The sequence below is a fragment of the Schistocerca piceifrons genome, chromosome 8 (genome assembly GCF_021461385.2).
Source record: "Schistocerca piceifrons isolate TAMUIC-IGC-003096 chromosome 8, iqSchPice1.1, whole genome shotgun sequence".
Lineage (NCBI taxonomy): Eukaryota > Metazoa > Arthropoda > Insecta > Orthoptera > Acrididae > Schistocerca > Schistocerca piceifrons.
In genome coordinates, this window is record NC_060145.1 from 39,798,480 (window position 1) to 39,870,568 (window position 72,089).

The window sequence follows — 72,089 nt, forward strand, 5'->3', positions numbered from 1 at the left end:
TGAAAAATACTTGACGTTTATGATAACGTTCGTTCGAGATCTAAGATTGAGTTCAATTTGGAGATACAACTACGAAAGTGAATGGTATTCCGTAATACCCTGGCTCCCTCTGCATCATCAAGCCAGATCTACTCCCCCGTTATCGTGTAGAACCACGAATGTAATAAGAAATGAATTCGATGCCTCAGTACCGGCCAGTACATAGAGGAGGGCGGTGGCTGCTTGTTTACAAGTCATGCAGCTGGCTGTGATCGCGGTTCCGCACTATCACACATATACACTATGTAATTAAAAGTATCCGGATACCCCCAAAAACATAATTTTTTCATATTAGGTGCATTGTGCTGCCACCTACTGCCAGGTATCAGCGACCTCAGTAGTCATTAGACATCGTGAGAGAGCAGAATGGGGCGCTCTGCAGAACTCACGGACTTCGAACGTGGTCAGGTGATTGGGTGTCACTTGTGTTATACGTATGTACGCGAGATTTCCACACTGCTAAACATCCCTAGGTCCACTGTTTCCGATGTGATAGTGGAGTGGAAACGTGAAGGGACACGTACAGCACAAAAGCGTACAGGCCGACCTCGTCTGTTGACTGACAGAGGCCGCCGACTGTTGAAGAGGGACGTAATGTGTAATAGGCAGAGATCTATCCAGAACATCACAGAGAAATTCCAAACTGCAACAGGATCTACTGCAAGTACTATGACAGTTAGGCGGGAGGTGAGAAAACTTGGATTTCATGATCGAGTGGCTGCTCATAAGCCACAGATCATGTCGGTAAAGGCCAAGCGACGCCTCGCTTGGTCTAAGGAGCGTAAACATTGGATGATTGAACAGTGAAAGAACGTTGTGTGGAGTAACAAATCACGGTACACAATTTGGCAATCCGATGCCAGGGTGTCGTTATGGCGAATGCCCGGTGAATGTCATCTGCCAATGTGTGAAGTACCAACAATAAAATTCGGAGGCGGTGGTGTTATGGTGTGGTCGTGTTTTTCATGGGTGGCGCTTGCACTCCTTGTTGTTTCGCGTGGCACTACCACAGCACAGGCATACATTGATGTTTTAAGCACCTTCTCGCTTCCCACTGTTGAAGAGCGATTCGAGGATGGCGATTGCATCTTTCAACACGATCGAGCACCTGTCATACTGCACGGCCTGTGGCGGAGTGGTTACACGACAATAACATCCCTGTAATGGACTGACCCGAATCGTCCAGAACACCTTTGGGACGTTTTGGAACGCCGACTTCGTGCCAGGCCTCACCGACCGACATCGATAGCTCTCCTCAGTGTAGCACTCCGTGAAGAAAGGGCTGCCGGTCCCCAAAAAACATTCCAGCATCTGACTGAACGTATGCCTGCGAGAGTGGAAGCTGTCATCAAAGCTAAGGGTGGGCCAACACCATATTGAATTCCAGCATTACCGACGGAGGGCTCCACGTGTCCAGATACTTTTGATCACATAGTGTAAGCCGCATCGTGCCGTTCACCATCAGAGACACAGTGCACTCTAATGAACTTCATTCAAAATGCACTTTCATTTTTACCTCAATAGCACTGTTGGTTGCACATTGATTTTTACTGTTGTCAAAAGAGTATAGAGAAAGAGCTTACTGAAAAAAAAATTATGCAAGCCACGATGAACCATTTTTGAGCGATTTATATACAGCATTTCAGAAAATGTGGAAAGCTGCTAATTTAAACGACTTTGACAGAAGACGGAGATCAATGTCGGCGTGCTGAGAGAGACTGTCAAAGTAGCGAAGAATGTTGTCATCAGCTCCTCTGGATAAGTGGATGAATGATGGTGAAATTCCTTGTGGCCCATACAGAGGTGTGGTTTTCGGGGGCTTGCCTGATCAGTAAAGAGGAATTCGCGTCACAACGGAGACTGGAGTACAGTACTGTAGAAAGAATAATTATTCGCTCTTAGTTATTGCCATGAATGTGTACTTGTTCACCAAACGAAATCATCAGTAACATATCGAGCGGACCGGGAAACTGGCTGATTGCACCATGGAATCATGAAAATGAGCCATACGGCTACATAAATACAGTTCCTGTCATGTCACTCTTATTGCTTGAATAGATAGGCCACAGCTGCTGGTGAACCTTTGGGGATGTGAGGTCGTGGTCCAAGAGACTGTTCTGTCCTTGACGTTTCGTCCAGGACTGCGCTAGACATCTTCAGAGGCGCTCCTCCGCTGAGTCTTGCCGACTGACAGGTCGGACGTCCGAGAGCGACACATATACTGTAGGAAAGAGGGCGTGGTCGAAGTAACACATGGATTCGTAACAACAGTAGCATTCCCTTTGTGAGCAGGAAGAAGCACTATCTTTGATCATCTACATAAAATTAGTCCAAAAATCCTGTTCACCATGGAAATGGAAAATGATAATAAAATATCTTTCTTGGATGTTTTAGTTATAAGCGGTCCGATGGAAGTTTGGAACATTAAGTCTTTTGGAAAGTAACGCATACCGACAGATATTTGCATAAAAACTCCAATCACCATCCACAACAAAAGAGAGGTGTCATTAAAAAGTCTTGTCGATAGAGTCGAACGGATATGCACATCGGAACACCTGGACACTGAAATAAAACGTTCGAAGCAGGCCTTCGAGAAAAATGGCTACTCAGAGAAAGAGGTAAAGAGAATTTTGCGACCAAGGAACAGAAGACCGAAAGACAAGGATGAACCAAAACGACGGATAAATACAGTTTCTCTCCCTTTTGTTAAAACAGTAACCGATCAGATCGGTAAGATTTTACATAAACATGACATCAGACCGGTCTTTAGACCAACAAAGAAAATAAGTCAAGTACTCCGATATGCGAAGGATAAACGCTCTCCTCTGTCGGCATGTGGCGTGTACAAAATTCCATGTACGTGTGGTAGAGTTTATATTGGAACTACCTAGAGGAGCGTAAATACAGGGCTAAAAGAGCACAAAAGCCTTTGCCGACTAGGAAAAATAGAGAAATCAGCTCTAGTAGAGCATGCTCTTCAATAAGGAAACCACGAAGTGAAGTTTTCTGAAACAGAAATTTTATCTACGACAGATTATTGTTATCCACGTCTGTGTAGAGAAGCCATTGAAATTTATAAGCATCAGGATAATTTTAATAGAAAAGTGGAGGCAATGAAACTTAGAGACATATGGACAGTAGCTCTGCAGAATCGCTAGACAATTTTATCTTTGACAAGACGACAATGTTTCATCTTTGACAAGGATTATCTCTGCTCATCACGTGTTACTTCGACCACGCCCCCTTTCCTACAGTATATATGTCGCTCTCGGGCGTCCGACCAGTCAGTCGGCAAGACTCAACCGAGGAGCGCCTCTGAAAATGTCCAACGCAGTCCTGGGCGAAACGTCAAGGACAGAAGAGTTTCTTGGACCACGACCTCACATCCCGAAAGGTTTACCAGCAGCTATGTCATCCGGTCGTGAAAGCCTTCATTCTAAGATAGGCAACAGATTTAAGTGAAGCCAAAGAGTAATTGACAATGAAAAATTGAACAAGGTCAAAATTGAATTAGATCTGTGGAACACAAGGAGGCAAGAAACTTGGGGAGACAGCATTTTAACGCATGAAGGTTGGATGGAAATAACATTGGAAAGTACAGAGGAGACAATGAACGACAGAGAAAGCCCCAAGCAGGACTAAATGAAACAAGTGATACAGAATGCAAAAACTACTATCATGTGAAGAGACTGGCTACAGACTTACACACGTTTTGGCGCGGCGAACTACAGCTGTTTTGTGGGTTGCAGAAATACCTACACACTATTCTTAATGTTCCCACTGACCAATGTAGACGATTTAAGTTATAGTTACCAATGTCTATACGGATAATGTGTTACACCCATACTGGTTTTGGCGAGATTTCGTTATAATCAGCTGACTTCCAATTTATCTTCTAGATCATTGAGCAAGTCACTTTACAGTGTATGGCGGAGATTACTTCAGTTGCCACTGTCATTTCGCCCTTCCCTGTTCTATTCACAAATCGTGAGTGGGAAGAACAACTGTCGTTCTGAGCTCGAATTTCCCTGAATCTGTCGTCATGGTCTTCTTGCGGGATCGTGGTGGTTAAAAAGACGATGATTAACGAGGTATTAGAGTTTACTGTAGAATAACTAGAGGAATTCGATTGGAACTAGGGTGAGATTAACGGATCGGTTTCCACAATTTAAGCTTGAAGGGTACACACATTATTTAAGAAAATAACTTTTCGGAAGTCATTAGCAAAGCGATGGGAGGACGCTAGAAAGCAGATTAAACAAAATTATCTAATGCAGCCCAGTGTGTACACACTTACATGTTTGTGACAAGTTTGCTATCACTTAATAACTAAAATACGTTTCGTATCTTATGAGTTATTCAACCTCTATGAGAGTCATTTTACTTACGAACTGGAGAAGGAACATTAGCATATCTTTTTTTGTGAATATGTATAAAGTATTTTTGGTTTAGAACATGCCCTACTTACTTCAATATCCTCCTACTACAGGAATCTGTGGGGCAACATATATGTCTAAGCTAATCTAAAGGCATTTTCGAAGTTTAGTGTTATATGAAACGAAATCCGGACGATAAACAGGAAGGCTACTACATAGCCTGAGACATCAAGGTACGTTTGTACAGGGAGAAGTGAAAATTCTAGAGGGAGGCTCAACAAGAGGAGGTTAAAGTAGATGTAGGTTGCAATAATTCTGCAGAGATGAAAAGCTTTGCACAGAAAAGACTAGCGCGGAGAACAGCGTCTAAACAGTCTTTCGGCTGAACGATATACCGAAATTCAACATGACAAGAAATCCATACTCGAGCTATATTGGCACCCCAGCACAATTAAGTTCAGACGCAGGTTCAGTCGCTAAAGCTGTCCTCACGCAGGGCTAGGCAGCTGCCCTCGACGTGGACCCGGCCGCTGAAACCCATCTCAAGCGCGTCACATGGGACGTGCTGGTTAACCTGCAGCGCTCTCCAGCGGCAGTTGTCACCTGTATCTGGCTCGCGAATCACACAGTTTGTTTACGAAAAAGGACAGGCAAAAAACTGCTACTTTAGCTTCATTAAAACACACGTTTCCTCCTTTGACCACATGCTAGCCATGTTCTTCTGGCTGTAGTATAATTACAAAAACAAAAAAGTCCAATAGCCACTTACTTATTATAAGACAAAAAGGAAACTTCCATGTTCAGTCAGTAACGACATCAACTTGTAAAATATCCATTACAAATAACGTGATACAAATTGACAATAATCTTCCAAATAAGATAAAAAAATATTTCATCATTGTTATTTTGTAGTAAAATGCAAACGTCATTCTTAACTGATCACTGTATCTACAGAGTAGCAGAATCTTTAGTGCAAGTAAACCACAAAACTTGAACAAGAAACTGCAAAATATTGTAAAGTTGTGCAAGCTCTCCTGTAGACAAAGCCAAATAATTAATTATTTACTGCAGTATTACTGTTACATATATGTACTTCGTGTGCTCGTACACTGCTCTCAATATCGCGACGGACCTCCTTTGGTGTGGTGCAGCAGCTCGACGTGACATCTATTCAATAAATCGTTGGAAATCCCCTGCAGAAATATTGAGCCAAGCTGCCTCTATAGCCATCCGTAAATGCGAAAGTGCTGTCGAGGCAGGATTTTGTGCACCAACTGACTTCTCGATTATGTTCCATAAATGTTCGACGTGATCCATGTCGGGCGATCTGGGTGGCCAGATCATTCGCTCGAACTGTCCAGAATGTTCTTCAAACCATTTGCGAACGGTTGTGACCCAGTGACATGGCCCCTTGTCATCCATAAAAATTCCATCGTTGTTTGGGAACGCGAAGTCCACGAATGGCCGCAAATGGTCATTTACAGTCAACGATCGGTTAAGATGGACCAGAGGACCCAGTCCATTCCGTGTAAACACATCCACCACCATTATGGAGTCACCACCAGCTTGCACAGTGCCTTTTTGACAACTTGGGCCCATGGCTTCGTGGGGTCTGCGCCACACTCGAACTCTGCCATCAGCTCTTACCAACTGAAATCGGGGCTCCTCTGACATGGCCACTGTTTGTCAGTCTAGGATCCAAGCGATACGGTCACGAGCCTAGGAGAGCCGCCGCAGGAGATGTCGTGCTGTTAGTAAAGGCCCTCGTGTCGGTCGTCTGCAGTCATTGCCCATTAAAGCCAAATTTCACCGCACTTTCCTAACGTGTACGTTCATCGTACGTACCACATGGATTTCTACAGTTATTTCACGGACTGTTGCTTGTCTGTCAGCTATGACAACTCTACGCAAAAGCAACTGCTCTCGATCATTAAACGAAGGCCGTCGGCCACTGCGTTGTCCGTGATGACAGGTAATGCCTGAAATTTGGTACTCTCGACAGACTCTTGGCACTATAGATCGCGGCATACTGAATTCCCTAACGATTTCTGAAATGGAATTTCCCATGTGTCATGCTCCAGCTACCATTCTGCGTTCAAAATCTGTTAATTTATGTAGTGCTGTTGTAATCCCGTCGGAAACCTTTTCACATGAACCACCTGAGTACAAATGACAGGTACACCAATGCACTGCTCTTTGTACATTGTGTGCGCGGTGCTACCACCATCTGTATATGTGCATATCACACTCCTATGAGTTTTGCCACCTGATTTGTGTGTGCGTGCGTGCACGATCATAAACAATATTTATAGAAGAGTTATGTATCCCAAAATATAGACCGTTTTTTGGATGAGTAAACCAGTACTGAATTGCGATCGAATGAGGCAGTGATACAGAAGCAATCTTGCAATTCGTTGGTCCATGTACTTTGGCATGTTCACAAAACCGAACAAAGTCCTGGAAGTCTTATAAAGAAGACGCGAATCAGCTAAAAATTATTTCGAAACTCTGCACCTCTATCTTGTGCACTATGCTAAACTCGTGTACGATACAACCATGTATTTATTTTACAGTCCCCTTAAAGTTTTAATGGCTGATGTGTTACTAATTATCAGTTAGTTACAACGAACCGTAACAAGAACAACACGTTCTTGGTGAATCATCAATGTGCCGTTGTCTTAAAACAGCGTAAGTTCTTAACATGCAAATTATAATACAAACATTCTTTAACCACTTACATGAAGTTTCCCGTCATTGTATAACAAGAAGGTGCACCAATAACCACGCTTTTTCGAGAGATCCTCCGTGTGCTGGTGCTTTGAAACGACGTGTATTTATAGCACGTGAGCTGTAATATAAAACCCACCAAATATGGCCTTCAATTGCAAACGACAAAATCCATTACGTCTCCCTAGTTCTGCTTCTGACGAAGAGAGCACTCTTGCATCTTACTGGTTAAACTTTTCGCTTCACGTTGTCGCAATATCGCAGAACTTATTTCTTGTTTGACGGGCGGCAGTGTTTCCTCAACATGAAATAACAATAACTGACGTTACAAAACTTGTACAGCTCCACGTCCCGTGTGAGGGCGGCTTAAAGGAAATACGATGCTCACCTTCTTCTCTGCGCTATGAAGTCACCAGCGTCATTTGAATGCGAGAATGCGCTCGTGACGGTATCTCGTGCTCACACGCTTCGCAAGTGTGAACAACCGGAAAGAATGACGTCAGAGACAGAACGCCAGCGCACCGGGGCGGTCTGCTTGCTCTTATTACTCTCGATCAGAGTCTGACTCAGTGGGACAAGGCCGGTGCTAACAGGTTTTCGCAGGCTTCAGTACGAGTTCGCTCATTCATATCTGTCCCACTTCAGCTTACATTCCGAAGCTTTAAAGCCATATTGTGAAATAATTGTTGAGAAATATGTGGCTCGCTTCATCAAATGCTATTATTACTTACATATAATGCTTCTGTAAATAACTTTGTTTTAAGCCTGTGCATTGCACAAGCAAAATAAAGTATGGTAGACGAAGCAAGGAGGACAAAAAAAGCAGACTAGCACTGGTATAGAAAGCATTCCTGGACAAAAGAAATGTACTAGTATTTACTAGACATTGAACCTGATCTGGAAAAGAAATGTGTGAGGCTGTATATTTTGGAGTGCAGTATTCTACGGTAGTGAAGCATGGACCGTAGGAAAACCTGAAAAGAAGAGACTCGAAGTATTTGAGATGTGGTGCTACAGAGGAATGTTCAAAATTATTTGTACTGGTAACATAAGAGATGAAGTTCACTGCAGAATTGACGAGGAACGAAATATGTGGAAAACACCGATCAGAAGGAGGGGAGGATGATAGGACGTGTGTTAGGACATCACAGAATCACTTCCATGGCAATAGAGGGAGCCGTACAGGGTAAAAACTGTAGGAAAAAGAGATTGGAATATACCCAACAGATAATTGAAGGTATGGGTGTAAGTGCTACTTTGGTATGAAGAGGAGAGGAAGCCATGGCAGTCCGAATAAAAATAAGTACTGACGGAAAGAAGAAATGAAATTCAACTTGTTTCCTGTGCAGAAGAGATTGACACTTGTAGCTCATTAAAGATCATGTTGTGGACATCCAAAGTCTCGTTTGGAGGTTGGACACTGGTAGAACAAATCAAACATGATCTATATCTACATCTACATCTACATCTACATGATTACTCTGCAATTCACATTTAAGTGCTTGGCAGAGGGTTCATCGAACCACAATCATACTATCTCCCTACCATTCCACTCCCGAGCAGCGCGCGGGAAAAACGACCACCTAAACCTTTCTGTTCGAGCTCTGATTTCTCTTATTTTATTTTGATGATCATTCCTACCTATGTAGATTGGGCTCAACAATATATTTTCGCATTCGGAAGAGAAAGTTGGTGACTGAAATTTCGTAAACAGATCTCGCTGCGACAAAAAACGTCTTTGCTTTAATGACTTCCATCCCAACTCGCGTATCATATCTGCCACACTCTCTCCCCTATTACGTGATAATACAAAATGGGGTTGCCCTTTCTTGCACCCTTTCGATGTCCTGCGTCAATCCCACCTGGTAAGGATCCCACACCGCGCAGCAATATTCTAACAGAGGACGAACGAGTGTAGTGTAAGCTGTCTCTTTAGTGGACTTGTTGCATCTTCTAAGTGTCCTGCCAATGAAACCCAACCTTTGGCTCGCCTTCCCCATAATATTATCTATGTGGTCTTTCCAAATGAAGTTGTTCGTAATTTTAACACCCAGGTACTTAGTTGAATTGATAGCCTTGAGAATTGTACTATTTATCGAGTAATCGAATTCCAGCGGATTTCTTTTGGAACTCATGTGGATCACCTCACACTTTTCGTTATTTAGCGTCAACTGCCACCTGCCACACCATACAGCAATCTTTTCTAAATCGCTTTGCAACTGATACTGGTCTTCGGATGACCTTACTAGACGGTAAATTACAGAATCATCTGCGAACAACCTAAGAGAACTGCTCAGATTGTCACCCAGGTCATTTATATAGATCAGGAACAGCAGAGGTCCCAGGACGCTTCCCTGGGGAACACCTGATATCACTTCAGTTTTACTCGATTATTTGCCGTCTATTACTACGAACTGCGACCTTCCTGACAGGAAATCACGAATCCAGTCGCACAACTGAGACAATACTCCATAGGCCTGCAGCTTGATTAGAAGAGAAGATGTGTAACATTGCTTGCATTCGATATATAGGCCACATGTATGGAGGATCTGGACTGAAAATACACTGGTATGCAAAACTTAAGGACAAAAGTGGTAGTAGGGCAACAGCGGCGTCACCCCACATTGCACTGTTGAAAAATTTATTCAAGATGGCGGCCATAGATGTGGCAACATAGCATTGATTTCATGGCGGGAAATTCAAATTTTGACGGGAAAATATGCCAATTGAGCTACCTCCACTAACCTAACTCCACCCACCCCTACCCTAGGATGTGGTTGGAAATTAAAAAATGGTGGGAAATTCAAATTTATTGGTGGGAACATCAAATTTTGTGTGTTCACCTTGAGGTCTGGAGACCAGCTGAACTAGTTCACAACGGCACCACCAAAGGCGCTGTTGACCCTCCTCCACTCCCCCCTCTGCTCCCCACCACCCCACCCCTATCTCGAAATTGGCAGGAAAGTCGCTCACTGTGTGTCTAGCTGCTGGACTGAGAGGGCCTCACGAAGGTAGGATAATATAGCTTGTGTGAGGCATTGTTTAAACAGTTTCTTTAAGAATATTGTTTATTTATTTCTGAAATCGCAATACACCTCGAAACTGACACAGATATTTGAATAATTTAGACGATGTTAAACAACGGTGGTACTTTTATTCCGATAGCAAAAGGAACCACATAATTACACTGTCACAGATTGCACCAAACATATGTGGAAAACTTTCTCGCACACACTCCATGTACCAGACCAGAGTCGCGGCCGCTGGAAGAAGCCATGCACCGGGCTGATCCACACTGGCCATTGGCCAGTGGCAACCGCAGGAGCACGCTAAGCACTTCCTGTCATGCAGGGAAATACCTTAGCCTTCCTCCTCACCGACACGCTTTCTTTCTTTGTGGCAAACAGATACCCTTGTCACTGAACACTAACTGTGTCAAGAGTTACTAAACCTGGTGTTTAAGCAGTGTGTGAAATATTGTCACAGACACATCTTGAGGATGTTACAAAGCCCTGCAAATGCTACTGCTTCAGACAATGTGTCACAGGAAATATTAATTAAACAATTCGCTTCACAGACTGAATATATATCACAAAACTTTTACCTGAAACACACTTGCACACAAGCACTGTGAGAGTTGTAGTTGGAGCTGCGACCATCTCCAGACTCTGGAATAACACGAATATATACTTTCTAAGCTATGTCAATGAGAAATGATTCGTCAATCGCGAATTAATTTACCAATCCCGAAACCGATATCAGCTGCAATATCCGATTTTACACGCCAAAACGACGATATTTGGAAATCTAAATAAATATCTCTGTAACTCTAAATAGGACAGCCACCATTTTTCCAGTAATAGCTGCTTCTTTGAAGGCACTGCCAGAAAGAGAAAATTTTCTGAACCCTACAACTGCAGACGGACAAATTACGAGAATTTCAGCAGTAAATACTATTTTGTACAGATCGAAAAACATACAGCGGTGGTATTGTACTGACTGCTAAACTCTGCAAAAGTGATCCACGGATCGTGAAATACGGGAACTAACGCCAAAGACACTTTCTCAATAACACTGCTCTGCTACCGTCGAGGAAAGCTTGAATTTTTCGACGTGTAACCGATCTCCAACCAGCCCATATCATCACAAATGATTGTACTACCATAACAGTCTGCAGCTCGTGGTCGTGCGGTAGCGTTCTCGGTTCTCACGCCCGAGTTCCCGGGTTCGATTCCCGGCGGGGTCAGGGATTTTCTCTGCCTCGTGATAACTGGGTGTTGTGTGATGTCCTTAGGTTAGTTGCCGGCCGCGGTGGTCTAGCGGTCCTAGGCGCGCAGTCCGGAACCGCGCGACTGCTACGGTCGCAGGTTCGAATCCTGCCCCGGGCATGGATGTGTGTGATGTCCTTAGGTTAGTTAGATTTAAGTAGTTCTAAGTTCTAGGGGACTGATGACCTAAGCAGTTAAGTCCCATAGTGCTCAGAGCCATTTGAACCATTTGAACCTTAGGTTAGTTAGGTTTAAGTAGTTCTAAGTTCAAGGGGACTGATGACCATGGATGTTAAGTCCCATAGTGCTCAGAGCCATTTGAACCATTTTACTAAAACATTTCGATGTAGTAAACACAATTCGTATCCTGCCCTGCACAAAATCATCACTTCTGCATCCTGCATATACACTCCTGGAAATTGAAATAAGAACACCGTGAATTCATTGTCCCAGGAAGGGGAAACTTTATTGACACATTCCTGGGGTCAGATACATCACATGATCACACTGACAGAACCACAGGCACATAGACACAGGCAACAGAGCATGCACAATGTCGGCACTAGTACAGTGTATATCCACCTTTCGCAGCAATGCAGGCTGCTATTCTCCCATGGAGACGTTCGTAGAGATGCTGGATGTAGTCCTGTGGAACGGCTTGCCATGCCATTTCCACCTGGCGCCTCAGTTGGACCAGCGTTCGTGCTGGACGTGCAGACCGCGTGAGACGACGCTTCATCCAGTCCCAAACATGCTCAATGAGTGACAGATCCGGAGGTCTTGCTGGCCAGGGTAGTTGACGTACACCTTCTAGAGCACGTTGGGTGGCACGGGATACATGCGGACGTCCATTGTTCTGTTGGAACAGCAAGTTCCCTTGCCGGTCTAGGAATGGTAGAACGATGGGTTCGATGACGGTTTGGATGTACCGTGCACTATTCAGTGTCTCCTCGACGATCACCAGTGGTGTACGGCCAGTGTAGGAGATCGCTCCCCACACCATGATGCCGGGTGTTGGCCCTGTGTGCCTCGGTCGTATGCAGTCCTGATTGTGGCGCTCACCTGCACGGCGCCAAACACGCATACGACCATCATTGGCACCAAGGCAGAAGCGACTCTCATCGCTGAAGACGACACGTATCCATTCGTCCCTCCATTCACGCCTGTCGCGACACCACTGGAGGCGGGCTGCACGATGTTGGGGCGTGAGCGGAAGACGGCCTAACGGTGCGCGGGACCGTAGCCCAGCTTCATGGAGACGGTTGCGAATGGTCCTCGCCGATACCCCAGGAGCAACAGTGTCCCTAATTTGCTGGGAAGTGGCGGTGCGGTCCCCTACGGCACTGCGTAGAATCCTACGGTCTTGGCGTGCATCCGTGCGTCGCTGCGGTCCGGTCCCAGGTCGACGGGCACGTGCACCTTCCGCCGACCACTGGCGACAACATCGATGTATTGTGGAGACCTCACGCCCCACGTGTTGAGCAATTCGGCGGTACGTCCACCCGGCCTCCCGCATATACGCCCTCGCTCAAAGTCCGTCAACTGCACATATGGTTCACGTCCACGCTGTCGCGGCATGCTACCAGTGTTAAAGACTGCGATGGAGCTCCGTATGCCACGGCAAACTGGCTGACACTGACGGCGGCGGTGCACAAATGCTGCGCAGCTAGCGCCATTCGACGGCCAACACCGCGTTTCCTGGTGTGTCCGCTGTGCCGTGCGTGTGATCATTGCTTGTACAGCCCTCTCGCAGTGTCCGGAGCAAGTATGGTGGGTCTGACACACCGGTGTCAATGTGTTCTTTTTTCCATTTCCAGGAGTGTAGTTAACGATTACCAGACACTCGTATATACTCGTATGCCCCGAAGACAGAGAGATCCCAAGAAACATAAGCACATAATGACAGTAGCAGATACTGCCTGCGAGGTCAGTCGGTCATCCAGCGCAGACGACGGTCACAAGGCAGGCAACTGCCCCCACACACAACACACTGGCCTGATGCGCGACCAGAGCCCCCTCCGTGGACAGCACTCACTGTCCAAACTTGTGTGCAAAGGTGGTTCCTCCAGCACAAGGCGTCCGCTAACAGTACTGTTTCTGATCTGGCCTGCTTGCTGCCGTGGTTTCTGCAACAAGTTGCGATCATCTCTAGAGTCTGGTATTACAAGAACATTTACTTTCTGAGCACTGTTGATTAGAAAGGCTTCATTAACCACGAATTAATTTACCGATCTCGCAACAGATATCAGCGGCAATATCCGATTTTACACGCCAAAAAACGCCATATTTATGACACTTTTATGCCGAAATCATCGAGTAGCATATGAACATTTCCGGAATTTCATGTATTTTCACATGGTTTGCCAGAATATCATATCATTTATACGATAGTTCTCGATATGAATCACATAGCAGTATGCTACCGATCTCTTACACAGTATAATTTCGAAGATAAAGAGCGGGAACTACACACATCAAAAACAGTTTTGTATCACCTCGGTTTCGAGAGTTCCGGAACCTGTACAGAAAATTGGAATAGAGATCAACGTAAACATCACTTCCGCCCTTTTTATTCCTTATGAAAACCACACATTGCATGTTGTACCACCATACAGCGAGACCTTCAGATGTGGTGGTCCAGATTGCTGTACACACCGATACCTATAATACCAGTAGCACGTCCTCTTGCATTGATGCATGCCTGTATTCGTCGTGGCAAACTATTCAGAAGTTCATGAAGGCACTGTTGGTCCACACTGCCTCACTCCTCGACGGCGATTCGGCGTAGATCTCTCAGAATGGTTGGTGGGTCACGTCGTCCATAAACAGACCTTTTCAATCTATCCCAGCTATCTTTGATAGGGTTCAAGTCCGGAGAACATGCTGCCCACTCTAGTCGAGCGATGTCGTTATCCTGAAGGAAGTCATTCACAAGATGTGCAAGATGGGGGCACGAATTGTCATCCATTAGGAAGAATGCCTCGCCAATAAGCTGCTGATATGGTTGCACTATCGGTCGGAGGATGGCATTCATGTATCACACAGCCGTTACGGCGTCCTCCATGACCACCAGCGGCGTACGTCGGCCTCACATAATGCCACCCCAAAACAGCAGGGAACCTCCACCTTGCTGCACTCGCTGGACAGTGTGTCTAAGGCGTTCAGCCTGACCGGGTTGAAGGCACATGCGACACTCATCTGTGAAGAGAACGTGACGCCAATCCTGAGCGGTCCATTCGGCGTGTTGCCGGGCCCATCTGTACCGCGCTGCATGGTGTCGTGGTTGCAAATACGGACCTCGCCACGGACGTCGGGAGTGATGTTTCGCTTCACGCAGCCTATTGCTCACAGTTTGAATCGTAACACGATGTCCTGTAGCTGCACGAAAAGCATTATTCAACATGGTGGCGATGCTGTAAGGGTTCCTCCGAACCACAATCCGTAGGCGCCGGTCATCCACTGCAGTAGCAGCCCTTGGCCGGCCTGAGCGAGGCATGTCAAATGGTTCAAATGGCTCTGAGCACTATGGGATTTAACATCGGAGGTCATCATTCCCCTAGACTTAGAACTATTAAAACCTAACTAACCTAAGAACATCACACGCATCCATGCTCGAGGCAGGATTCGAACCTGCGACCGTAGCAGTCGCGCGGTTCCGGACTGAAGCTCCTATAACCGCTCGGCCACAACGGCCGGCGAGGCATGTCATCGACAGTTCCTGTCTCTCCGTATCTCCTCCATGTCCGAACAACATCGCTTTGGCTCACTCCGAGATGCCTGGACACTTACCTTGCTGAGAGCCCTTCCTGGCACAAAACAACAATGCGGACGTGATCGAACCGCGGTATTGACTGAACTACAGATAACACTAGCCGTGTACCTCCTTCCTGGTGGAATGACTGGAACTGATCGGCTGTCGGACCCCCTCCGTCTAATAGGCGCTGCTGATGCATGGTTGTTTACATCTTTGGGTGGGTTTAGTGACATCTCTGAACAGTCAGAGGGACTGTGCCTGTGATACAATATCCACAGTCAACGTCTATCTTGAGAAGTTCTGGGAACCAGGGTGATGCAAAAATTTTTTTGATGTGTGTGTATCTCTAGAAATCCAGAACGTTAGCAAGGTCATTATGCGGGATGTGCTGCAAATCACTAAGTAACTCTAAATTTATCTCGTCTGCGAAGATCTTTACATGAGAACTCGAAAATAGATGAAACTGGTAGCTCCATGGGTGTTTCTTAACGAATACCGACATCAATTGTAAACACTAACCCATACAGAATCTTCTGAAATTTCCACAGGGAGAAGTTGCATCACACACGTGATCATGAAGGCTGCCTAACGCATACCGAGTATTAGTTTTCTATTCACCCACCTAGAGAGCGACGTGGTTATGTCAGCTGCACATCTGTACCACAGTCTTTCCAGTTCAGGCGGCTCATCTATGGTTCCCGCAGTAAGCCGGAAACGTCACTTCATTCAGGTCTCTGGCTACTGCTGCCACGCACCCATACGCCAGGCAGAACTATCCTAGAAAACCAACCACATATTTATCAGTGTAATTACAATTAAATAACGATTGTAGCGCCAATATGGCGGCTCTCAAAATATCAGCATCTGTACCATTCTTATGACGAGACATAATTTTCCAACTAAAATCTTCCATGGCTCATATGATTATCAATGCACTGAAATCGCAAGTTTTCAAGTCATATCCATACCTCCCCTAAGACCGGACAAAGCCATTTTCTTTGCATATATTGGAACACTGGCCACAGTAACTTTATTCCCCAACACATACTTTCTAAGCCTGCTGATTACAGTGAATTTATCTCACATCCCCTGCTAAGGATAATACTTCGCCTGTAACTAAATGCTGATGGCACCAAACAATACTGTGCAAAAATCCGCGTTGGATGGACATGTCTCATTGTTTTTCTTGCGAGTGGTACCACTGTTCTAGGCGCTTCAGTCCGGAACTACGCTGCTGCTGCAGTCGCTGGTTCGAATCCTGCCTCGGGCATGGATGTGTGTGATGTCCTTCGGATAGTTGGGTTTAAGTAGTTCTAAATCTAGGGGACTGATGACCTTAGACGTTAAGTCCCATAGTGCTCAGAGCCATTTGAACCATTTGGTACCACTGTGTATTATAAGGACAGACGTAATCGTTTTATAAGCTACCAGCTATTAAAAACACGGTCGTAACGACAATGTTAGTGTCACCCCGCATAAAAACCTGTCTTGGTTCTATAGGCACGCACAAGTATCGCTAACTACATCCGTGTTAAAAACTATACAACCTTTATAAGTCGAGGTATGGTATTGCTTCCGGATGGTCTTCCACACAAATACCACGACAATGAATATGGATGGTGATGGCTGCAGTGTGTATTAACAGACCGCACATCGCTGACGTTGTAAGCTCGTAATAAAATCACCATTCTCACCGAATTTAGAACGCGATTCGGCTAAGGAACGCGGTATTAAGCCGATATTTGCAACTCCCTCATGGCACCACTAGATATTTCTCACGCTAGTAAACAGTATTTGTAACACTTTCTGTCTCAATGCTGTGTAGTAGTGTAACACAAGTTCTGCGATATATCAACGGGATTATAGGTGAGGGAGGATGATGGTTGATTGAGAATGATCGCATACAGTAGATGGCGTGATATGTGATGAATCACTTAAAAAATGCGACGCTAGGTTGAAATCATAAGAAAGTACAAAACATTATGACCAATACACTGGCTTTTCAGATCTATAGTGATACGTTTTCTGGTAGATATGCTGCCTACGATTTGGAATTAAATCTCTCCATTCAACCACATACTTGCGTTGGGTCTTATGGAGACGTCTTTTAATGAGTACAGCCACTAGTGAATCATATTCACGGCACTCTCATATCTCGAAACGATTCACCTTTTTCGAACCTATCTGCTAAGGACCTCATACAGCAACACTTCAATGTGATTTAAGACAGCCCCTCTGCATCTTGGAACTGTTACTCAGTCTCTATCCCACCCTACCTACAGCTTTGTCCATGTGATCAGCCCATTTTAAATCAGAACTAAGCAGAAGTCGGAGAGCTATATCTATCACCTTCTGCAACCCTTGGAGAAACAGGGTGAGCTGAGTTAATGCGACAGGACTGTGTTCTGGCCACTTGGTGGAAATGTACTCCGCCAACCGAGTACAGTGTTTAAGGCCAGAGCCAACCGAAGTTTTCTCCTGCAACACGAGGTAGTATAAAAGATAGTACAAGCATTTATGGTGGTGTTTCTTATCAGGAAAATTGGGAAGACTTCACATCATAAGGGCACTGGAAGAAAGACAAGGATTTTGCTACTGCAGTGCAATGCATTTCCCAAACTACATACAGGTACTGCAGTCCAAAGGAGATCTGCATTCCTTAGGGTGCATTCATGTCTGTCACCCAAACACGCTCTCTATTCTCGTTATTTTGTACCATACAACACAGTAAAACTACGAACTATAACAACTTCACTAATGTCACCTGCTAGAGAACTCAATAAGATTTTACCATATCTCAATCTTCTGATATACCGGGAAGCAAATACTGTCTGCTTGTTGACATTAACCATATGTTATGAGCCCATTAAAAGCACATGTATTGGTCTACTGGAGCAGCCGACCAGTGATCGAAGTTGCTTGCACAGACCAGTGTTAAGTTTTATTGCACATAGTGTAGGAGGACCATGTCCCACAGACTATCAGTCATGAGAGAGGTTCCCTGCGTTGTTGTCTGACAGATTTGCTTTTTTTCTGTAACACTCCAAGGCAGCGTATGACTGCAGCTGTGTACATATTCCATCCAGAGTTTTTAAATCACAAGCCAGAGGTAATCTCTTTCTCCATCGCAGTCGTAATGAGTCTGTGATCAATGTAGATCACTTGCACAGTTACACATAAACATTTGGCTAAAAGAGAAAAAGTGATAGAAAAAGGGTGATACTACACTGCTAATAAATTTGAATTTCCTACTATTACCTGGAATGAGGGTGGATGGAGTTAGATTAGTGAAGGTAGCCCAAGTGACCTATTTTCCCGCCAAAATTTGAATTTCCGCTATGATATCAGTTCCACATTGCCACGTCTATGGCCGCCATCTTGGATCCGCCATCTTGAATAAATCTGGCAACAATGCAGTGTGGGGTGATGCTGCTGTTGCTCTACCACTGAAAATAACTTCCACATGATGTGTGACTGGCAAGTAGCATAGCTCGAAGAAATTTGGACTGCTACAGTATAGCGCAGAAAGTAACTGAAAGAAATCCAGAATGAGATCGACAAAAATGACACTTTCATTCAAAAACAGTAATTAAACTAAAGTCACCTCGATTCATGATGGTCCCCTAGAGTTTACAAGAGGTGGGAAATGGTTCTTAATATGGTGTGTGATCACCACGCACAGTAGTACATGCTCTACAAAGTGCTCCTATACTGCTCACGAAGTTGTGCTGTTCGCTGTGGTAATGCACTGTCGTCCATAAAAATGATATCAGAGCCAAATGCAACGCTGAAAAGGTGGACATGGGTAACAAGTGCAGTGTCACTATCGTGTTGACTGCTGACCACACCTTGTTCAAAGATCTGGAGGTAAGTACACCCATACACCCATGCAACATTACACTTTCCCTCACCATACAACCTTGACCACCAAAACGACCACGTTCGACGATGTTCCTTGAGGCATTATTCCTTGATGCATTACATGTTTCCATCTCTCATCATATTCATCATATCAGGACACATCCAACACTGTTGAATATGATCGTGTTGGTCGTACAGGTGTTACAGTGTGGGATAGCATAATGTTACATGAGCATATTCACCTCCAGATCTTTGATTGCGATTCTCTCATCAGTCAGTGTTACTGTGACACATTCTCTTTCTACATGTAAATCTTTTCAGGAGTGCATCCGTTTTTATGGATGACAATCTACGATTGCATCGAACAGAGCAGATGGTGGAGCTCTTGGAAATCGAGAATATTTGGCAAATGAACTGGCGTGGACATTCGCCTGACTTAAATCCCATTGAGCATGTGTGGGATGCATTAGGGAGATGTACTGCTGCACGTCCACGTCCACCAAAGACCATCCAGCAGTTGCTATCCTGACTAGTGGAGGATGGACCGCCCTGACATAAGAACTCTGCACCAACCTTGTAGCCAGTATGGGAGCACGTTGCAGAGCGTGCATTGCCATCTATGGTGATCGTACACCCTATTAATAGTCACGTCCCTCCATTTTGTAATGTACAGCGGTGATATCAGTATAATTATTGTCTTTGAATAAAAGTGTCATTTCTGTTCATCTCATCGTGTATTTCTCTGTTACCTTTGTACCATGCTGTAGCAGTTCATTCTATGTGTGGTCCAAGTTTCATCGAGCTATGGTACTTGGCAGTGGCATGTCATGCGAAACTTACTTTTATCCTTAAGTTTTGGCATACCAGTGTACATAAACTATTCAGTATGGCCACCTGATATCTATTACAGTTACTGCAGTTCATATTTATTAATTTTTTCATAGTCCACATGTTAAATGTCAGACATCTAATAACCGTAAGTAATGTGTCAAGTAGATTACAAAATTACTGTTTTTATGGGTTAAAAATGTCTTTATGTTGATCATAAGAGTGAGTGATTACATTCTGTATTTACTCTGTATTCTACATTATAGTATCAAACGATGACATAGCTGTGGAGGACAGAGAAAAATTAGTAGGCTATGCAGATTTGATGATGTCTATTGTTAAGATTAATAAAAACGCTAATATTTGTTATTTAATAATTTTGTATACTGATTAAACTACATCACTTACTAAACAGGTATACAGTCTGTTACACAGAATGGGGACTAAATAGATGTCATCTCATCCTAATCACAACACAAGGTCTTATCTATCCAGTTACCTAGCTGTACCCACCGAATAAAACAATAACAATAGCAACTCCTGCAAAGCTGCTATCGAGCTCTGCAACAAGCAGTCACACACTCTGCACACGATTCAATATCCATTGCACTCAGTACAGAATTCAACATTTAATTGTATTTGAGAAAAATCTGAAACACTTCATACAGTCAGTCTCATACCTTTCCCCTAAAATGTTGTCATATGATGCCATTTCTCCCTATCGAACAGTGATGTAGGTTATCACTTCTTCATCCAACTATGCTTCGCCCTGTTTTCGTTTCTCAGTTACGGGCGCCACTTCCTTTCTTCCCCTCTCTTCATTAGTTCTATCGTGTTGTTCTTTCTCTCTTTCTCCCATCTCTTTCTTGCATCCACTGCATGTAACTTACCTTTATTATTCAACTTTCCATAAACAGGTGTAAAGTATGATATTATTTATGCTTCCACTATGTGCGTTATAATTATTTCTTAGAGTTGGATTTCATATCAGGTGTAAGACCTCTTATAACATGTATGCTGTAATGAATGTAACGTAAAATATGAAGAAGGCCTGATTATCTGTAAGAGAAGGCCTTATTTCCCTAATCTTGCCAGGATAAAAAAGAGTGAATAATTTTCCTAATGATCCGACGATACTTCTGATCTATCCAGCTAGCAGCCCAGTGTTAAGCACTCGCATGCATATAAAAATTTCAGTCTTACAGGTGTTTTAGTTTCGTATGTTTAGAGATGCGCTCTTTTTTGTAAATTCCTTTAAGTTAACAGTGTGCTCTTTACATTTTATTCATTCTTACACCTACTGCAGCTCTTTTCAAATCATTTTGTTCTAAGCTTTCTCTAGGATATTTAAATTTACCCATCTTTTCTGATTTATCAATTTCTGTTTCTACACAGATCGGACAGTGGGGAAGAATGAGGAAAATTAAGAGCCTTATATGTGACTGGAGATTATTCTTAATGATGATAATGACAAGTTTCATTTTTTATTTTTAGTTTTTCACCTGAAATTTTACTTTTTTCTCTAAGAGATCAATTTGGACAATTACACCTGGTAGATATGCTGGCAGTAGTGCAAATTCATCTGTAAAGCTAGACAGTTAACTTTAATTCCATTACACTGCTTCCCCTTGAATTATTATTGGTTCAATGATGTGATTTTGAGCTCCAACGCATATTTATAGAATACAATTAAATACTGAACATGATAACCCATCCCGCTGTCTTAGACCAGCTTTTGTTTCAAATGGCTAAGATATTCTTGGGTTTGATCAGCCCCACAAGATCTGGTCAACTCTGAACCGACTAAGAACTGGGCATGAAAGATGTACTGACTCACTCTTCAAATGGGAACTGCTGTCTTCGCCAGCATGTGACTGCAGCGCGCCTAAGTAGACCATCCAACACACCAGAGTAGAATGCAGTGCCAGAGCGTCAGCGGGGACTTTGAAGACTTCCTCGTGGCATCCAAAAAATCTATTGAATATATCTGTGGCTTGGTACTAAAAGGGCCAATGTCCAACATCAACGTTTTTCAGTTACTGGCTCTACGACACTGTCTGTAAGGTCATTGATTTGGTGTAAAAAAGGCCAATGTCCAGCTCCTTTACTAACGGCGATACAGATTCATTTAGGGCATATGTCCAAACGGAATGCCAGAATAGCATTAATTGGAAGAAAGGCCAATATACACTTAACCCCGCTTGAAATATATTTTTGTATAAATAAAAGGGCCAAAGTGCACATTGGTCCTTTTAACCCATATGTGTTTGAGACATTGGCCCCCTGTCAAGCAACTTGTATTGACATTGTTGTATAACCTTGTGTTGACATTGTTGTGTAATTGTGTGTTGACACTGTGTTGAAATCGCTTGTCGAGATTGTTTTATAGTGTTTGTTTAAAAGCCAGTTAGACCATTGATACAAAGGTTACAAGATGGCAACAAGAGGGAAAAGGCTGCTACAAATGGGTTTGAGAGAAACTCCAAGCCAAGGTAATGAAAACTTGTGTTATTCCTTTTACTTTATTACACTTGACTCTTAAGCATTAGGTTTGTTTGCTTTGCGCTACAATAATCTGTATAAAATTAGCAATTATTAGTGCATTTGTGTTTTAAACAAATTATTAGCATACGGGTTCTCTTCAGGTCCGTCTCGGAAGCCCCAGCAACAGGCACTGTCGTGCACTGACGAATTTTTTCAACTTAGTAATGAGATTGATGTCACCAGCTCACCACCTGATTGTGGCTATCTAAATGACTTTTCCTCTGACGAGTATTTTCCCTCGGAAAGTAATTCAAGCGACACAGGCAATGAAGCGAATGGACAGAATGAAGCGAATGAACTGAATGTCGTGAACACACCAAATGAAATGAATGCTTTGAGTGAATTGAATAACGACGAGAACGAACAGGACCATTTTTTTCAGGAACAAAATGCATTGACAACGAAAAAACGTGGAAGAAAGAAGGTTGAAGGAAATATTACCAGAATAAGGATGAGGAACCCAAACTCGTTGGCAAGAGAAATAAGGAAGAAAAGAAGAAACGCAGGGTTAGAATATAAAAATGCTACAGGAAAAACGGTTAAGGCCAAAGGTCTTAAAGCAGCCTCTACATGTAGGCTGAAGTGTTTCGAAAAATTCAGTGAAATTGAAAGACAAACTATATTTGCAGACTATCACTCATTAAGTAAGGAAGCAAAAAACCAATTCATAGCAGGATTGGTTTGTGAAAAAGGTAAAGCTCGCCAAAGATTACGAGATGGTAGAGAATTGGAGGGTAGGCGAACATTCACTCGCCTCTATTCACTCCCTAAATCTGGTGAGCATATTGCAGTCTGTCAAAAAATGTTTTTAAATACACTTGACGTCGCCTTAACCCTGCGGCAGGCGCGCTTAAGATTGTTGCTTCAGTGGGCGCGTGCGGGACACAATGGAATTAATTATTTATTGTTTATAACATCATTCTTAACAGCAACTTTTAATATGATTTGTATACATATATCCAAGGTGCATGGGAAAATTAAAACTGTTACAGAATATCTGACATACGTTTCCAGGATATTTCCTAAGCGCTACTTTAATACCAAACTCTAAATAAATTATAACCACAGATATGATTCGATTGTTTACCATTGTTAAAGCAAGTTTTACAAAAACGTGTAGTATGTATAAAAACTTTGTAGTAATAATAAAGAATAAGGCAGTCAGTAAATACATGTCAAGAATCACACACGTTCGTCCTCCGGAGAAGCTCTGCAATCATTACATGTGACAACATTGTGGCAATGTTGCTTGCAAACGAATCTTTTGCAGCTATTGCAAGTGACAGTAGTTTTATTATTTTTTTGCACCACAAATTTGGCACCTCCCACACCTTCTTACAGTCTCATCGTGATTGGCGGGAATTGATTGATGAGGTGACAGAAACCCTTGAATATCTCGTGGTAGAGTAGAGAGCTGAGCCCTTTCTTTCAAATGACAGTCCATCAGAGCCAAGACCAGGTTTGTTAGGTAGGTTCTTCTGAATCTATTCTCTAGATTGTTTGGAAAAAACAAGACCTGGGAATTTATCCCAGCAATATCCAGATAACGAAAAAACAATGTTAAGGGCCATCCTCTTGTGGTCATTTGTGTAGAGTAGATGTACACATATAATCCACAAATCTACTCCATCTTTTGTTGCATTGTAGTCCAAATTTACAACAGACCTGCCTGTAGCGGTGTCGATTTCAGCAGTTTCATGCATTGACGACAGGAAAAGCACAGCCGTGTTCCTTTTTGTTTGGCACGGAACAAGACAGAAGTCATCTTGAAATCCGAAAAGACGATTTCCAATTTCTCGCGATCTGTTGGGCAAAAATTCCGGAGGAATTTCCTTCTTGTTCTTTTTCAATGTTCCAATGAACGTTAGCCCATTTTCTAAAAGATGCTGGCCTACAGGGTAACTACTGTAGTAGTTGTCCGTAGTTACATTCCTGTGAGTTCCCCTGATTGGCTCAACCAATCTCTTCACAATATCCATTGGCTGGTTAGATGCAACATATGGTCCAGGATTCTGTCTGCCGCAGTATGCTTCAAAATTAAAAGTATAAAATGTCTTGCTATCGCACAATACATACAACTTCAATCCATACTTATCGGGCTTATTGGGCACGTTCTCAACAAAACCACAACGTCCGCGAAATGGGACAAGCATTTCGTCTATGGTTGTGAACTCCCCTGGACTGTAGTTATTTCTGCAGTTGTTCAGAAATGCTGAGTGGAGATTGCGGATGGCAGCAAGTTTATCAATTGCTAGTCGTTCTTTTCTTGTAGAAGTATCGTCAAAGCTGAATGACTGGAGCAAGAACAGAAAGCGCTTGTAGCTAAATGCTGCCCTTAGAATAATCATTCCTGTTCCATTTGATACCCACGTAAGTGCGTCCTCCTGTTTGTACAGCAATGAGAAACAGTGCTCCTAAAAGAGCCGTTATTTCAGTAGCAGAAGTAGTTTTGCAATCTTTAGCCCTTGAGTAATTCACAGGTGATCTCTTGTTATTTATGCACATTTTTGTGTTTACAATGACATAATCAATTATCTCAGGATCAAAATATTTGAGAAAACTTTCAATTTCAGTTTTAGCTTCTCTACCATTGCGTTTCGGGCCAGGTAGGACTTTGATTGTATTCTTACGTTTTGGTTTCCCTGATAGTGCTAACGGATTATTTATCCACAAAGTTTCTTGGTCCTTACCAATATAAAAACGGGAGTCATCATGCGGCATCCCTTCCACTTCATTCCCCTCAACGCATGACTGCTCAGATTCCCTGGAATGATCTGCAGTTTCAATTATTTCTGGTTCCTCATCGTTGTCAGAGAAATCTCCGTAATCTTTTTCGTCAGATGTTTGCAGAAGAAGACGCTCAATTTCTTCTGGTGTTAGTCCTTTCCTTTTTGCGGGCCTGGGAGACAATGAAATAATTCTAACACCAAAGCGATGTTAATAACTAAATCATCATTCACCCACAGAGTTGTAAAACAAAACTTCTATCAACAAAACATTCGGCAGTGGTACAGCTACATGTACTTACATTATCGGGCGCGTGCGGTACGCAGTGCCGTCTTGGTGCAGTCGTCCACTTCACAGGTGAGTCACAGCTGTTATGGTGGGTGTAATGACGACGCAGTAATGCAGTTTGGCGCGTGACAATCGAGGCATATCTAGCACCACTGTTGTGTGCTCGGCACGCTGACGTAATTATTGAACGAAAACAAAATTGGCGGCACTGTATGCCGCCACGCGCCCGCCGCAGGGTTAAAAAAAGTCCGAGTCCGAGTTGTAACGGAGAAAAGAAGGAAATCTAAGTCAGGTATGTGTGCTGAAGATCTGCGGGGAAGCATGGGAACCAGCCAAAAGTGTCTCAAGAGGCACGGAAGATTATTCTCGATCATATACAGATGTTTCCTGCCATTGAGTCTCATTATTCTCGCTCACATACTGCAAGAAAGTACCTTTCACCCGATCTGTCAATTTCCAAAATGTACCAATTATATGTGGACTTTTGTACAGAGAACAACATTATACCTCAGAGTAGGTCTTTCTACAGGCTGATGTTTGTGGAAAATTTCAACTATCAATTTAAAAAGCCCAAAAGTGATAATTGCGCAAAATGTGATAAATTTGATATGATTATTAAATCTACCGACCAGGAAGAAGAGCGAATAATTGCTGAAAAGTTGAAAAATGAACAGTTTGACTTTGCCAAAGCTGCGTATAAACAAAAGGATATAGGCAAGAAGTTGTCTTTGACGGATAAAAAGCTAGCTGTCGTTTCCCTCGATTTGCAAAAGTGCCTTGCAACGCCGTTTTTAGTGAATGGAGTACCTTTTTACAAGAGGCAGCTCTGGACCTAAAATCTCACACTATATGAGACAAGATGTAATCAAGCTAATCCAAAACGAAAAATGTGCTTCATTTGGGATGAAACCATTGCCAAACGTGGTAGCCAAGATATTGCTTCGTGTCCGATGAAGTACCTAAACAATGTATTTGACAAAGAAGTATCAGAAGTAATATTCTACAGCGACTGTTGTCCAGGTCAAACAAGAAACATCTTTGTTAGCGCAATGTTCTTTATGTCGTATAAAAACATCACGAAGAAGGGCATCCTCTTGTTATCCACCATAAATTCTTAGAGCCAGGTCATACTCATATGCTCTTATTGTGAGAGCAAAGAAAAAATCTGTAGACCCCATTGAAATTCCAAGAGATTGGGTGACCTTCATCAGGTACATACAGTGTGATATAAGTCTTATTGTATTCAAAATGGAGCAAAGGGAGTTCTTTGATTTCAAGTCCATCATGAAAAACATCATCATCCACAAGACTGAAAATATCGAAGCGGAAACCGTGTATTGGAACAGTGTTAGGTGGGTTAAATATGCGTTTAATGAAGATTCAAATGGCAAGTTGTTGTACAAAACCACTCTTCAAGATAATGTACCATTCAAACTATTGGACATAAGTAGAAAAGAAGGGAAACGGCATGGGAGCAAAAACGAAGCTAGGCTGCAGCCTATATCAAACCAACCACTTCCTCTGTCAAAAGATAAATTAAATGACCTGAAATCTTTGATACCATTCATAAGTAGCAGTGGCAGGATGAACTACGCCACTTTTGTCAATAGTTTGGCATGCATCTCTGATGGGGATGATGACACTGGTTGTGAGTTCGAAGATGAAGAGAACTAGTGTGTGTTTTAACTGACCTAGTATCATTCTTTATCTCATAAAGTTCTAATTTTTACTTTGTTTATAACTTATAATGTATGTGTACAAACAAGTTTTAATCAATGACACTATTACTTAAAACTAGTAATAACCAAACCGTTATTACATGTTGTATCTACATTGTTTCTTGAACAGTTTGAAAGTATCATCTGCATATTGTACATGAAATATTACTACAAAATAAGAAATTGAGACATACAGTATTCTAATTGTGTGTTCATTCCTCTTACATAATGCTCTAATACTTTCTAAATATTGTTATTAGCCCGCATTTGTGCGTTTCGTGACAAATAAATGTGGTATTTCAGTAATAGTAATTTGTAACAACGTAAAAAGCAGTCATGTATTAATAACATAAGGGCCAATGTCCTATATTAAAACACGAAGAAAATACTTAAAAAAGGCCAATGTCCTTGATAAAATTAGAACTAGGTAATTTTTTAAAATAAGTATATATGGGCCACAATATACATAAAATAATAAAATGAAAGAAAAAAATGTCAGTACACCAATTTGTTGCATTTTAATTCCATTGAGAATTGCGCAGCAAAACGTCAATCAGCTGTAGCTGAAAATGGAGATTTTGGACATTGGCCTTTTTAGCACCAAGCCACAGATATACAAGGACTAGATGTTTGTATGTGAATACACGTAATGTTATGTAATGTAGAATACGGTGATCCAATACTGTAATGTACTTAAATGCCATACGCTAAATGAAATAAATAAATTCGCACATAAATTTCACTTCAGAAATTGTGGTTGTCAGAATGTCGAGAGTGTCCATTAATTTAGTTTTAACACAAACAGAAGGGGGCAGGAGAATGAAAGAGGAACCAATGTAGAGATCTTGCATAAACATAAATATACATAAAATAGCGGAGCGCCCCTTTCTGCTCTCTCACGATGTCTAATGACTACTCAGGACCTTGACATGTCGTACCTGGCAGTAGGTGGCAGCACAACGCACCTAATATGAAAAACGCATGTTTTCGGGGGTGTCCGGGCACTTTTGATCACATAGTGTAGTTCGCTGCCAATAATAAGCTGTAGCTGTGATCCTGCAGTCAAAAAGTCTATGCATTGGTTGGAATTACAGACTAATAGAATACAAGGAAATGTAAAATAATAGGTAAAGGAATAATTTAATAAGAAGGGTTCTATTTTAATGTCTGTAATTGATGAAGACGACAGAGAATTATGTAGAATTATTATTATTCAAGACAAAGCAACTCAAATAAACGGGAAATGGTCCTACGATATTCAATTAAAATACAGACAAAAAATACCCTTAGAAAGTGCAGTAAAGTTACGTTGAGAGCATTACGAGAATTGTACCAAAATCCCCAAGCTATATAATCATCAAAGACACGCGGAAACAAAGTCCATTTCGTGATCACAATACACGAAAGATTCACTAACTCAGAGTTCAATATGATGATTTATAAATCAACACAAGCGATATGAAGAATAGTAACTCATACTCTGTCTATGCGCAGTTCCGTATTGCAGTCAGAAAAGAAACGAGTCCTTCTCTGGAGCACATTCAGGCCACTCGAATTACAAAGTCCCTTCAGAAGTACGATAGCTGCCGTTCACCACGCAGAATCAAACACCTCTACGATCTGATCACGTTCGTTACCACAGGCAAGTCTGCCTTCTTCCAGCACTCCATATAAAGTGTCCAGAATCACTTTGTAGAGTTCACTCGAGAAGTCCCTATTTCCACTTGAACCCAGCAATGTTCCGCCAGTGTCCAATTCTCATTGGCTGAAGGCCATCCACATCAAAAATACATCGTTCTCAAACACTACAGATATGATTTTATTTAACGTTGTAACCTCCCCACAAAAATATTAATTACATGAACCAAGTGTAACCTCCCCACAAAAATAATAATTAAAATGAACCATGTGTACCCTCCCCACGGAAATAATAATTAAATGAATTTTAAATATTGTAACCTCTGAACAAAATTGGTTCCCATTTATGATCTCTGTGCAGAAATGCATTCACATTTGATGTACTCACAAAATTCAATTCCTAATCCCCGAAATAATAAAAAAAGGAAAATTCAGTAACCTGGCAAATTTTATGACGACAGCAGCGCTGCGCCACGGCCCTGTATTCTGAATAAAAAAAGCAAAAATTCTTACCTCAGTAAAAACTGCGAATATATCTGCTCTTACCTAAAAATTTTTTCGGCACAGCTCCGTGCAATGCTGGCCTATTCTTTGTGATTCGTAAAAGGAATAATCATGCATTCGATATATTCTTTAAATTGAAATGAATGCTTTTTTTAAAAAAAAATTACTTTATATTATAAAAATTATTATTGGGTCATTTTTTAAAAGAAATTGGATGACAGTTCACATACATTACTAGATATGCACAAGGCTGCTTCTTTACCTTATACAATAATACTCATCCTCCAGAGTCGCGACCAGAGCAGACTGCAGACAAGCACAGACACGCGCACACTACTGAAGACTACCGAACACTACTGCCGACTAGCGACAAGCAACAACTAACTACATATTGCTCTCTGGTCAGAGACCTCTCCTATGCCTTGCCTATTGCAGGCAGCGCATATAGCGGATACCTCTTACATAATCCTCCACTGGGGAGGCAAAAATTTGGCAGCGATGGTGAGTTAATTGGACTTGCCATGAGCAACAAATTTTTCTTAATTAACTAAGTTTACAATCACAGAATATATACACATATATAAGTGCAGAACATGAAATAAAATATAGTGCACATGCACTGAGTACAGAACATATCAAGCAATGACAAAATGTATACGCAATGAGTACAAAACATATTAACAAATGACAAAAGTGCATACGCACTGTAGTACAGAACATATCAGGAAATCACAAAATGTATACGGAATGAGTACAAATCACATTAACAAATGACATAAAGTGCACACGCACTGTAGTTCAGAATATCAGGAAATCACAAAATGTATACGCAATGAGTACAAATCGTATTAACAAATGACATAAAGTGCACACGCACTGTAGTTTTTTTTACTATTTTACAAGAACTAGGATGGGAAAGGGAAGGATTGCATCATGGTTGTAGCACATTAGGTTGCACGCAGCTGCACTGAAAGTCCATATCTTTCTACAGAAGCACAACACCAAGTGAGACAATCTGAAGTTCTTATCCCTGAAGTATTAATCATTGTAGCCAAGACACTGAAATGTCGTATTAATATTCCATGTTATCATTTTGGTAGTACATTAGGTACACCAAACAGTGGGACCATAATAACATCTCCATCGCTCAAGGTGGTGGACAGCATGTCGTGTGAACACCACGTTCTTGTAAGGTACACCAACGTAGAATTAGTGCAAAAACCAAATATAGTGCTCCATGATCATGAGGATAGACAGGACAAACGGATATTGCAGTAATTTCTGGCAATTAGGTCCAAAGGTGAAGGACATTAAGTCTTATGCCAATCATCATTGATAATTACACTAGTCTATCAACTGATTTAAGTAACTGGTGGCACTCATTGCCCAGTTATTGAACATTTCTGTACCATGTATGAAGTATTACAGAATAATGCTCATACGTCAACTGTTTACAGAGAACATTGGCACTCATTGACCAGTTACAAACCACCAGAAGTCATCATTCAAAACAGGAGCTAATGAGTGTAGCATCAAGCTACTGGTAATCATATATATAGCATGAAAGAAACAGTGGCATTCAGTGGTCATCAAGTATTGAATATTACAAAACATTTTTCATCATTCAAGTGACATATGACATATTTAAAAATTATTATTGGCACTCATCGGCCAGTTACAAATCATCAGAAGTCATCAGTCAAAACAGGAGTTAAAGAGTGTAGAGCATGCATGCATTATTACAAAATATCATTCACTATTACTCAGAACTCATCATTCAAGTGACATATGACACATTTAAAAATGTAACACTCTGTAACTATTACTCAAAGTCTGTGATTAGAAAACATCATTCAGTATTACTCATAACTCTTTTAAACTGGTAGTATTATTTGGGACTGGTAATACTTTTTTTTTTTTTTGCTAGCAATGCATTGCGTTGGGATCGATAATTAATTGCTGGGGCATAACAATATTTGCATTTGACTTATTGCTGCAAATGAAGATGTGTAACGTCATTCGTCATGAGTCAGCTGTAGCAAGGTTATGAAACAAATAGAGTATATGTGATCACATTCATGAATGACACAGGTTTAATGACCAACTGCCTATAGCACATTAATTTCATGAATAATTTCTCCTGCAAAAAATAAAAAATAGATTATTAAGCTGAAAGAAGAAACGCATATTATGCTGAAAAGTAGTGAACTTCGAATTAAGAGGTAATGAAATGAGTATTAAATATATATATTCTCTAGCTGTCCTTTCCAAAACCTTCAGTCATCATACCATGCGACATAAGACATACTGTCAAGACGAACTGCAACAAATAATTAAATAACTACATAGCCTAAATACATAAACTTCAACATTATCCTCATCTGCAAAGAAAAACTTCATTATCATTACTATCATCACCTGCAAAGAAAAACTTCATTATCCATATCACCATAATTCCATTATTATCATCACCTGTAAAGAAAAACTTCATTATCCATATTAGCATATTCTGCATCATTATTCATCATCATTCATTATCATCTGCAAAAAAGTCACTTCATTATTCATTATACAACTATTCATAGTATAAAGTTCCTTATTTCTAGCATATTTCATCACTAAAACTAAGATGTGTAGTTCTGTCTGACAGCCTGCATCAATCGCCTCGTATTCTGAAAGAAAAAATTAGTTAAGACTGCTATTCTACGATGTGTATAGTATATTCTTGTTAATGCTTGTTAATTCTGATCCATTTACTCTTCGTCACGAGGTATTGCATCTTCTTTCGTTCATTCCGAAGGTGAAATTCCCATTTCATAGTAATCCACTGTGGTCTGTTTAATTTACTTCTTTTACACGTTATTTCTTTCTGAAAATGATGAACAATGATTAATGTCTTGCATTTAAATCATATACCCATTAAATAAATGCTGGTTTATAGTGATATAATTGAGCATACAGCATAGCATGACAGAAAGCGTAATATGTCAAAAAACATAGACAGTGTTCAGATGCAAAAATGCACACAGAGTATCACAATGTAGCAGAAAAAAAAAAAAAAAAAAAGAAATGTAAAAATAGTCACGATGTTGAGATATCATAAGGCAAAATGTCAAAGTCAACTGGTGTTTGTTATATCTTAGATATTTCATAGTGTGTACAAACAAAACAGTAAAACAATCATACATACATGAAGAATGGAAAATATGCACGGTCTGATGTGTAACAACAAGAAATGCCTCTCTTTGTTCAGCTTGTATGTTGTGTAGTTGATGGAGGCGAGAGTTGAAGGCTTTAATGGAGAAAGAATTTGGTAAAATTAATATGTCACTAGATAGAATTCGCATAATTGGTCATAAAATATGTAAGTTTCTCTGGAAAAATGTGCACGGTCTGATGTGTAACGACAAGAAAAGCGACCTGCTAACCTTACCTTGCCGGGCACTTGCCAAGAAAAAATACGATAATCATCAGTAAGTAGTCACATAAATATAATTGCATAAGTGGTCATAAAATGTGTAAGTTCATCTGCAAAAATGTGCACGGTCTGAGGTGTAACGACAAGAAAAGCCTCTGTTGGATAGATAGTGCGTACGTACTAATATCTTGTGTCCAATGTGGAAGTCACGGCGTGTACAAACCTGTTTTTGCTCTCTTCTCCGGCGCTCTGCGGCACATTTGATGTTGTTCAGCGCAATGTCAATTATTTCATGGTGTCGTAGTCGACGAAATGTAGGAAAGGTTACTAATTCTTTAATTTTGTTAGGTGGTTCAACATTTTTCGGTATAACAGACGGAGATAGCATAGTAGATTCATTTGGTATGGAATTAATTACATCCTGGAATGAGAGTATGTGTGTGTCCCAATCAATATGTTTTTTTATGGCAGTTACATAGTTTACCAATTTCTTTCATGAGTCGTTCACAAGGGTTCGAAGAAGCATGGTACCTGGATATATAGATCGGAGAAATGTTTCTAGCTCGTAACATACGTGTCCATATAGCAGATCGAAACTGTGATCCATTGTCGGAAATTACTTTCAATACATGCCCTACATGAAATAAAAAATGTTTTACAAATGCTTTCGAAACAGTTTTAGCAGTAGCTTTGCGTAACGGAGTGAAGGTATCAAATTTCGAAGTGAGCTCAACAGCGACAAAGATGTAGCAAAAACCTCTATTAGTTCTGGGAATCGGACCAAAAATGTCTACAGCGGCCATGTGTCTCAATTTAACAGGTACAATGGGGTGTAATGGAGGAATATGTGAAGTCGTATCTGACTTACCTTTCTGGCAGATTTTACATGACGCTAAAACTCGTCGAATACGTTTCTCCATGTTGGTAAAATAACAGTTCTGTCTCAGTATAAGAAAACATTTTCTGGCTCCGTAATGTGCGTAACTTAAATGAGTATACCAGATTAATTTGTTAACAAGCTCGTCAGGAATGCATAATAACCAATTGTTGCTGTCAGGGTGAGAGCGGCGAAACAGAATGTTATTGCGTACAGTGTAATGGTTTCTAATGGTAACATTATTCCTATCTTCCCAAAGGTGATTAATTTCTTTCCACACGTTGTCTTTACTCTGCTCTTGTGCTATGTCTTGTAATGACGACGAAATGAAATTCTCAAATGCAGTTGTTGAATGTACATGACGCTGAAATTTGCTTTGCAGAAGTTGGTTGCGATGCCTGTCAATTGACATAATCTAGGGGTGTCTAAAGCAGAGTAATGAATAAATTTACGAAAAAAGTTAATTACACCCAAAAAGCTGCGTAGTTGTTTCTTTGTCGTAGGAACAGTAATGTCACATAAAGCTTGAAGTTTTTCCGGGTCAGGCGCAATGCCTTCTGCTGAAATTACATGTCCAAGAAATTTTATAGAAGTTTTGGCAGAGTGCGATTTACTGAGATAAGCTGTGAGTCCTTGAGCACGAAAAGTTCGTAACAGTTGTTCAAGAATCAGATTGTGTTCAGACCAGTTAGCTTCTGCAATAAGAATGTCGTCTACATATGTTGTGATTCTGTCTTTAAGTTCTGTCGGAAGTATTGTATTCAAACCGCGAATAAATGCTGCTGATGAAATAGTTAAACCGAACGGTAATTTACAAAATTGATAACAGTCACCAAAACAGAGAAAAGCCGTGTACTTTCTGCAGTCCGGATGGAGTTGAATTTGCCAAAATCCCGATTTGAAATCTAATGTGGAATAAGTAGCAGTACCATAAAATTTCTGTAGAAGTTCTTCTAGTGTCTGTGGGCGATCTGTTACATTAATAATAATGTCATTGATGTGACGCGAATCAAGTACGAGGCGAAGTGAACCATCCTTTTTCTTAACAATATGGAGCGGGTTTATGTACGGACTAACTGCCGGTTCAATAATTCCTTGGTCAAGCATAGCTTGCATTGTTCTCTGTGAATATACGGAATGAGATAATGCTTGACTTTAAATGTGTCGTGCTGTTTAACTTGAAATTCATATATAAAACCGGACATAGTACCAGGCACGTTGTCAAAAACTGGAGCTTGCTGTAAAAGAATTTTGCGTAGTTGCATGCGTTCGTCGTCTGTATTTGCACTGCTCTGTTTAACTTTATCTGAAATCATCTGTATAACGTCATAGTCGGCTTCGTCTGGAGTATTATAGTTGTGTACGTACGTATCTGTTAACAATGTGGAATGACAGTCTATGTTACGTGATGCGGAAATGACCTCTGTACGATTAATTGTTTGTTCTTCTGCAGATAAAGAGTGCTGAAATTCTAAAGCCAGTTGTACATTTTCATCCTTTAACATTAAATAGGAGTTTTTAAAGTCAATAATTGCGTCGTGTTGTACCAGAAAATTCGTACCTAAAATAACGTCTGTCGTCAATAAGGGAACAATCCAAAAATTTGAGTGAAATGTATGACCTGCAATACAAAATGATAAATGTGTCTGTAATTTTACATCTACTCCTTTACTAGATACTGCTCCTTTTACTTTAGTTTTGGTTAATGGTAACGTAGGATAGGTATTCTCTTTGTTACATTCGTTGAAAGTTTCCTCGTCTATGACTGTCATAGGAGATCCAGAATCTATTACTGCTGAAAATTTCGATGATCCAATTTTTACTTCGATGACAGGGTGTGAAATGGTTTTTTGAATAACTGGTCTTTCCTGCAAAAGAGTGTCTCAGATGTCGTCAAAAGTAATAACATTTTCGTGAACAAGATTCTGCGTGTCAAAAGTATTGCTTGCGTTATTGGAAGATGCAACCTGTACTGTATCTAGTCAAATTCTATCTGACGTGCTATTATTTTCGGGAGGACGCTGCGACATTTCCACTATTTGTACTGTTCTGTTATTTCTTCCTGACGTATTACGTTCGGGATGATATTTACTGTCTGGTTCATTCATGATAATATGTTGTTGCGGATGATTTTGCTGCTGATAAGACCGACTGTTATTAAATGTACGCTGAAAATTGTGCTCATTACGTTTACGTCTGTCATGATAGTCATTTCTATATGGTGCATTGCGATAGGAATTGAAATGGTGTGTTTTCTGTACGTAGTTATTTCCTTGTTGCTGTGCGTTACTATTTGTTGGAGCTGACGCTATATGTGTAGGCGGCGAAACATTAAAGCTTGGTTGACCTTGTACATTGCATTGTTGGTTAGGTATGCTAACCGGTTGGTTTTGTTGCTGTTGCGGAGAAAAGCCTCTATTGTTACTGAAATGTGGTACTTTTGCTGATAATTTTGACGATACTGATAATTAAAGTTTTGTCTGTTATTAAAGTTCTGGTGGTTCTCCTTCCTGAAGCGTCTATTACCTTTGCCATTGAAATTGCGTGGCTGATCATAATTGCTGTATGCTTGCTGACCTTGGTTATTATATGAAAAGTTTTTGTTTATGAAGAAATAATCTGATTGCTGAACTTCCAAAACTGTAACAGATCTCTGAACGCCGAAATATTTTCTTTCTGCTGACCCGTTGAAAGTGATACTCTTAATGATCGTGGTAATTTAGAAATACATAATTGAATTAGTGCAGATTCACTGTATGGTTCACTTAAGTACTGGTTTTTTTGGACCATGTGTTCAAAAAATTGCGTGACAGTGGAAAAATTTGAGTTCTCATAATTCGGTAAACTAATTAATTGATCCTTGATTCCGCGCTGTGTCGTCTTCGACCAATACGCTGACAGAAAAGCATTCTGAATTTCTTCTACTGAGTAGCATTGTCTCGCGATCGGTCTCATACGAGTTGCCAGTTCGCCTTCCAAAAAACTGCAAATAAATTCAAGTTTATGTGTTACGGGCCAAGCCGGTGGAAAAGCAAAGCAAAATTGTTGTATCCAATCCAAGGGGTGGATCTGTGTTCTGTCATTTTTAAATACTTTAAATTTTCTCACTGATAGAAAATGTTTGTAATCAAAATTATCGTCTCTGTACGTCTGAACAGGTTCAGGATTGTATGGGAATCTATTTGTCTGTGACTGTTCGGAATCTAACTCACGTACTCTCTGTAAATTACCTAAATTATACTAGCTGTGTGAGTCTGACAAATGTTCGCAAAGTGGCGTCTGCTGTGATGTATTAAACGCTGAAACATTTTTCATCTCTGTTACCTCTTGCTGTAACGTTGACAATTTTCTACGTAATGTATTATTGGACAAACCTATCTCACCGATTGTCTGCTGTAAATTTTGGAATTCAGGTGTTTGATTAAACGAAATCTGTGAAGTATCGTCTGATTTGGGGTCATTATTACTTTCAATAATGTCAATACGACTGGCCAATTCATCATATTTTTCAGTCAGTATTTTTACTTGATCATCGTTTTTAGTGTCACAAGCATTAATTTGTTTTTGTATTTTACGTGTGGTTTCGTTCAATTTTTAACGTCTGCTTTGATGACATCAGAATCCTGTATTAGTTCTAATTGTTCAAGTCTGTCGATCACTGTCTGAAAGTCTACTGTGTGTGTATCTGTTTTTGATTTAAGATCGGAAATTTCATCACGCAATTCGGTGTTCAACTGTTTGATAGTATTAATTTCGTCTGATACTGTAGCAATATTGTTGTCTACGTATGTTTTTGCTTTCGTAAACAATTTACGTTTATCTTCCTGTCTCTGTACAGTAATTGTTTCCATGACTTGTCGTTTACCTTATTTTGTTCCTGTTTGAATTTACGGTAACGCGTTTCACTGTTTTGTAGGTGGTGATTAAAACGTTCGTCAATTTGACTGTTCTGTTGGTCAAATTTCGCGCCTACTTTTGCATCCAGTGTGCGTGAAAGTTTTGCTGACATTAATTTAAACTCGTCGCGTAACTTTGTTGCGTTTTCAGAGCATTGTTTAGCGACTGCACTAATTTCGTCTCTAAGTGATTCTGTTGTAGCTGTTTGCGTATTCCTTAATTCTTGAGCAACAGATCTACTTTCTTCACTACTTTTCCTAGCACAAGCCTTAATTTCCTCACGTAATTGCTCTTTAGTATCATGACATTGCGCGGCAACGGCTGTAATTTGTTCACCAAGTTGTTTGTTCTGTTCATTAAGTTGTTTGAAATATTCACTAAGGTTGTCTTGTTTCTCATTAAGTTGTTTGAGACTTTTACTAAGTTGTTTGTGATTGTTGTCTTGCTTATCATTCAACTGTTTAAGACTTTCGCTACGTTGTTTAAAATTCTTGTCTAGTTTTTCATTAAGTTGTTGTTTGAGATTTTCATTATTTTCATTAAGTTGTTTGAATTTGTTGTCTTGTTTTTCATTAATTTCATCAATTTGTTGTTTGAGATTCTCGTTAAGTTGTATCATTAATGCTATGACTCGACCCATGCCAAAATTAGCTACTCTATTCTCTGTACTGTGTGATGGTGTATCTGCAATTATCACGTTTTGTGTAACCATTTGGTTATTCTGTGATTCTTGAAAATATTTGCTAATCGGATGTGCACTGTTGGTTACTACACCGGAATCAAATAAATCTGACGTACTTTGAGTACATTGTTCACCTTCGTTAGAAACATTTATGTGTTCATCACGTAAATTTTGCAAACCGGGTGTGTCAAGCTGCGCAGCGTTCATTGTAACAGAACGTCCCGCGTCATCAATTGCCGTCAAATGAACAGAGGACACAATTGAATTTGTTTGTTCAACACTAGGATCAAAATCAATATTAGTGGTCGGTACGCACTGATTGTCTGTAAATGGAGGACTATCATGAAGACACTGAGTGTTGCAAGTATTATCAGTCAAATTATTAAAGTCGGCTATTTCACTCATTACACATCGCGATGTACTGTTAACAGTTTTTCGTGGCATTTTTCACAAATCAAAATTAAGCACAAATGAAACAAGGGCAATCCAAAAACGCAAGAAACAAAATTACAAGAAAGAGCAACAAATTGCCGATGATCTGTGAAAGAAAGAGTGACAAATTAGTAAATGCGTTGCGCCAGATGCAAACTACATTTAAGTAAATAAGAGCAGATATATGATTACTTATCAGAAGATTCACAAAGAAATACGATCCTGGCCGGATGTCGCCAAGTGTAACCTCCCCACAAAAATAATAATTAAAATGAACCATGTGTAACCTCCCCACGGAAATAATAATTAAATGAATTTTAAATATTGTAACCTCTGAACAAAATTGGTTCCCATTTATGATCTCTGTGCAGAAATGCATTCACATTTGATGTACTCACAAAATTCAATTCCTAAACCCCGAAATAAAAAAAAAGGAAAATTCAGTAGCCTGGTAAATTTTATGACGACAGCAGCGCTGCGCCACGGCCCTGTATTCTGAATAAAAAAAGCAAAAATTCTTACCTCAGTAAAAACTGCGAATATATCTGCTCTTACCTAAAATTTTTTTCGGCACAGCTTCGTGCAATGGTGGCCTATGCTTTGTGATTCGTAAAAGGAATAATCATGCATTGGATATATTCTTTAAATTGAAATGAATGCTTTTTTTAAAAAAAATACTTTATGTTATAAAAATTGTTATTGGGGCATTTTTTAAAAGAAATTGGATGACAGTTCACATACATTACTAGATATGCACAAGGCTGCTTCTTTACCTTATACAATAATACTCATCCTCCAGAGTCGCGACCAGAGCAGACTGCAGACAAGCACAGACACGCGCAGACTACTGAAGACTACCGAAGACTACTGCCGACTAGCGACAAGCAACAACTAACTACATACTGCTCTCTGGTCAGAGACTCTCCTATGCCTTGCCTATTGCAGGCAGCACATATAGCGCATACCTCTTACAACGTGACCATTTTCAGGACTAAACTAATATGTTACAGCAATATTGAAATAAAGAAACGTTATAAACATTCGAGAACATTCAACTCATTTACAATAAATGTAAGTAACCGTTCATAAATAAATAAGCGAGTTTTCTTGCACAAGTGCGCTCTTATTAAATGACCATAGATTATCGCCAAACATTATTTAAACAATTACTTATGCCTTCTCAACAGGAGTGTCTTTCGGTTCTCTTTTCAACTGTGGTGTCCGCTAAAACGTGCGATTTACCATTTTTAAATTAGCACAGTTTTTTAATAGCACCTGCAGTCAACGTTTAAATAAGTTACTGGCAAAATAGTGAACTGCTCACTTAATAAGAACACAAGTACGGCAAAATATGAGGCATTAATGCTGCATTCATTTGCTGAGTAAATGTGGAGAACGTGATGTTCTGATAAACATTTGCATAATGAAAAAATGTAAAAAAACGCCGTAAATCAATAAATAAAACAAATATAGATACTTAGCTTTCAGGGATGATAGCAATAGTGCAACGGTCATCTGAGTAACCGTTTGTTGAAAACGCATGGGCCGATCACAGAGTAAATATCTCTGGAGTGAGCATTCACATGCGCAGAACAGATTTTGTATTGTCAACATACATTGCCAGCCTGGTCACGTGTTCTCGGGACGTCGTGTGTTTTTCCGTATAGCGAACTGTATATTTAGAATGTCACTACATCCCTAGTACAGACAGATTCTTTTCGTACATGTCGTGGATTATTTGTATATGTTGCACAGGCATTTTAACAGTATTCATTTGATACCGGGAATAAATCAGCTACGTAACTTTTAAGGGGAAGTGATATTACATCCTGCTTCTTTGCGATAGGTGTCACAGTTCAGATGCACTCGATTTTTGGTAGTTTTCGGTATGATACGGCACTTTATAGTATTACAGAGCCTGACTTACATTTTTGCAGTGATAGTCTTGCAAAACGACTTGACAGTACGCTAGTACTTTTGCAAGTGTCCGAAAAACACCGAATTTGCCACTCATTAGCGATTATATCGCTGCTAATTCATCCATTTTTCTGCTATTTCTGCGTATTTATTTTCTCGTTTATGCAACCTAAAGCACAACTTTTCTTACTGGTGATACTTTGAAGTATTTATTTAACGCATTTTACGTACTTGCTCCTAGTTTATTAAATAAATAGTAGACTGAGTAATCGATACACATAATCGACAAGTCATTGATAAATGCATGGAGGATAGTATTTTCTGAAACAACTAACCATTCCCTTTCCTGTTCCACTAGCAAATTTACGAGAGGAAGCGATTGTTTGTAAGCTTTTGTACGAGCCGTAATATCTATTACATAGTCATAAAATCGTAGAAAAATAGATCTACAGAATCAAGCCTTAATTATAATAGTCTCGAAATTTTTAAACATATACAGTGTCTCTAACTAATATGATATTAGTTAGAGACACTGTATATGTTTAAAAATTTCGAGACGTATTATAATTAAATACAGTTTCTCTCCCTTTTGTTAAAACAGTAACCGATCAGATCGGTAAGATTTTACAGAAACGTGACATCAGACCGGTCTTTAGACCAACAAAGAAAATAAGTCAAGTACTCCGATCTGTGAAGGATAAACGCCCTCCTCTGTCAGCATGTGGCGTATACAAAATTCCGTGTACGATTGGTAGAGTTTACATTGGAAATACCAAGAGGAGCGCAAATACACGGCTAAAAGAGCACAAAAGCCTTTGCCGACTAGGAAAGAGAAATCAGCTGTAGCAGAGCATGCTATTCAGTAAGGAAGTGAAGTTTTCTGAAACATAAATTTTATCTACAATGTTAGATTATTATCCACGTCTATGTAGAGAAGCCATTGAAATTTATAAGCATCAGGATAATTTTAATAGAAAAGTGAAGGCAATGAAACTTAGCGACATATGGACAGTAGCTCTGTAGAATCGCTAGATAATTTTATCTTTGACAAGACGACAATGTTTTATCTTTGACAAGGATTATCTCTGCTCATCACGTGTTACTTCGACCACGCCCCCTTTCCTACAGTATATATGTCGCTCTCGGACGTCCGACCAGTCAGTCGGCAAGACTCAACCGAGGAGCGCCGCTGAAGATGTCCAAAGCAGTCCTGGACAGAAGAGTTTTTTGGACCACGACCTCACATCCCGAAAGGTTTACCAGCAGCTATGTCATCTGGTCGTGAAATCCTTCATTCTCAGATAAGTCACAGATTTAAGTGAAGGCAGAGAGTAATTGACAATGAGAAATTGAACAAGGCCAAAATTGAATTAGATCTGTGGAACACGTGGAGGTAGGGTGGAAATAACATTGGAAAGTACAGAGGAGGCAATGAACGACAGAGAAAGCCCCATGCAGGACTAAATTAAACAAGTGATGAAGGATACTGAATGCAAAAACTACTATCATGTGAAGAGACTGGCTACAGAGTTACACACGTTTTGGCACGGCGAACTACAGCTGTTTTGTGGGTCGAAGAAATACCGACAGACTGTTCTTAATGTTTCCACTGACCAATGTAGACGATGTCAGTTATAGTTACCAGTGTCTCTACGGATAATGTGTTACACCCATACTAGTTTTGGCGAGATTTCGTTATAATCAGCTGACTTCCAGTTTATCCTCTAGATCATTGAGCAAGTCACTTTACAGTGTATGGCGGAGATTACTTCAGTTGCCACTGTCATTTCGCCCTTCCCTGTTCTATTCACAAATCGTGAGCGGGAAGAATAACTGTCGTCATGAGCTCGAATTTCCCTGAGTCTGTCGTCATGGTCTTCTTGTGAGATTGCGTAACATGAATCAATATGTGGTCTGTCTCTTCTTGGAACGTATGTTCACCGGCTTTAAAGAGGTAAATCTGTTCGTGGCGCAGAACCACTTAGTTTCTACCACTGAACTTTTCCCTGTGGCACACTACCGCTTGTTAAATAAAAACTTCATGAACCCGCGCGCTGTGCCTCCACCCTCCGAGTAAAGTCATTCGTCTTATGAGCCCACAGTCAATGCGGTAACCATGTCGACATGAGCTGCTATTACCAGCTGGAGCATTCAGTAGCATTTGCCAGACACCTCCTTCACATCCCAGGCAAGAAGAGCACATTAGCCTTCATTTCAGAATTTTCATCTAATTCACCGCAGACTTATATCATCCACCTAACATTGGAATCCCAGTGAACAGTATATATATAACTTTCATATTTGTCCAGAGATTTCAGGAAGAACAGTATCAGTCCCAACAGATGAGGCTTCCCATACTGACTCAATGTATTCTCAGTAATGAGCAGCACCTTGTTGCTATGGTATTGAGAAGAGAGCCATATGACCATTTGCCTTCCACCGAGAGATTTGGAAGCCCGTCCAGCATTCACACTCAGCTGAGAAAGAAAATCTGAGCAGATCACACACATCCGAAGGCTCAGCGGCTGCCGGTTCCCAGACAACGCCAGAGGAACCGGTGGTGCTGTGGCCCTCACCTTAGGAGTTCCTACGCCACTAGTGCCCTGGGCAGTAGGCTGAACAAATTGACGACGGCCAACGCAGCTTCTAGTTGCTTCCAGTCAGTGACCAATTCCTTTACATCCCAAAGAACAACCATATCCATCTTCCACCATGTACAGCTATAGAGGAAGACTCAAAAGGCTGTGGAAAAATTGGAGATGATGGACGATTCGATGTACAACAACTTTGGAACACAAACTTATGGCCTTGAGGTAATCCTGAACCTGTGAAAGCTTTGGAATCTCAGGAACAATAACGACAATCAATGAATACATGCCGTAAGCTCAACAAAGATAATCTGCTGTTTCGGAATATGTTCGGTTGAATGCATTTCAAAATGGTTCAAATGGCCCTGAGCGCCATGGGACTTACCATCCTAGGTCATCAGTCCCCTAGAACTTAGAACTACTTAAACCTAACTAACCTAAGGACATCACACACATCCATGCCCGAAGCAGGATTCGAACCTGCGACCCTAGCGGTCGCGCGGTTCCAGAATGAAGCGCCTAGAACCGCTCGGCCACTCCGGCCGGCAAAATGCATCTAAACGGAGCAACTGGACACTTTCCTGTGAAAGTGTGCGGCTTACTAAACGCCACAAATCCCAGGCACTGGGTCAGAAGAGGCGGTCCAATTGCATCGCCATCTCTCTTCCCTGATCTGACACCTGTCAATCTTCTTTGTGAAGCCATATAAAAAGTCTAGTGTGTCTGACGCCAGTTTCTGACGACGAAACACTTCTCGCAAGGATGCTTGCTACATCAGATGCAATTTTTGCAATAATTATGTACTTGGCAGAGGGCACAGAATTTTCTACGAATATATTATACCTGTATCGTCTGTCGTGGTAGCTGTTTCGAACACCTTCTGTAATGCACAACATTGTTGAGTAAACAGTACATTCCCTATATTTGCGGAACTTAAGGCGCTTGTGCATTGATTGTCCTTGTTGCTCCTCACACTCCTAAGCTTTCAGTGGTTCAGATTTACTTCTCAGACCACAAGTTCCTGTTCCAAAGGTATTCTGTTTCACTTCTGTATCAGCTCCTTCAATTTATGTGCAACCTTCTAAGAATGGTTCAAATGGCTCTGAGCACTATGGAACTTAACATCTGAGGTAATCAGTCCCCTAGAACTTAGAACTACTTAAACCTAACTAACCTAAGGGCATCACATACATCCATGCCCGAGGCAGGATTCGAACCTGCGACCGTAGCAGTCGCGCAGTTCCGGACTGAAGCGCCTAGAACCGCTCGGCGACCGCGGCCGGCAACCTTCTAAGACACCCTGAATAACAACGTGAAAAAAGTTCTACTGCAGAATAACTGAAGATTACAATAAGACCACTATAGCAATATATAAACATAAAAAACAGTCTCCAGAATGAGAGAGCACTTGCCCGCGAAAGGCAAATGTCCCGAGTTCGAGTCTCGGCCCAGCGCACAGTTTTAATCTGCCAGGAAGTTTCATATCAGCGCTCACTCCGCTGCTGAGTGAAAATCTCATTCTGGAAACATCCGTCAGGTTGAGGCTAAGCCATGTCTCCGCATATCCTTCCTTCCGGGTGTGCTAGTTCTGCAAGGTACGCAGAAGAGCTTCTGGGAAGTTTGAAAGGTAGGAGAAGATGTACTGGCAGAACTGAAGCTGTGAACGGGTCTTGAGTCGTGATTGGGTAGTCAGCCGGTAGATCACTTGCCTAACAAAGGCCAAGGTCCCGAGTTCGTGCCTCGGTCCGGCACACAATTTTAATCTACCAGGAAGTTTCATAAAAAACAGTCATTATCTGAACTCTACTTTGCCAATGTCTGTGTAAGTGATTGAATATCGACATATACTGCATACTAGTTAGTGACAGCAACGCGAAGTTTGTGTCAGAGTTGCGGATATGACTACGACAGCAACACGTTGTTTGCGTTGCAGCTGCAAACACGATGAGTGACAGCAACAAGTCATTTGTGTCAGAGCTGCAAGCACCATTACAGTAGAGTCAGTACCGAGTTGTTCGTGGCACAGCTGAAGATATGATTATGATAGCAACGAGTTGTTTCGGTCAGGGCTGCAAACACGATTAGTAATAGTAAGGAGTTGTTTGTGTCAGAGCTGCAGATGCGATTAAGAGAGCAACGAGACGCTTGTGTCAGAGCTACAAATGTGACTCGTAACAACTATGATTGGCTTGTATCACAGTTCGAGATATGCTTAGTGATAGCAACGAGTTATCCTGTGCTATGTTTAGCTTGGCGACCCTGTCAGTTAGGTATAGCAACAGAGAAACTGTTTTGCATCAAGGCGAATGCACGAATCCCACATTGCTTTCCACATGCGTGGACCAGTCAGTACATCTATATTTACATCCACACTCCGCAGGCCATGTTACAGTGTGTGGCGGAGAGTGCTTTGTGTAGAATTGTCACATCCCTCCATGCCGTTCCAGTCGCGAATGGTTCACGGGAAGAATGATTGCAGGAAAGCCGCCATGTGAGTTCCAATCTCTCTAATTTTGCCTTCATGTAACGAACCGTAAAGGGTATTCTTTGGATCTTCTCTGTCTCCTCTACCATTTCTCTCTGGTACAGATCTCAGATTGAAGAGCAGTATTGAAGTACTGGTCGAATGAGTGTTTTGTAAGCTACTTCCTTTGTTGATGGACTGCATTTGCTAAGGATACATCAAATGGAACTCACTCTGGGATCTGCCCTCCTCGAGATTAATTTTATGTAGCCATTCCACTTCAGATCGCTCTGTACACATACCCCTATATATTTTATGGAAGTAACTGCTTCCAGTGATTGTTCTGCAAATTTTGTAATCAAACAATAAATGGTCTTTCTGTGTACGTACTCGAAATACGTTACATTTAATTGCGTTGAGGGTCAGTTGCCAATCTCCGCATCAAGCATAGATCGTCTGCAAATTTTCCTGCATTTCGCTACAGTTATCTAATGTTACGACTTCTCTGTACGAGTATGTAACAGCGTCATCCACAAAAAGCCTTATAGAAATTCCGATGTTATCCATTGGGCAATTAATATACACTCTAAAACAACGAACAAATAAAAAAAAAGGACGTACCACGAAGAAATTATCCGAACGGGATGGAAATCAGCAACATGATGTAGATGTACAGACAAACACAAAATCACAGTTTCATAAAAACTTAATGATTTATTCAAGAGAAAGAGCTTCACAAATTCAATAAGTCAACGAAGCGTTGGTCATCAAAGGTGATAATACTCAGTATATAATAATGTCTGAAGATGGCCTTGTAAGCCGAAAACCGGTTAACAATAAAAGTAATATTGTAGAACAAAAGCAAACTGGTGCTTTTCATTTATTATAATGTTGTTCTACCAAGAACCAACGGAAGATTCTGTTAATATGATAAAATGTGCCACAACAGCACAATTATCCGTATTTTATGATAGATTACTGAGACAAAAAGCAAAGTCCACCCAACACATTTGGTTTAACAAACAGTGTTTGCAACGCAAAATTACGCCAAAATACGTCTCCATAAACTCAAGAGGAACATCCACCGCTGCAGACAAAGAAGTTGACGTCGCAGTATACACGTGGATAAAGGAAGAAATGGTACAGTTCAGTTTTTACTTTTTCATTGCAAAGATGTTACTTACTGTATGTTTCTACTTCAGTCTAGATGTGTTACTTCTCTTCCAATGTTGTCTGCTAACATTTAACTTCTTTGGTGATAATAGTCAGTAAATGTCTGAAGATGGCCTTGTACGCCGAAAACCGGTTAACAATAAAAGTAATATTGTAGAACAAAAGCAAACTAGTGCTTTTTCATTTATTATGGTTCAAATGGCTCTGAGCACTATGGAACTTAACTTCTGAGGTCATCAGTCCCCTAGAACTTAGAACCACTTAAACCTAACTAACCTAAGGACATCACACACATCCATGCCCGAGGCAGGATTCGAAGCTGCGACCGTAGCAGTCGCGCGGTTCCAGACTGTAGCGCCTAGAACCGCTCGGCCACTCCGGCCGGCGTTGGTCATTCTCTAGCCCTTAAACATGCAGGTATTTGGCTTGACATTGTTAATAGAATTGTTGGTTGTCCTTCTGGGGGGGATATCGTGCCAAAGTCTGTCCAACTGGCTCGTTAGATTGTCAAAATCCCGAACAGGATAGAGAGCCCTGCCAATCCACCTTGTTGTCTAGGGTAGGATTTGGCAAACACGAAGACGAGCAGTAGTAACTCGCCGTGTACGGGCAGCCATTATCTTGCTGAAACATAAGCCCAGGATTGCTTGCCATGAAGAGCAACAAAATGGGGCGTAGAATATCGTCGGCGTATTGGTTCAAATGGCTCTGAGCACTATGCGACTTAACTTCTTAGGTCATCAGTCGACTAGAACTTAGAACTAATTAAACCTAACTAACCTAAGGACACCACACACAACCATGCCCGAGGCAGGATTCGAACCTGCGACCGTAGCGGTCGTTCGGCTCCAGACGTCGGCGTATTGCTGTGGTATAAGGGTACCAGGGACGACTACCGTATAGGTCCTGCTATGAGTAAGTAGTGGGACACTAGACCATCACGCCTGGTTGTCGAGCCGTACGGCGGGCGACAATCAGCACCGCTGACTGGGACCTCTCCAGACACGTCTTCGACCTGGAATCTCATTGACTGCAATAATATTGTCTTCAGTGATGATTACCACTTCTAACTGAGCACCAATGAGCAGCCCATCGTCACCGATTCCGATTTTCTGTCTGTTGACGTTCATGCGACGATTTAAGGGAGGAATTTCAGTGCGATCTTCCTCTGTGAAACAGTTTTGGAAAAGGATGTTTAGTATTTCAGCCCTTCTCTGTGTCATCCTCCGTTTCGATGTCATTATTATCGCAGAGTGCCTGGGCAGATCCGTTAGCTGATTTAACATAAGAACAAAATTTCATAGGATTTTCTGTCAAGTTGGTAGACAGAATTTTACTTTCGAATTCACTGAAAGCTTTACCCATCTCTCTCTTCTTAAGCTAGCTTCGGCTTCGTTCAATTTTTATTTGTTTGTGAGGCTTTGCTACGTCTAAATTTTGCTACTTTTAAGTTTGCAATGAAGCTCTCTCTGCTTTCGTAACAGCTTTCTGACATCGCTGTCTGATCAAAGCGGGTCTTTTTCATCACAACTTTGCTTGGCACAAAACTATCTAATGCGTATTGTACAATATTCTTGAACTTTGCCCATTTGTACCCAACGCTGTCCGTGCAGGAGCTGAAAGTATCAAATTGAAATTTGTTTCTTGTTGCTCTCGCTAAGCAGAAAGATATTCCTAACTTTCTTTGTGTTTCTAATTACAGTTGCATTCAGTGATGCTGTTACGGTCTTCTAACCAGTGATTTCCTGTTATACGCTAACTGAGATGAGAAGTTCGGGTTTGTTTGCCACCAGCAGATCTAGGATGTCACCTTCACGAGTCGGTTCTCTAATTAGCAGTTTTCAGGTGAGACATTTAGAACAATGTGACCTGATTCCCTGTTCCTACCACCCCATTAATCACTGTCTATAACCGGTTAAGTTGAAATCTCCACCCAGTACTACAACGTGACCAGGAAATTTACGCGAAACTTTCTCCAAGTTTCCCCTTAAATGTTTTGCCATTACTGCTCTTGAGGAGGGGATCTATAAAAACATTCAATGACCGTGTCTGAGCCACTTTTAACACTTGTCTTCATCCAATCTTTGTGCTAGGTATACCAATCTCAATTTAGAATTTCATTGTCATTAAAATTTGGATTCTGCCAGGTTTTTGTTGCCAGTACTATGTGGGCATTCTTACCATTTATAAGCAAGACTAGTTATAAGACCTTTCCATACACGTTCCTGCAGGTAAACAATGGTGTATTACCTTTTCCTTTCCCCGATATGCCATGAAAAATGCTCTTGACTTCATTTAATGGGGATAGATTAGAACGTACCTTATTCGACTTATGAATGTATTTGTCTATCCTAAAAATCCAAATGAGCAAGGCACACTACCCTAGTAGCCGATTCCTGAGTGTAGTGGTCGCTTCACCTGTTAAGACAGGAACCTACAGTCCTCCTCCCAAGAGCGGCGGTCGAGAAATCCGCATCCAAGATCGTCACAGAATCATGTGAACCTCTAGCTTAAGCCGTCCGATCGATTCAAACCAGAGGACCGTGATCGGTTCCGGGAAGAGCAGAAATGTACAATGATTACCAATTTTCATTGTAGCTAATTGGTAGCAACGCCTTCGTTAAGATCGGCAGATAAAAGCATCGGATTAAAAGGGTTATATCGTGAGTGTTCCTTTTTGCGCGAGATAAAAACTGATAAGAGTTTGATGTAAGTACTGAGTACTGAGAAAGTGAGAACATCATTACATAACAGCTCTCGGACACTTCCGCCGCCCCCCCTCCCGCCCCCCCCCCCTCCCGCCCCCCACAATACTGAGTCAGTTTCTCTTTGACTCGGCACAATATGTCTCTGCTGCTTTTACACCCACTTCACGCCTCTCCTATCCGATCACCGACTGTTTCAGTAATTCGTCCTGCAGTACAGGGCGCATCCGGCAGTGAACTTCGCTTGGGAGACCAGATGTAAACACCATTATCAGCGTCCCAGTTAATGCCCTGAATAAACTGCTCTCTCGTATCTGCTCAAGGCCACGGCCCCAAGCGTGTTTTAGTCTTCTCACATCATCTGCTTTGCTGCGTCGTTCCTTAGTACGAGTAACACTTACCGTGGTAGGAGGGAACCTGAACTACTTGGACTGAACGTATCTTAAATTTACAGTAGTTGGGATTAGCGCCTTTCTCGTAATGACAATATAAAACTTGGCTGGTACATGATAAGTTAAGTAAAACGTTCTTGAACAAAGAGCCGCAAATGACGTACGCCGTAGACGATTCAATTCAGTGTCAGAGCAGTAGTAAAAATTCTAAGGCTTTTAATAGTTTTGCTCCTATGTTCTAAACTTTTCGTAATTATGTAAGTTGTTTAGTAGTATCAGTTCTAAGGCTTTTAATAGTTTTGCTCATATGTTGTAAACTTTTCATAATTATGCAAGTTCCTCTCATTCGTGTGTACTTAAAAGTTACAGAAAGAAAAAACTTTTGGATAAAACTTTCAGTAATCGACGTAGTTTCAGATGTTTGTAAGACGTTGTCATAGTAAACAGGGGTAATGTTAGAGCGAGACTATAAGTGAAGCGTTGATTTCTGTTTCGCCGGCCGCTGTAACCGAGCGGTTATAGGCGCTTCAGTCCGGAACCGCGCTGCTGCTACGGTTGCAGGTTCGAATCCTGCCTCGGGAATGGATGTGTGTGATGTCCTTAGGTTAGTTAGGTTTAAGTAGTTCTAAGTCTAGGGGACTGATGACCTCAGATGTTAAGTCCCATAGTGCTTAGAGCCATTTTGATCTCTGTTTCAACAACTTCACTAGGAATAAAATTTTCTCATCAAGTATTTAGTCAGAGTACTTTCAGTCTATCTGTAATATATATTTTTTATTAATTTAGAATGCGTGGTAAAATCTTTTCCATTGATAAACGCACTTTATGTTGTAGTTAATTTAAGTCGTCGCAGTATTTTTGGACCAGATGCGTATGTTGGCTCAAATGGTTCAAATGGCTCTGAGCACTACGGGACTTAACATCTGAGGTCATCAGGCCCCTAGAACTTAGAACTACTTAAACCTATCTAACCTAAGGACATCACACACAACCATGCCCGAGGCAGGATTCGAACCTGCGACCGGAGCGGTCGCGCGGTTCCAGACTGAAGCGCCTAGAACCGCTCGGCCACACCGGCCGGCTGCGGAAGTTGCATTTTCAATAAGTTTCCATTAAATTAACTTCTGGGGAGAATATTCAAGCAAAAGTCATTCCTTCATTAATCAAAGCAAACAAAATTTGTCGTTTTTCAGGCATCGGAACACTATTCACTCACTGTAGTTTGTACTTGTACTTGGCGTTGTAATAAAATACAATATGCTGTGAACTATGAAATGGCCACCAAGAGTTGACTTTACAAAATAAATTTCCACGATACGATATTGCAGTACCTCTGTACGATGCAGTATTCCTTCGGACATGACCAAAGGAAAAAAATAGGCACTCCAGCAAATACAGTCGTTATGAAATAAATTAAACGTATTCGCAGTTGCGAACAACAACAACCATCAGCTGTATAATGGAATGAAAATCTGAGCTGGACCGGGACTCGAACCCGGATTTCCCGTTTATCGCGAGCTGCCGCCTTACCATTCGGCTATCCGAACACGATTCACCGCTACACACAAACTTTCATGTGTCATCAACCGTGAGTCTACAACCTGTACTCGTATATATACACTATTGGCCATTAAAATTGCTTAACCACGAAGATGACGTGCTACAGGCACGAAATTTAACCGAGAGGAAGAAGATGATGTGATATGCAAATGACTAGCTTTTCAGAGCATTCACACAAGGTTGGCGCCGGTGGCGACACCTACAACGTGCTGACATGAGGAAAGTTTCCAACCGATTTCTCATACACAAACAGCAGTTGACCGGCGTTGCCTGGTGAAACCTTTTTGTGATGCCTCGCGTACCATCACGTTTCCGACTTTGATAAAGGTCGGATTGTAGCCTATCGTGATTGTGGTTTATCGTATCGCGACATTCCTGCTCGCGTTGGTCAAGATCGAATGACTGTTAGCAGAATATGGAATCGGTGGGTTCAGGAGGGTAGTACGGAATGCCATACTGGATCCCAACGGCCTCGTATCACTAACAGTCGAGATGACAGGCATCTTATCCGCATGACTGTAACGGATCGTGCAGCCACGTCTCGATCCCTGAGTCAACAGATGGGGACGTTTGCAAGACAATAACCATCTGCAAGAACAGTTCGACGACGTTTGCAGCAGCATGGACTATCAGCTCGGAGGCCATGGCTGCGGTTACCCTTGACGCTGCATCACTGACAGAAGCGCCGGCGATGGTGTACTCGACGACGAACCTGGGTGCACGAATGGCAAAACATCATCTTTTCGGATGAATCCAGGTTCTGTTTACAGCATCGTGATGGTCGCATCCGTGTTTGGCGATATCGCGGTGAACGCACATTGGAAGCGTGTATTCGTCATCGCCATACTGGCGTATCACCCGGCGTGATGGTATGGGGTGCCATTGGTTACACGTCTCGGTCACCTCTTGTTCCAACTGACGGCACTTTGAACAGTGGACGTGACATTTCAGATGTGTTACGACCCGTGGCTCTACCCTTCATTCGATCCCTGCGAAACCCTACATTTCAGCAGGATAATGCACGAGCGCATGTTGCAGGTCCTGTACGGGCCTTTCTGGATACAGAAAATGTTCGACTGCTGCCCTGAACAGTACATTCTCCAGATCTCTCACCAATTGAAAACGTCTGTTCGATGGTGGCCGAGCAACTGGCTCGTCATAATACGCCAGTCACTACTCTTGATGAAGTGTGGTATCGTGTTGAAGCTGCATGGGCAGCTGTAACTGTACACGCCATCCAAGCTCTGTTTGACTTAACGCCCATACCTATCAAGGCCGTTATTACGGCCAGAGGTGGTTGTTCTGGGTACTGATTTCTCAGGATCTATGCGCACCCAAACTGCGTGAAAATGTAATCACATGTCAATTCCAGTATAATATATTTGTCCAATGAATACCCGTTTATCATCTGCATTTCTTCTTGGTGTAGCAATTTTGATGGCCAAGAGGGTATTATGTGTACTCCCGTACAGGGGACATTATTTTACTTGAAAGTCGCACGCCCGGTCTCGGCGGATAAATACGATATTCCAGTGCCTGTATTATTCCGAATTGCGATGCAACGTTCTTTAGGACACGCATGCATAACACACGGTTGACGACATGTGAAAGTGTGTCTCTGGCCGTGAGACGTGCTCGGATAACCAAATGTTAAGCCGGCCGGTCGCGATAAGCGGGAAATCGAGCATCAAGTCCGGTCCGGCACAAATTTCCATTGTCGTCGTTCCATTATACAGCTGATGGTTGTTCATAATTGCAGTTTCATGTATATAAATTGTTGTACAATGAAAGACTCAAAACGAGATTGAATAAAACTTAACAGTTGTGCATTTGCTAATTAGCAGTTCATTTTTCATATTGTCACATCACAATGGCAGCAGAAGATTCGTAGTAGCTTCGGATTCTTCTTGCGGTCGAAGGCTGTCAACTAGCTAAGATTTGTATCCGGTGTCGTGTGATGTTCAAACCGCACCAGGTTTAACCGTCCGCTCTCCCCAGTTCTCCGTCAGCTCAAATGACGCAAACAACACAAACACTTCGTAACACATAACAGTACAGTAAACATAAACCAATAATATTGCTAATATACTGTACCATACATCGTGAATCCGAATAAATCAATGATACATTAAACTAACAACACAACGCTTTGTAACACATACTAAACAAATTATAGTACTACTACAATCATCAACTAATAATATCAATAACATATCGTACTATAAATTTAGAAGGCGGATCAATTCTTGGTGATGCAATTTAGTTCCTGTATTATTACACATTTCAGCTGGTGTTGAAGTATACTACACAGGGTGGTCCATTCATCGTGACCGAGCCAAATACCTCACGAAATAAGCGTCAAACGAAAAAACTACAAAGACGAAACTTGTCTAGCTTGAAGGGGGAAACCAGATGGCGCTATGTTTGGCCCGCTAGATGGCGCTGCCATAGGTCAAATGGATAATTGCTGTTTTTTGAACAGGAACCCCCATTCTTATTACATATTCGTGTAGTACGTAAAGAAATATGAATGTTTTAGTTGGACCATTTTTTTCGCTTTGTGATAGATGGCCCTGTAATAGTCACAAACGTATAAGTACGTGATATCAAGTAACATTCCGCCAGTGCGGACGGTATTTGCTTCGTGATACATTACCCGTGTTAAAATGGACCGTTTACCAACTGCGAAAAAGTTCGATATCGTGTTGATGTACGGCTATTGTGATCAAAATGCCCAACGGGCGTGTGCTATGTATGCTGCTCTGTATCCTGGACTACATCATCCAAGTGTCCGGACCGTTCGCCGGATAGTTACGTTATTTAAGGAAACAGGAAGTGTTCAGCCACATGTGAAATGTCAGCCACGACCTGCACCAAATGATGATGGCCAAGTAGGTGTTTTAGCTGCTGTCGCGGCTAATCCGCACATCAATAGCACACAAACTGCGCGAGAATCGGGAATCTCAAAAACGTCGGTGTTGAGAATGCTACATCAACATCGATTGCACCGGTACCTAATTTCTATGCACCAGTAATTGCATGGCGACGACTTTGAACGTCGTGTACAGTTCTGCCACTGGGCACAAGAGAAATTACGGGACGATGACAGATTTTTTGCATGCGTTCTATTTAGCGACGAAGCGTCATTCACCAACAGCTGTAACGTAAACCGGCATAATATGCACTATTGGGCAACGGAAAATCCACGATGGCTGCGACAAGTGGAACATCAGTGACCTTGGCCAGTTAATGTATGGTGCGCCATTATGGGAGGAAGGATAATTGGCCCCCATTTTATAGATGCATATCGAAATGGTGCAATGTATGCTGATTTCCTACGTAATGTTCTACCGGTGTTACTACAAGATGTTTCACTGTATGACAGAATGGCGATGTATTTCCAACATGATGGATGTCCGGCACATAGCTCCCGTGCGGTTGAAGCGGTATTGAACAGCATATTTCATGACAGGTGGATTGGTCGTCGAAACACCATACCATGGCCCGCACGTTCACCGGATCTGACGTCCCCGGATTTCTTTCTGTGGGGAAAGTTGAAGGATATTTGCTGTCGAGATCCACCGACAACGCTTGATAGCATGCGTCAGCGCATTGTCAATGCGCGAGCGAACGTTACGGAAGCTGAATTACTCGATGTTGAGAGGAATGTCGTTACACGTATTGCCAAATGCATGGAGGTTGACGTGCATCATTTTGAGCATTTATTGCATTAATGTGGTATTTACAGGTAATCACGCTGTAACAGCATGAATTCTCAGAAATTATAAGTTCACAGAGGTACATGTATTACATTGGAACAACCGAAATAAAATGTTCAAACGTACGTACGTTCTGTATTTTAATTTAAAAAACATAGCTGTTACGAACTGTTTGTCTAAAATTATGAGCCATATGTTTGTGACTATTACAGAGCCATCTATCACAAAGCGAAAAAAGTGGTCCAACTAAAAGGTTCATATTTCTTTACGTACTACACGAATATGTAATAAAAAATGGGGGTTCCTATTTTAAAAAAACCAGTTGATATCTGTTTGACAGCGCCATCTAGCGGGCCAACCATAGCGCCATCTGGTTTCCCCCTTCAAGCTAGACGAGTTTCGTTCATTGTAGTTTGTTTCGTTTGATGCGAGATATTTGGCCCGGTCACTATGAATGGACGACCCTGCATACCCGTTCCGATACCTCAACTTCCGGAATCGGTCCGTTTTTGCCAGAATTACTTTAATAGATTTCGTGAAATTAATAGGCTGCCCAATGCACATATTTTGTCAGATTGAGAGATTTAACAAAAAGTGTAGGAACAGAAACATATTATTGATGCAGTTCGACACAAGCCTATAAACAGCACGCACTTTACGCAGGTAGTGTGTTCGATGAATACGTGTACGGTCTCGCGTCCGTCGGCCGTCGTAATTTAATATATTATTGTTATTATTATTTTTTGATTGTTGCCGACTTACGTGGTGGGCCTTAATAAAAATGATATTCCATTTTAATTTTGATTTTACAATTAAATGCTTTCCTGAAGTTCTCCTTTTTAACAACATTAATCTCAAATTATTTGTTACGTTAATGGATGTTAGACTCGCTGCATCTTAAAACATGAGCATACAAGCTGAACAATGTAATAAACTTTTCATATTAATTTCCTCGGCTAGTCAGTTCACTTTAAAGCAAAAGATCTTTAGTTATTAATTACAATTGCGGCCCACACACGCGGGAGAGTATTTTTCTTACCGCCGTTAACCATTATATTGTAGTCGGAGTCCTGGCTCTGGCTGTCGGCTACGGTACTGAAAATAAGAGTCTTAAAGCTACGTATTTCTGGAACTTCGTGCGGCTGTGGAGAAAAATTAATATTCTTTTAATAGCGGGCGAGTATTTCGCTTCCGCTAATTTTCATAACTTAATATCGCCACGTAATGGCGTCGTTGGCTGCATCGGCCGCTGCGATTGTTGAACTGTAAATTACTTGAATGCAGGTTAATTCAAGGAAGGCGGACATGAAATCGGGATCACCTCTTACAAATTAAAAGTGCACAATAATATTCAATTAATATATTATCTGCTTAACTCATACAAATATGCTTACATTTGCCAGCACTCGCAAGATGTCCGCCTATACTCAACAAAGACAAGATAGGAAGTGAAGTTGACTAAAAAAATTAACAAAAGAGCGTATCTTGTCGTCTCTTTAGATCATTTTGTCATAAATTATTTCTTTGCATTGCATTTCTTTGCATTTCTAGACAGAGAAATTATTGTTTTACGGCTACATGATAAAAATATATTATTCAATTTTTGAATGTCTCTTCTTTATGAATATTGTTTTTTAAGTCTTTTCGTAATATAGCACTGGGGACGCTATAACGGCGAACTTTATATGCAGAAAGCCTCGACCCGTTACTTTCATCATCTCCATACTTGAGATAACTCAGTTGTAAATTTACGCGGGATAGAATAAAAAACGCGAGTCACAACCTTTGATGCTCATGGGGTAGTCTGCATTCTACATTTGTGACATCTTTATTATACAACGAATATATTTTCACTAATTTATTTCATTCGGTCACGTTTATCAGAATTGAAAAGGAGGCGCCTTTGGCGTAGCAGATACAGTGTTATTAAGTAAAGTGGGTAGGGCAGCTTTTCCTTCACACCCATGAGGAGCGCACGTGGTTCAGTTCAGTTACAGATGGCGAGCGTGAGCTGAAGGCGTGGTGGGGCGTGGCTGAAGACGTGCAGACGACTCTGGCTGTTGTGCTGCGGCGGGCAAAGGCAAACGACATGGGCTCCAAATCGCCAGCAGTTATTGTCAGATATTAACAAAAACTAATAAATACTAAAAATTCTGATCTCAAGGAAACTCTACTTGTTTATTACCACGCCACACTAATATGTAAAAATTAGAATATCTCTGTTAAAAACTGATGTTCGTAAAGCGAAACTGTCATCTCCGAACGTACTCAAAAATGTACGAACTGCCCTTCAAAGTCAGAACTAAGTATAAGGTTTACAGCAGTAATCTGTCGCTACACAGACACAATGCCGCAGACACATCCGTGACGGGTTGAGCTGTGTTCGGCAGCTTTATCGTTAGCGTTACCAATTCTAAGTGAGCAGATCAGCGTTCATACACAATCAGCAGCTACAGACTCTTCGTGATGGTGATGAACGACGAAGAGTAGTATTTTGCGAATTAATTGTGTTCGTACTGATGGAAGACAACAAATTCCTCTCATGTTTAGTGAACAACGATAAGGCTACTATCCATTCAAGTGTAAGGTGGACCGCCACGTCGTAAGAACACGAGGAACACAGCAATTACAAACCATAGCAGAGTACGCGCAAGACTCTCCAACGCTGCATGAGTTTTCCGCCGCTTTCCGATAAAAGATTACGACCAGTTCTTTTTTGCAGTATATGCGGTTACAGAAATTTAACACCTGGTTGTATTGGAGAACTGGCTTTTTCTACAATTACTTGAACATCCCATTGCCACTTCCACTTGTGAGCATTTCCTAGCTGCCTCAATGATTAACCGTTCGTAAGTAGTGTATGGATCTCGCATTGTAACACTGATCTCCATGCCAGCTTGTTATAACGGTATGTGATTTTCGTTTGTGGAGATTTGTAAAAGGCTCCGTTTTTGTGCCCCCGCTTCCAATAACTTTGAGCGAGCTGTGACACCATATAACAACAGCAGTAGATGTAGTGACTACAGATATGCTCGGAAAAAATATGAAACGAGTGTGACTTCCGTTAAGATGTTGGTCATACATCCTGTGGAGGGCGCGTTGAACATTTGTGAAAGGGAAATGAAAACTTTGGTCCCAAACCTAGTTGTAAAAAGTACCCCAAGGTGGAAAATAAATGCATGTAAGAGATATATCGTTGTAAAATGAGATGAGTGCTGTTCCGAGAGGTTGGCGAGATTGAACGCAGCAACAGCGCAGCCGCAGAGGGGGCGCAAAATCTGACCTGAAGAAATAAAGAAAGACGGATTAAATACCTGAATAAATTTCCAGAAGAAAAACAAAAATCAAAAATCGTGGCGCATTGGAGGTACCCGAAACACTCAGGAGGATGCAGCACTTGTCAGAAGCTTTGGGAGTTTCGCGCAGAATCAGCACTTGCCGGCACTTGCGCCCAAAAACTGTTATCCTTCCAGTTATGAGCACAGTGTTGGTAAGAGATGAATTCGCAACACTCGCCGTTAAGAAATTAAGTAGAAGAGGTATATGAGTTCTCCTACCCCTGTATTCCTGTCTTCTCCCTAGTAAAAATCTTACCCCATCCCCGGATTATAAACGCAACCTGGTGTCACGGTGTTATTTCGCCCAAGTTACACAACAAAGAAACGACTTCACTTGAACAGTTGTCAATCGCTAACGCGGTTTATGTGCAAACACAGCTCTTGGTTCACACACCTGACGCTAACACAGATCGCTCGTGTTCGACAACGGAGCTATTGCTACCACTACGCTACGGCGCTGTAGAATTTCGAAGGTCAAGAGCGTTCGTTGAAGTAGATACGCTATTTGATCTAAGGATTCTCCGACTTTTGCCGTTTTCTGCTAACTGAGAACTGGAATAAGAGAAATAGGTAGAGGTGATACGTATAAGGGGCCGAGATAGATGGAAACAAAGTAAGTAAATTATTTATTATTTCAAAGATAATCGTCATAACAGTTAGTACATTTATCCCATTGTGGGACAAGACGGTCATTGCTTTCAACGAAAAATGTTTGCGGTTGCCTGAGGAACAAAGAATGTATCTAGGCGTGCACCTGTTCGTCCGAAGCAAATCAACGGCCACGAATGTCTTTTTTCGGGGCTCCAAAAATATGGAAATCGTTTATGGAGAGATCGGGACTGTATGATGAGCGGTTCTAGGCGCTTCAGTCCGGAACCGCGCCACTGCTACGGTCGCAGGTTCGAATCCTGCCTCGGGCATGGATGTGCGTGATGTCCTTAGGTTAGTTAGGTTTAAGTAGTTCTACGTTCTAGGGGACTGATGACCTCAGATGTTAAGTCCCGCAGTGCTCAGAGCCATTTGAACCATTTGACTGTATGATGTGTGTAGGCTTCCCAGCGAAACTTCTGCAGCGCATTGTCTCTGGCGGGCCCACATGTTGCCACAGTTGTCTGGGGAGCCCTTACACTTCCTCCACACAGTTCCGATCCCTCCCAATACGATTTCCATATTTTTGGAGCTCTGAAGAAAGACAATGGCGCCCATCGATTTGCTTCGGAAGAAGAGATGCACGCCAGGGTACAATCCTTGAAGGCATTTACCGTCTTGTCTCGCAGTAGGATAAACAAGTTAACTGTTTACGATTACTTTTGAAATAATAAACAGTTTCCTCAGTTATTTTCCTGTCTCGTTCTCATTTGGCTGCCCCTTATATTTGGCTGAAAGATTTCGATTTTTGCTGTTTTCAGTCTACTGAGGACTGGAGTGAGACGCGACGATAGAGGAAGTACGAAAAAGAAGCTAGAGCTGATACGCAATTTACTTCCCGCTCCAAACAGTACGTTTGCTACCCTCATGTTGCAATGAGTACGATTTGCTGTGTATATAAAAAAAGTTGAGAACAAGCCGTCTGTGGCTGATTAATAATATAATAGAAGTTGTTAGTCCTTATTCCTACACAGGGTGATTTTGCTAGGACAAACCGCAGGCAACAGTCCCCAAGAGGATAAGGAGCAAAAAAGATCAAATGGATATATGGCCGGAGGGAATGCGCTCCAAGGGAGGTATAACCGGTTGAGGACAAGGAGATAACATCTTTGATACTGTAGATTTCAGTGACTCAATGCACAGCTGAGAACAAATCACGTAAGTGGAATGTTCCGTCTGTACTTGAGTTTTGGTTCCACACTCAAGAGGACAGTAATGTTGTTCACGACGGCAGCGTCCTCACATTTCTGTACTTGGAGGTATTCCCTCCACTCCTGATGCCAATTCACTATGGTGTGGATGTGTGTCGTGTATTGTAATGCTGAAAGATGATGCCCCTGTATACCGACCATGAACACGAAGAGATGATCCTCACTTACAGACAGGCAAACAGCAGTTGGAATGCGACAGCACAACATAACGGGAAAAGCATCCCTGCCAACAGCAACAGTACCGTAAACTGTTTGCAACACCGTTTCGTCGTGTGTATGAAACAGGTTCGATGGCAGGAATGGGTCACCACGAGGAGGTGTACATACACGCACCTTGGAGAAAGAGGTGTTGAACACTGCAGAATACGATCTCGATATCAGCGCGAGGGAGGTGGCCCGCCTTCAAGGGCTAAGCAATACAACCGTGTGAAACATTCTCCATGACAACTGCCACTACCCATAACACTTACCATGAGTGCAGGCCTTGCTACCTACAAAGTTGACTCCGCGGCGACGTTTTTGTCGCTGGTTCGTCGCACAGGCCACGACACCATTGGGATTTCTGTGATCCATCCTATTCACAGATGAGGCTACCTATAAGAGGGGCGGTAACATCAACCTTCACAACACTCTCCAATGGGCTATGCACAATCATCATGGTATGGTGGCAGCGGGCCATCGGCAAAGGTTCAGCCTCAATAAGTGGGCAGGGAATATTGCTGACGGCATCTTCAGACCACTCATCCTTCCATGTGGCGAAGCATGACTGCATTTCCTGCTGGTGACCCTGCCTCCTCTGCTGGATGGCGTGCGTTTGGTTGTGCGAACAGCAGTGTGGCTACTACATGATGGTGTTCCAGCTCACTTCTACGTTACTGTGTGAAGGGATCTTCACAGTCATCATCTACTCCGGCCAGTGTATCGGACGCGGTGATCCATCCGAAATTTGGACACTGGGGGGCACTTGAGAGAAGTCGTGTATGTGAAACCCGTCCCGGCCGCTCAGACATTAGAACAACGAGTTTATGCTACTTCTGACACCATTCGATTGCAGGACGGTACATCCAAACATGTGCATTAGTCGTTACTGCATCGCGTTTCTACATGATTATAGGCCGTGGAGGCCACTTCGAACACCTTGTCTAACGTTGGTCCCATCACAGCAGCTCATGCACTGCATTGTACTGTTCAGGCATGCTGTTTTAATTAATACGATATAGTATAGACGCCAAGCATTTCCATCCGTATGTCCTGTTTTGCTACTGTCCTCTCACGGATCATTTGTTCCCATTTAGCAAAATCAGCCTGTAGAGGGCTATGTTGAAACCTCGTTTAAAGAAACGTAAAACACTTATTTTCTCAGTCCTTTGTTATAGCTCTTTTTTCTTTTGTTTCTAATTAAAGCAAATAAAATCTGTTGTTTATTGTACATCATATTAAAGTCAATATACGATGGCTGCCGTAGTCAGTAAGATATAGATTTTGTTTCGCTTTCAACATTTTAGGAAGTTCATACAGTTCGTAATTTAATCACTAGAAAAGAAAATTTAATTGTGTGCAATAATTTTCATAGATATAGTTAATTTAAGAATATTTTGACAATAATGCTTCAGTTTTGTAAAACCTATTTAGAAAATTATAGAATTCGCGAAATCTCAGAAGAAAAAATTGCAGGAGGTATGTTGCTGGGAGTGGGTGGTTTGGCAGTGCTGCCAGGGGCACAATCCGATATTAATCGGATGGTTCTCTTTGAAACTAAAACCGTGGAGTCCTACGCGTAATTTAAAATACACTCCAAGTTTCTACCTACATTCATGAAAAAGATATAGTTTTGTGAAATCGAACGGATTTTTTTGAAACATCCAATAGTATAGAAGAAACGCAGAACACTGAACAACACGATGGGAAGAGAAAAAAATCATTTTGGAGCGGTGATGTCATACGCCTTGAGTGGAGGTTATACTCGCTGGAAGCAAGCTCGTGGCAGAGTGCAATAGATCCAGCGAAACAGTCGTGAGCAGCGAATGACCTTGTCTCCGGGACTTCCGCCCGCCTTTGACCCCTGGACAGGAAGTGGGTCATTGCTACAGCTGTCGCCGGCACCGCCCTAGCCGTAGAAATCTGCTGCTGAAGCTAATGTACCTCTCGTCTACCATATTTATGGCAGGCTACGCGCGAATACTTTTAGGTAACAAACCGTGGCAACCCCTGCGACAGTACAGAATAAGGCGCTCCAATTGTTCTGTGTATGCTATGGCTTCACAACAGACAGCCCTTACAAAATCCATGCATCGTTGGATGAGGCCTCCGAACATTCCCGTACTCTGTTTTTTCAGGACACCCTCTACAAGTCTCGAAGTTTTTGGTGTTACTGTGTTATATTCCTTGTTATGTTTCGTCGAAACAGAAAATTGTAATAGCGTGCACCCAAGAAATTCATTCTTTTAGAATTTTTATCGCCAATGGAAATTGTTCAAAGTCGATCAAGAGCAGCTCGTTCATTTACAAAAGGTAAGAAACAGGTAGCTTCGATGGATGAAACAGTGAAGGTAGAGGGCGTCAGATAGGCAGAAAGATAAGGCCAAGCAGAAATCCTTGAATAACTCACGACATGCTGAAACGGCTAAAGAATAAAAATATGAAAATGAAGCAAGTGAAAGGTAATACACACGTCTAAAAATGAAATTCACAGCAAACCTTAAATGGAAAAGCAGAAGGGGCTAGACTAGAAATGCAAGGCTGTAGAAGCGTAGAAACCTGCCTGACGAGGAACGGTAGATGCCGCCTGTGTGATAGCTGAAGGAGCCTTTTCAGACAACAGAAGATCCTGTATGAATATTAAGAGCTTAGGCGGTAAGACAGTACTAAGCAAAAAAGGGAAAGATGCAGGGACTATATAGAGGGACTTTATCTGGGAAGTATACATGAGGACATTATTTTAGAAAGGGAAGAGGAAGTATCTGAAGATGACATGGGAGATAGGACACGAGTACTGCGAGAGGAATTTGACAAAGCATTGAAAGACATAAGTTGAAACAGGGCGCCTGGAGCAGGCTATATTCCCTCGGAATTGCTTAGATCCTTTGGAGAATTGACCGTCACAAAAATATTGAACCTGGTATGCAAGAAATATCGCACAGGTAAAATACCCTCAGATTTCAAGGAGAATATAATAGTTCCTATTCCAGGGACAGGTGCTGACACGAATGAGTATTACTGAACCATAAGTATAGGAAGCCACGATTGCAGCATCCTGTCTCGAATCGTATATAGAAGACTGGAAAAACTGGTAGGAACCGACCTCGGAGAAGATCAGTTTGGGTTCCGAAGAAACGCAGAAAGATTCAAGGCCACACTGACCTTTCCATTTACCTTAGAAGACGGAATGAAGACAGGTAAACCTACGTTTATAGTATCGGTAGAATTAGAGAAGGTTTTTGACAATGTTGACTGGAAAACACTTTTCCAAATTCCGAAGGTAGTAGGAGCAAAAATATAGGGAGCGAAAATTACCTACAACATATGCAGAAACCAAACTAGTTATAAGATTCAGAGGACATGAAAGGGAAGCAAGGGAGTGAGACAGAGAGTAGTCCATCCGCCTTGTTATTAAATTTGTATATTGAGCAAGCAGTAGAGGAAACCAAGAGAAAACTAGGAAAGGGAATTAAAGTCCAGGGAGAAGCAATACAGACTCTGAAGTTTGCGATGACATAGTAATTCTGTCAGTAATGATAATGGACTCGCAAAACCATTTGAACGAAATGGAAACTGTTTTGAATAGGGATTATCAGATGAATATCAACAAAAGTAAAACAAGGGTAATTAAATGTTGTCGAACTAAATCAGGTGATGCTGATCGAATTGGATCAGGAAATGAGACACTAAAAGTAGTCGATAGGTTTTTTCTTATCACTAGGCCAAAATAACTGATAATGTCTGAAGATGTAAAATGCACACTGACAATAGCAAGAAAACCGTTTCTGAAAGAAATAGAAATTTACTAACGTCTAATATAAATTTAATTAGCAGGAGTTCCTTTCTGAAGATATTTGTTTGGGCTGTCGCCTTATACGAAAGTGAAACGTGGATGTTAAACAACTCAGACAAAAAGAGAGTAGAACCTATTGAAGTGCAGTGCTACAGAAGAATACTAATAATTAGATGGGTGCATCAAATAACTTACGAGAAGTTTTTCTTTAGTCATCAGCCTTTTGTCAGGTCTGAAGCATTCCACCACGAGTTCCTCTCCTGTGGCAACCTTTCCATCTCTGTGTAGCAGTCGCAACCTACGTCCTCAGTTATTTCCTCGAGTATTCCAATCTCTGTCATCCTCTGCAGTTTTTACCCTCTGCAGTTCCCTCTGGTACCATGGAAGTTATGGCCTAATGTCTTAACCGATGTCCTATCATCATATCTCCTCTCCTTGTCATTGTTTTCCATATATTCCTGTACTCGTCGATTCTGCAAAAAAGGTCGTCATTCCTAATCTTACCAGCACACCTAATTTTCAACATTCTCTGTGGCATCACACCTCAAATGCTTCGACTCGCTTCTGTTCCAGTTTTCCTACAGTTCATCTTTCCACTACCATACAATCATATGCTAGAAACGTCCATTCTCAGAAAATTCTTCCTCAAAATAAGGCCTATGTTTGAAACTAGTGGACTTCTCTTGGCCAAGAATACCATTTCTGCCAGGCTAGTCTGCTATTTACATCTTCCTTGCTACGTCTATCATAGGTTATTTTGCTGGCCAGGAAGCAAAATTTCTTAACTTTGTCTACTTCGTGATCCCCAATCCTGATGTTAAGCATGATGTTAAACTTCTCGCTGTTCGCCTGTCTGCTGGTTCTCATTATTTGTTTCTTCGATTTACTCTCAATCCATATTCTGTACTTATTAGACTGTTCATTCCCTTCAACAGATCCTGTAAGTCTTCTCCACTTTCACTGAGAATAGCGACGTCATCAGCGAATCTTATCATTGATATCCTTTCACCTTGAATTTTAATCCAACTCTTGAACCTTTCTTTTATTTTCGTCACTGCTTATTCAGCGTATAAGATGAACATCCAGGGAAAGAGTACATCCCTGTCTTACACCCTTTTTTATCCGAGCACTTCGTTCTTGGTCTTCCACTCTTGTTGTTGCCTCTTGGTTCTTGTATATATAATATATTACCCGTCATTCCACACAGCTTATTCCTATGTTTCTCAGGATTTCGAACATCTTGCGCCACTTGACACCGTTGAACGCTTTTTCCAGGACGACAGGTCCTATGAAATGGCTCTGAGCACTATGGGACTCAACTGCTGTGGTCATCAGTCCCCAAGAACTTAGAACTACTTAAACCTAACTAACCTAAGGACATCACACACATCCATGCCCGAGGCAGGATTCGAACCTGCGACCGTAGCGGTCGCACAGCTCCAGACTGTAGCGCCTGGAACCGCTCGGCCACACAGGTCGGCGACAGGTCCTATCAACCGCCACGTCAGATCTGCCTCTCTGGTACCTTTACCTTTCCTAAAGCCAAACTGAGGTACTGAACTGAATTGGCGAGAAAAGAAATTTGTGGCGCTACATGACTAGCAGATGGGTTCGGTTAATAGGACATATCGTGGGACATCAAAGAATCGTTAATGTAGCAATGCAGGGATGTATTGGCGATGAGAATTGTAGAGGGAGACCAGTGTATTAGAAATGGGCAACCTCGTTCATATTTGGGACCGTTCCTTTTCGGAAACCGTTCATTTTTACTAGTTCATCGTCTAGTTCTATCTGTGCATGCTACATGGATTTTACATAGCTCGTTTCTACATGGAATGGAGAAGAACTAGGGCTCATTCGTAGGTACAATAGGTGGCAGATTTTATTTTGGTAGAATACTAAGAAAATGCAATCAATCTGCAAAAGATATTACTTACAAAGCATTTGCAAGACCCATCCTAGAATACTCCTCAAGTGCGTGGGGTCTGTATCAGAGAGAAATAACACTAGAAGGGCAGCACAGGTCCGTTTGATCAATGTCGGAGTGTCACGGAGAGGCTGAATGTAATGAAGTAGCAGATGTCTGAAGACAGACGCAAACTACCCTGAGGACCCCAACTTACAAAGTTTCAAGAGCCTGCTTTCAAGTCATGAATATAGTTAGTCGCTCAAAAATGGCTCTGAGCACTGTAGGACTTAACATCTGTGGTCATCAGTCCCCTAGAACTTAGAACTACTTAAACCTAACCAACCTAAGGACGTCACACACATCCATGCCCGAGGCAGGATTCGAACCTGCGACCGTAGCAGTCGCGCGGTTCCGGACTGAGCGCCTGAACCGCTAGATCACCGCGGCCGGCTGTTAGTCGCGAGGACAAGATTAGTCTAACTACAGAAATCACAGAGGCATTCAAGCAATTATTCCTCCCGCGCTCCATAAGTGAACTAAAACGGCAAGAGGCCCTAATATCTGTTACAGTGAGGAGTACTCTCTGCAATAAGCCCACCCGTTTGGCCGTGCGGTCTAACGCGCGGTTTTCCGGGCGGGAAGGAGCGCCGGTCCCCGGCACGAATCCGCCCGGTGGATTTGTGTCGAGGTCCGGTGAGCCGACCAGTCTGTGGATGGTTTTTAGGCGGTTTTCCATCTGCCTCGGCGAATGCGGGCTGGTTCCCCTTATTCAGCCTCAGCTACACTATGTCGGCGATTGCTGCACAAACAAGTTCTCCACGTACGCGTACACCACCATTACTCTACCACGCAAACAAAGGGGCTACACTCGTCTGGTGTGAGGCGTTCCCTGGGGGGTCCACCGGGGGCCGAACCGCACAGTAACTTGGGTTCGGTGTGGGGCGGCGTAGGGCTGAAGTGGACTGCGGTAGTCGTAGTGGGGTTGCGGATCACTGCGGCTGCGGCGGGGACGGAGCCTCTCCGTCGTTTCTAGGTCCCTGGTTAGCATAACCTAACCCTCTGCAATGCACTTCACAGTTGTTTGCAGTCTATTGACGCAGATGTAGACGTAGACGCAAATAACTGAGTCACATCAGCTCGAAAGTGCAGAGAATCAAGAGAAGAAATGCAGCTAGCCACAGCAACCTGACTGCACACCCGTACTTCAGTCAGACACATACAGATAAATAATAGCACATATTCATAGTAACTACTACAAACACGTAATGATAGCTCAGCCATGATTTTGAAAGTAGCGATCAACATTCTTACGCAAAATAATTTGAGTAAACTATCAATGCAATTCAGTACGAAACGATATTTAAACAAAGAGCTTTTTATGCAAACACAATATTGGAAAACATTCCCGCACCCAAATTTAGTTTCTATGACTTGTTAACTGTAATTATTATTGTTAACAAGTAAGTTACTCAGCACAGTAGAAGTGTTTTCAGTGAGCAGGGACAAAGTAATAAGATCGAACACATAGTTTTTAACTGAACTCTAAATTATATTCAAGCCATTGCTCGTTTAAAAACCACACAGGTGCTTCTGTATTAACTCACACATCTAAAACAGACCAGTGAGCACTTCCTAGCAAACTTGCGTAAATCTATTCTGTTCTCCGTGCGCACCAACAATCCGATTTCGAATGCAACGTAGATCACCACGTTTACATGCGACACAACTTGCGGAAGACGAAAACAGAATTTCTCGAAACGTTTTTCTCTGTCACATTTACATTTTAGGCATCAGTCGATTTTTCTAGCCCGATCAAATATTGGTTTTCCGAGCACCTGTTGTTTTACAAGAAAGGTGTTTGTCAACCAACTGTCGGATTTAGTCTGCACGACAAAGAAAAGTTAGGACCGAGCGAGGTGGCGCAGTGGTTAGCACACTGGACTCGCATTCGGGAGGACGACGGTTCAATCCCGTCTCCGGCCATCCTGATTTAGGTTTTCCGTGATTTCCCTAAATCGTTTCAGGCAAATGCCGGGATGGTTCCTTTGAAAGGGCACGGCCGATTTCCTTCCCTAACCCGAGCTTGCGCTCCGTCTCTAATGACCTCGTTGTCGACGGGACGTTAAACACTCACGACCACCACCACCAAAGAAAAGTTATCAATAGTTTCGTCATATTTTTAACAAACAGAAAGCACGGTTTTCTTATGGATGACAGTGAACTCGTAAGGGAGAGGAAGAGAGTGTATAAAAAGTGATGTTTAGACATCTTATCAACGCCAGTTAATATATTTGGAATTATTTAGTTAGCTCACCTAAACTAAGTTCGAAGTGGTCACTATCGGAAAAAATACATACTCCATGTTTTGGTTGCTTGGAGTAGCTCGAAAACTTCCGAATATCCTTGCACACAGCATTGATGAGTGTTTTGTCACCAGCCATTGATTGTATACGTGTGCCTTTGCCACTAAAAGAGAAAGTGGGTATAGCAGTTGAAAAATCATACAACTGCGGAGAATATAAGGTAATTGCCAGAAGTTTTTTTTTTTTTCTAATGCAACACTGTTTACGAGTCTCTTTTCATCCACTGAAGATCGGAAGTGCTTCTCTTCAGTTAAAACAAAAAAATAACTTACCGTTCAGTCGAATACTCATTTTACTTCACTTGACATAAACTCGTTTCGTTTGTATTAACCAACATTTTTTAAAAAAAGGATGAAACCAGATAACCCAAGCGCGTTTCAGAAATGGTTGAGCGTTTTCATGGGAGCGAATATCGATTATGGAAGAGCAAATCGGGCAACTAATCCATCATTTCCAGCATCGACGTTGGAGTGTTAATGTTATCAGCCGGAATCTGTATTGGGATATAGGCAACACAATGAATGCCAATTTCAAACATTCGTTTGAAGCAAGCACGTTTGACAGTATTTAGAAACATATGCTGAATATTTTATTTCACAATTTAACATTTTATGGTGTTGATAGTTTAACTTTGTAGATAAGATACATTCGTGTACGCAAATCGATTTTCCTTATTACAAAGTAAAAAAAGAAAAAGAAAGAAAGTAGACAAAAGCGCAAGTGAATGTCGATATTGTTCATTTGAAAGGGCTACGGTTAATTTTATTCCTCGTGCACATAAAACACAAGTTTATGCTCTGTCTTTAGTGATCTCGTGTTCAACGGAACTCTAATCCTTAATCCTCCTTATCTGGTAACGAATATTATCCTTCCTCCTCGATGCCTCGATCTGCCTAGTCTGAAAGCTAGTGCTATGCGACCTCAGCTACGTAGGGTCGTATCGTTTTCTCTCTGCATCAGCAGCGTCTCCTTGCCTCATGCTGCGTTGCCTGATCGCTGCAAACAGATGCGTCTGCTGACTCGTTTTTGGCTTTAGGTATGTGTTGACTAAACGATCTGCTTGCATCAGGAGTATATTGACCTCGCCTGCATGCGCAGACGATCTCTGCAGTTTTGATTAATTTATACGACGGTTCCACGAAATGGAGTGACGCACAACATGTGTCACCATTTTGTTTTTGGCCGGCCGGTGTGGCCGTGCGGTTCTAGGCGCTTCAGTCTGGAACCGCGTGACCGCTACGGTCGCAGGATCGAATCCTGCCTCGGGCATGGATGTGTGTGATGTCCTTAGGTTAGTTAGGTTTAATTAGTTCTAAGTTCTAGGCGGCTGATGACCTCAGAAGTTAAGTCGCATAGTGCTCAGAGCCATTTGAACCATTTTTTTGTTTTGTTTTTGTTTTTGAATAAACACTTTACTGTCAAGACAAACTAAAAGAATCATATACTGCCGCCGTAAAAACTCTGTGGAGAATTGTTCTAACTTAGGACATATTCCATATATCCACTATTATTGTTCCTAACTTCTTTCACATGAACACTGATGTTAGTGTAACCTTACGGCACATGTCTTCCGCGATTTCACAGCAAGCTTGAAGAATAAGGCGTCAGAGCTCCATCCAGTTACGTGCAGAGTTGTTTCCTTTAGATATCCCAGTGAGAGAAGTCACATGGGTTGAGGTCTGGACTGCTGGGGTGCCAAAATTGTCCGTCACTGAAACGATCTGAAAATCTGAGTGAAATGACCCGCATGTCGAAACGAAGAAATTCAACGCAATATTTGCAGCATGTGGTCTTGTTCCATCTTGCATGAAGCACTGCGTGTTGATGGGCGACGCAGTAGCAAGAAACTGTGGAACGAAGTTGTTGCGGAGGAGGCTCAAATAACACACATTGTTCATAGTTTCTATAAAGAGAAAAGGTCCATTAAGTCAATGACTGGAAATTGCAACCCAGGCTGTAATTCTCGGAGAATCTCGTTCATGAAGCACTTGCGGATTTTCGTTAGCCAAAAAGCGTACATTTTGTTCGTTAATTACACCATCCAAATCAAAATGGGGCTCATCCCAAAACTAAACGTTGTTGAGAGTTTGTTCCCTATCCTCTGCCCAGCGAGCAAACAGTAGTCTCTGCCGCCGGCCGCGGTGGTCTAGCGGTTCTAGGCGCTCAGTCCGGATCCGCGCGACTGCTACGGTCGCAGGTTCGAATCCTGCCTCGGGCATGGATGTGTATGATGTCCTTAGGTTAGTTAGGTTTAAGTAGTTCTAAGTTCTAGGGGACTGATGACCAGAGATGTTAAGTTCCATAGTGCTCAGAGCCATTTGCACCAAGTAGTCTCTGCCGTTTGTGTTCTGCAGTGAACTTCCGAGCAGAGGTCATCTTGTGTGGGTATATCAGGAGGCCACTTTTAAGAATCCGCTGAACGGAGCGTCTGGATATGCCTCGCAGCTTCCCTGTAGAGCAACTCGGATCGTTGAAGTACTCTCCGGCAAAGAAAACAGGCTTCGGCCGACGACGCTTTTCTTCCAATATTGTTCCTTCCAGCACAAACTGATCACACAGCTTGTGAAGGGTTCTCTTGCAAAGGGCCCACCCTGAGTTAAGCTGTGAGCCGCGCGCAGCTCGTGTTTGTGCCGTTTATTGCTTGTCGTCTTGTCTTTGCTGTACTGCTGTCCCCTTCTTATTCGATTTACTGGCGTCACTAAGTTGCTGGCTTGCCTGCCCGTGAGTGGCAGCAGCAGCGTTAATCGATGAGAGCACTGTCGTACTATCTTTGGAGCGACCGCTAGTATTTCCGGGCCGTCGTGTGTCGGGAGTTCAGCCGGGACGGAGCAGCAGTGAGGTCCGGACAGCCATGACTCGCCCGACCGTTGCCGACACACGTGACTTCAGTGGAGACGACCTTGGTTGGTCGTTCGGTCGGCCGTCTCATCGGACGTCGTGTAGTTGGTCGGCGACCGTTTCCGTGTTCTATGTGTGTGTCGACTTGCGATTCGTCCTTGTTGTTTCACAGTGACTGATTTTAGTGTTGTTTGAGTTCTTTGTGGAAATTTTTCTGTGGAATGGTGTGTCGCTTGTGTGGTTTGGACTGAGCAGTTATTCTAATGCTGTCTGCGTGCTGGTGGTCAGTCGGTTGGGACGGAGCAGCGAGGAACTCTCCGCGGCGCGAGGCCAGGCCGGGACCGCTGGCGGCGTGCATGTGCTGTCGGATTGTGAGGCGGTAGCTGCGAGAGTGACAAAGTTCGTTGCCCACAGAACCTGGCCGCTGAAGTTGAGTGATCAGTTCACCTGTTATGAAACCTTAACTATTGTGACATCTCTTCGTTCATTTGTAGGTTGTTGCTCCCTGGGCCGTTTGGGCTAGCAGCGACGTATGTAGTGTTGGAGTCGGCGAAATCTTGCAGCCGTCTTCCTATATTGTGACTAATTATTAAATTGACTGTTATTTACCAGTGAAGTGCACCAGCAGTATTTTCTGCCCTGTGGCCGTTAACGCCCGAGTTACCTGGCCTGGTCGTTAGTGTAGTTTTCCGGCG